The sequence below is a fragment of the Triticum urartu genome, chromosome 5A (assembly GCF_056163025.1).
Source record: "Triticum urartu cultivar PI428250 chromosome 5A, HENAU_Tu73, whole genome shotgun sequence".
Lineage (NCBI taxonomy): Eukaryota > Viridiplantae > Streptophyta > Magnoliopsida > Poales > Poaceae > Triticum > Triticum urartu.
In genome coordinates, this window is record NC_141877.1 from 573,469,614 (window position 1) to 573,540,550 (window position 70,937).

Here is a 70,937-nt window from a genome sequence, read left to right on the forward strand (position 1 = left end):
GGGAAGCAGAGGTTGCCATGCGCTTTTATGGTTGGATATATAAAATCTCAATGCGAAAGAACGTCACTTTATATTGCCCCTTGTGATATGAACCTTTATTATGCAGTCTGTCGCTTTTATTACTTCCACATCACAAGATCGTATAAAGCTTATTTCTCCCACACCAATCAATCATACATATTTAGAGCAATTTTTATTGCTTCGCACCGATGACAACTTACTTGAAGGATCTTACTCAATCCATAGGTAGATATGGTGGACTCTCATGGCAAAACTGGTTTAAGGGTATTTGGAAGCACAAGTAGTATTTCTACTTGGTGCTGAGAATTTGGCTAGCATGAGGGGGAAAGGCAAGCTCAACAAGTTAGAGGATCCATGACAACATACTTTATCTCAGATATAAGAAATACATAACTCATTACGTTGTCTTCCTTGTCCAACATCAACTCTTTAGCATGTCATATTTTAATGAGTGCTCCCACTCATAAAAGATGTCAACGATAATATATCTATATGTGAATACCTCTCTTTCCTTATTACTTCCTGTCGGTGTCAAAACCGGCGGATCTCGGGTAGTGGGTCCCGAACTGTGCGTCTAGGCCGGATGGTAACAGGAGGCAGGGAACACGATGTTTTACCCAGGTTCGGGCCCTCTTAATGGAGGTAAAACCCTACGTCCTGCTTGATTAATATTGATGATATGGGTAGTACAAGAGTAGATCTACCACGAGATCAAGGAGGCTAAACCCTAGAAGCTAGCCTATGGTATGATTGTTGTATATGGAGTTGATTGCCTACGGACTACAACCCTCCGGTTTATATAAACACCAGATAGGGTTAGGGTTAGATAGAGTCGGTTACAATGGTAGGAGATCTTGAATATCCGCATCGCCAAGCTTGCCTTCCACGCCAAGGAAAGTCCCATCCGGACACGGGACAAAGTCTTCAATCTTGTATCTTCATAGTCCAGGAGTCCAGCTGAAGGTATAGTCCGGCTACCCGAACACCCCCTAATCCAGGACTCCCTCAGTAGCCCCTGAACCAGGCTTCAATGACGACGAGTCCGGCGCGCAAATTGTCTTCGGCATTGCAAGGCGGGTTCCTCCTCCAAGTCCTTCATAGAAGATTGTAAACACCAAGAGTAGTGTCCGACTCTGCAAAATAAGCTTCCACATATTGCCATAGAGAGAATAATATTAACACAAATCAAATCTGCTGACGTATTCCGCAGTGCGTCACCACACTACAGCCAAGTCCTTCACTCGAATCGTTTTCACTTTCCCACCTCAGCGTGTTTTGCGAGGCGGTTTCCTTGGCACGTCTTGTCAAAGCAGAGATCGTGTACCCCCTTTTACGGGATTCTCATCAATACGGACGTGGGTAACCCAACCGCGCCACTTATCACGGCGCTTGGGAGGCAAGCGAGTTTTACTAGGCAGGTGGGGACGCACAACCGCATCCGCCCATATAAGGGGACAAGGATCCACCTTTTGACCTACGCCTTCTTCCTCCTTTGCCTATCCATCTCCTGCGCACCCGAGCTCCAGCGCCCAAGCCCGCACTTCCCACCTCAACCTTCTCTAGCAATGTCCGGAGCGGGAGGCAAGTGGATGGTCTCCTCCGTCACGGAGGGTAAAGTCAAGCAGCTAAGGAAGGCCGGATACCTGTCCAAGGACATCGCGCACCGGCTTCCCGAAGAGGGGCAGCTTCTCCCCACCCCAAGGCCCCATGAGAGGGTAGTATTTCTCCCCCACTTCCTCCGCGGACTGGGTTTTCCACTCCACCTATTTGTCCGGGGGCTCATGTTCTACTACGGCCTGGATTTCCATGATCTGGCTCCGAACTTCATCCTCAACATCTCAGCGTTTATCGTCGTGTGCGAGGCTTTTCTCCGCGTCCGCCCCCATTTCGGCCTCTGGCTCAAGACCTTCAACGTCAAGCCCAAGGTGGTGCGCGGCAGCCAGGCGGAGTGCGGAGGCGCCATGGCGGGCAAGATGGCCAACGTCCTATGGTTCGAGGGCTCTTTCGTGGAGACCCTAAAGGGATGGAAATCCGGGAGGTTTTATATCACCGAGCCGCGCGATCCGAAATGGACCGCAGCCCCCGAGTTCTGATCCGGACCCCCCACGCGGCTTATGTCCTGGAAAGAGACGGGCCTATCGTGGGGTGACGAAAAAGAGGTGACCGGATTGCAAACATGCATCCAGTCCCTGGTGAACAAGCCAGTCGGGCTTGTTAATGTAATCCAGGTTATGCTCGTCCGCCGGATCCTCCCGTGCCAACAACGGGATTTTAATCTGTGGGAGTTCGACCCGGCGCAGCATCAAACCCTCAGCAGGCTCTTCGACACGACGTACGAAGATGCCTGGAAGATGCTATTCAAGGGCGCCGAGGCTCCCGCATCTGCTTCCGAGGACCGCGGATACAGCTCGCAGCGTCACGCTAGCGAGGTATGCCATCTACACCTTTTACAGGATGTTAAGCTTTTTTCATAGTTTGACTCTATGCGGGATCTAAACTCCCTTACCTTTGACAGGCTTGGCGGGCGATATCCGGACCGATTAACTGTCCGGCTCCGCTGCCCGAAGACCCAGCCCCAGCTCTACTAGTGAAGCTGCTGGCTCCGACGCCTTATGTGGTGCCGGAGAAGAAGGCCGAGAAGAAAATGACCACGGGGACTTGAAAGAGTGCCCGCAATGTGGTGGTGACGGACTCGTCATCTGATGAGTCCGAGACACCCTCCTCCCGCAAAAACGAGGAGGAGGAAGAAGAAAACTCTTCCCCCCCCCAGCGGAGGGAGGAGAGAAGAGGAAGGCCGCCCCAACGGGGGAGGCCGAGGGGTCTAGGAAAAGGAAGACCCCTTCGCCGGACTACGCCCCCAACGCCGAAGAGGGCAAGGAGGAGTGGCCAAACAGGGCCAAGCGTCCGGCGAAATCATAAGTTCGGATATCAGAGTAACTCATGATGTTCCTTTGTTGCACAGCTTTCCCTAATGTCGAATGTAATTATGCAGTCCACTCCGGGCCGAATTCGACGAATCGTCGGGCGGCTCCCTAGACTCATCGGACGTGAACTCAGTTCCGCCCACTGTCTCCCCCCGCACTGCAGATGACGCCGAAGTGGCGTCGCGACAAGCTCCGGGGCAGGAGGAGGTGGTCCCGGAGGAGCCGCAAGGCAACCTCCCGGACTCCAGGAGTGAAGGGGATAAGGCTCCCCAGGGCTCTAAGTCCGGCTTTGTGCCGGACACCGCGCCGGAATCAGTTCCGGACCGCGGTAGGCGAACTCCTTCCAAGAGGAGCAAGCCTTCTGAGCCGGCGGCCTCCGTCCAACCGGAGGTGCCGGACAACCTGCTGGAGGTGCTTGACGACGCCTCCATCGACGAGGGGCACCGTACTATTATGAGTACGGTGATCCAGAAGGTTCAGTCCGCCAAGAGCGGACTGACTGAAGCTTGCGCTAGCCTTCTAACAGGCTTCGAGGTAAGTAAAAATATGTAAAAATATTACCGCATAGACAGTAGCCCCTGATGCTCTGTTTGGCGTTCGGAAAGAAAAGCCGAATAGAGGATCTATTAAATTTCGCAGGAGTCTAAAAAAGAGTCAATATGCGTATGCAGGCTTCGCTGCTATCCACCGCTGCACTGACTGCGGAGGTGGGTGTCCTGAAGCAGGACCTCGAGCGGACCGAGCAAGAGCTCGGCCTTGCCAAGCGGCGGCTCGAGGAGGAAGAAGATAAGAAATACCTTACAGAAAAAGTGCCTATAAAAAGGCTTGACTGCAAAAAGAGTAACAGGATTGTACTGCTTATTGTAGGGGCCACGACTGAGGTGGCGACCCTTAAGCAGGCGCTGTCTGAGGCCGAAAAGAAAACGGCCGCGGAGCGCACCGAGCGAGACAGACTTGGGGCTCAAGTCGGCGAGGTGCAGCAAGAGCATCAGGCTCTCATGAAAAAACATGAGAGTTTGGAGCTGGAGTCGAAGGCGCAAGCATCCGAGCTTGCAACGGCCCTAGAGGCTGCCAAGTCTGCCAAGGCCGAAGCCCAAAAGGCCCTCCAAGAGTTGGAGGAGATGAGGAAGATAGCAGCGGGTAAGGCATTCTTTATGCAAAGCAGAAATATAAAAGTGAACTACTTGTTACTTACCCGAATCCGGAGCTCTCCAGGGGCATTCGCAGATCTTCCCCGCAGCGTATCCGACGCCGCCGCATTCTATCGAGCTGAAGAGGGTAGCTCGACGGAGAAGGTGTTCTGGTCTCAGTATTCTGAGGCCGGACACCCTGTGCCCTTGAGCGACCAGCTGAAACAGCTGGTTGAGCTCCACAAGGCGGCCGAGCAGGCCATGAAGGGCTTCATAGTTCGGCTGTGGCCCGGAGAGGCCCTGCCTGGGAGCTATTTCGGGCTGGTGCGGCTGCTGGTGGAGGCCTGTCCGAGGCTTGAGGTCATCAAGCGCTCCGTCTGCATCGAAGGTGCCCGTCGGGCCCTTGCCCGTGCAAAGGTGCACTGGGGTAAGCTGGACGGTGAGAAGCTTGTGAAGGACGGGCCGCTGCCGGGGAAGGAGCATCGCAAGCCCGAGAACTACTACAAGGATGTTCTTGCAGGTGCCCGCCTTGTGGCGGATGAATGTACCAAGGATGTGATATTTGAATGAACTCGCTCGTGTTTATCCTATGCGCTGAAAACTTGTTCATATGCGCTAAGCAATGCTTATTGAATTTAAAATATTACTTTCTGTGCGGCCGTTTATCAAAAGTTGAGAGATGGCCAGTCGTCGGCTTCTGCCCCCGTGCCACTAGTGCTGGGGTGTTCGGGATAAACCTGAGCGCTCTTTTTCCCATAGTTGGGTCCTTCGAGGGAGGCGCTCAGCACAACGAACCAGGCAATCGGACTATAATGCTTGAACACTCTCACTTAGCCATAGAACTCTATAATTTTAAATTTCGGCGAAGCCCCTAGTTCGAAAGACCGAGTTCGGGGCGCTATCCACGCCTTGGCCGGACAAAGCCAGCTCCTCGCTCGAAGCGGCATAAGCCTTTAGGGACTCGAAAAACCTCTCGAACAGCGACCGGTCTCTTGCCACATCATGACAGTCAGTTTTAGCTTTCTCCACTGAGGTGCTTAACCCAGCTGAACCGGGGCACAATCGCAGTGGTTCTCCTAGTGCTACCTTAGCCGATAGAGCGGAACGTAAGGCACCAAAACATAGGAGCCGGGCAAACCCAACTATTGACCCAAATCATGATTCGGAGCCGATGCATATAGTGCTATAAGTTCGGGGTGCCGCACTTGTGAAAGTGTACGGACTTCTCACACCATTATGAGGGGTACTGAAGCCCCTGGCGTGTTTGCCGTACCATGGTGTACGGGTGCAATCATGTCATTTAATAAACATAAATGTGAAAAGAAGATAATGCAAAAAATAGACCAGAAGCTAAGCATTGTTTATAGAGAGGCTATTTATCAAAGCTGAACGATACAAATAGTGCGGTAAGCAAAAGATATTGGACTATTCAGTATGTCCTGACCAGGGGCGGGCCGCGGAATTGTATTTAAAACAGGTATACCGCTCGTAACAGAGACCACCTGGGAGTTCCATAATGCGGCATGGCTTGTCTGCCTCCCTGGATCTTGCATCGTTTGTGCGGCAGTCGAATTGCCGAACAGGTCGTCCGAAGTATGGAGTCCTGAAAGTAAGAAAAAAATTAAAAAAAGAATCTGGCAGCCCCTAGTACGTTTTAAGCCGTATTTTGGGCGTGCCGTTATTGTGCCCCTTCCCCTGTGCCCATGGTATTTCAAGGGCGTAGTTATGTACATGAGGTACTGGTTTCGCTATGTCACGAAAGCTGGGGTTGGGGCCGCATTTCTACGCTTGCTCAGAGTGTGCCAGGCGATCCTGCTGTGGGTTACTCCGGGCGCGCTTGGCAGTGTCTGGCTTTTTAATGGCCGGACTGGAGAATTGCCTGAGAAGGCTACTTTGTACTTCCGCTGCGAGAGCCGCCGTATGCTCCTCCGTACGGACGGAGCATTCGGTGTTTCCGTTGACCGTAATTACTCCTCGAGGGCCTGGCATCTTGAGCTTGAGATATGCGTAGTGCGGCACCGCATTGAACTTTGCGAATGCGGTTCGTCCGAGCAAGGCGTGATAGCCACTGCGAAACGGGACTATATCGAAGATTAACTCTTCGCTTCAGAAATTGTCCGGGGATCCGAAGACCACGTCAAGTGTTACTGAGCCTGTACAGTTGGCTTCTACACCTGGTATAACGCCTTTAAAGGTCGTTCTTGTGGGCTTAATCCTTGAGGGATCTATGCCCATTTTCCGCACTGTATCCTGATAAAGCAGGTTCAGGCTACTGCCGCCGTCCATGAGGACTCTTGTGAGATGAAATCCGTCGATGATTGGGTCGAGAACCAATGCGGCAAAGCCGCCATGACGGATGCTAGTGGGATGGTCCCTTCGATCAAAAGTGATCGGGCAGGAGGACCATGGGTTGAACTTTGGGGCGACTGGCTCCATCACATATACGTCCCGTAGCGCATGCTTCCGCTCCCGCTTGGGAATGTGGGTTGCGTATATCATGTTCACCGTCCGCACTTGTGGGGGAAAGCCCTTCTGTCCATTGTTGTTTGGCGGCTTGGGCTCCTCGTCGTCGCTGTGCAGCCCCTTGTCTCTGTTTTCGGCCCTTAACTTGCCTGCCTGCTTGAACACCCAACAATCCCTGTTAGTGTGATTGGCAGGCCTTTCGGGGGTGCCATGTATCTGGCACAAGTAATCGAGTATTCGGTCCAAACTGGACGGGCCCTGAGTATTCTTTTTGAATGGCTTTTTCCGCTGACCGGATTTATAGCCTTTGAATCCGGCATTGACTGCCGTGTCTTCATTGTTGTCGCTGCTAACGCGGAGTTTTTGCTTATTCCGACGTGTCCTGCCACTTTTGTCCTTGGTATCCGAATTACCAGGGTTCTTTGATAAGTTGTTGCTGCGAGCTAGCCAGCTGTCTTCTCCCGCGCAAAAGCGGGTCATGAGTGTCGTGAGGGCTGCCATGGATTTCGGCTTTTCCTGTCCCAGGTGCCGGGCAAGCCACTCATCGCGGATGTTATGCTTGAAGGCTGCTAGGGCCTCTGCGTCCGGACAGTCAACTATCTGGTTTTTCTTTGTTAGGAACCGTGTCCAGAATTGTCTGGCTGATTCCTTTGGCTGCTGAAGTATGTGGCTTAAGTCGTCGGCATCCGGTGGTCTCATGTAAGTGCCCTGGAAGTTGTCGAGGAATGCGGCTTCCAGGTCCTCCCAAGAACCGATTGAGTCTGCTGGCAAGCTGTTAAGCCAATGCCGGGCCGGTCCTTTAAGTTTGAGCGGGAGGTATTTGATGGCGTGTAGATCATCGCCGCGTGCCATGTGGATGTGAAGGAGATAATCCTCGATCCATACCGCCGGATCTGTTGTGCCATCGTATGATTTGATGTTTACGGGTTTGAAACCCTCTGGGATTTTATGATCCATTACTTCATTCGTGAAGCATAGCGGGTGTGCGGCGCCTCTGTACTGGGCTATATCACGACGCAGCTTGGAAGAGCTATGTCTGTTGTGTTCGGCCCGGCCGGATTTGTTGTATCCGGAGTGAAGATCATTGTCACATGCCGTAGGGCACCTACGCAATCCGTAGATCGATCTTGTTTGTCTTGCCTTATCCTCCAGTATGTCTCGCAGGTCGGGCGCATTTTCCCGTGCCTTAGTTGAGCGGCGTCGGGGAATGGCTTGGGTGGAGGGCCGAGAGGCCTCTCTGTCGCGGCCGCGAGGTGGCCGGTCTGCCATGTCATGCGCTGGTGATGTAGGTGCTTCCTCCTCTGATCAGGGTAGCGGCCTGCGCTTCGGGTAACTCTTGGAGGGGCGTTCGAGTTCATACTCTTCGGCCGCAAGGACTTCAGTCCGTCTGTCAGGTAGCAAATCTTGGGCAGCTCTAAGCTGTTGCTGCTTTTTCTTGAGGCTGCTTGCCGTGGCTAAAAGCCTGCGTTTAAAACGCTCTTGTTCGGCGGGGTCTGATGGTATGACGAATTCGTCGTCATTGAGGCTTGCCTCGTCTTCGGAGGGAGGCGTATAGTTATCATCCTCGACCTCTCGGTCTGCCGCTCTCTCATGAGGGCTGGCTTCTCCATCTTCCTGTGCCGAATATTGCTGAGGTGGGTGTTCTTCGGCGCTATCCGGGGTAGTATTATCTCCCGTGCCGGAATCACCGTTTTTGCTTTGGCGGGATTTAGAGCGGCGCCGCTGACGCCAGCGCTTTGGCTGTTTCTTGGGGGCGTCATCCCCCGTTGTTCCATCGCCATCTCCATGTTTTGGAGTATCCACCATATATATGTCATATGACGAGGTGGCCTTCCAGCGCCCTATAGGTGTTGGTTCCTGTTCGTCTCCTACATCGTCGTCCATGCCGTCGATGTCTTCGGAGCCGAAGTCAAGCATGTCGGTTAGATCGTCGACAGTGGCTACAAAGTGGGTGGTGGGTGGGCTTTGAATTTCCTTATCGTCCATATCCCACCCTCGCTGACCGTAGTCCGGCCAGGGCTCTCCTGATAAAGAGAGAGACTTAAGAGAATTCAGGATGTCGCCAAAAGGCAAATGCTGAAAGATGTCTGCGGCGGTGAACTCCATTATCGGCGCCCAATCGGATTCGATTGGCAGGGGTGCGGGGGGTTCGGAGTACGGAGAGGAGTCCGGATCCTTGGAGTCACGGGTCGTGCAGAGTGCGGGGCTAGCGTTCGGCTCGATCGCTTTCGGGATCGCAGCCCCCGAGGTGACGTCCAACCGCTCATCCTCGATTGGCGCAATAGGCTCCGAGTTAGGGGTCGGAACCGATGCGTGTGCGGCCTCCAGGACACTGTCCGGGGGCAGAGCTAGATCATGCCCCTCGAGATAGTGCGGCGCGCTTGGCCGTGGCTCGAGTCCGTCGAAGATCAAGTCTCCGCGGATGTCAGCCGTGTAGTTTAAGCTTCCAAACCTGACTTGATGGCCAGGGGCGTAGCTTTCGATCTGCTCCAGGTGGCCGAGCGAATTGGCCCGCAGAGCGAAGCCGCCGAAGACGAAGATCTGTCCGGGGAGCAAAGTCTCACCCTAGACCGCATCGTTGTTGATGATCAAAGGAGCCATCGGGCCTAAAGGCGACGACACAGAGGAACTCTCAATGAAAGCACCAATGTCGGTGTCAAAACCAGCGGATCTCGGGTAGTGGGTCCTGAACTATGCGTCTAGGCCGGATGGTAACAGGAGGCAGGGAACACGATGTTTTACCCAGGTTCGGGCCCTCTTGATGGAGGTAAAACCCTACGTCCTGCTTGATTAATATTGATGATATGGGTAGTACAAGAGTAGATCTACCACGAGATCAAGGAGGCTAAACCCTAGAAGCTAGCCTATGGTATGATTGTTGTATATGGAGTTGATTGCCTACGGACTACAACCCTCCGGTTTATATAGACACCGGATAGGGTTAGGATTACATAGAGTCGGTTACAATGGTAGGAGATCTTGAATATCCGCATCGCCAAGCTTGCCTTCCACGCCAAGGAAAGTCCCATCCGGACACGGGACGAAGTCTTCAATCTTGTATCTTCATAGTCCAGGAGTCTGGCTAAAGGTATAGTCCGGCTACCCGAACACCCCCTAATCCAGGACTCCCTCACTTCCTATTAATTTCAACAATGACCAAAGCTATGTCTGTCAACTCCCAACAACTTTTAATCATCATACTCTTTCTATGTGAAGTCATTACTCTCAATAAGATCAATATGAACTTTTTGTTTCTTTTTATTCTTTTTCTCTTTTCTTTTATTCACCCAAGATCATGGAAAAATAATAAGGCCCTTGACTCAACACTAATCTTTATTATATATAGCTCACGGACTTGATTACATAGAGAGATCATAAAGCAAAACTCAAAACTAGATCATGTCATAAACTTTATTCTACTAGATCAAGATACTACTAATAGGATTGAACTAAGAAAAACGGTAAAGATAAGAGTTGTGATTGTGATGCGATACCGGGGCACCTCCCCCAAGCTTGGCAGTTGCCAAGGGGAGTGCCCATACCCAGATACTCAATTCTTCTTTGTTGGAGGAGAGGGCGGAGGTGTTGTTGATGATGCGGGCTGGTCATCCATCTTCCAAGGCATAGGTTCACCATCATAGAAAGATGATCGAGTCTTCGGAATCCTCAAATCTGCGGCCAAACTCATTCTTTTGAATCTATATTCATACTCACAGTTTTGGTTTTGAAGGTCATATACTTGGGCTTGGAGGTGCTCGATCTTCTCATATAGCTTGAAGATGGCTTCCTCGGTGTTCTTGGCATCCGGCTTGTAATTGTTAGTGAACTCCGCGAACATCGTGTGGCTGGCGTTGATTCCACACTCCACCATCCCCTGGCACTTGAAAACTTGTTGCTCCAATGCTTCGAGCCTCGTCTCTATGCTTCCGGTCCCCTTTGGTCCCTCTTCATCGCGGATGTGTAGCAACCCATCACGCAACTCAATGGTTTGAGGGTGTCGCGGCACCTCCGCGAGGTAAGGGTTGATGACCTTCTCGAAGAACTTGTCCTTGGAGGCGCTTGGGGCCGTCATGATAACCTAGATCTGTCAGAAAAACAGCTCGAAACAAAAACAGAGGAGTTTTGCGTGATACGGGAGTCAAAACCTTCGGGAGAATATATAATGAATTTTTACCGAGCAAAATATGTAATGTGCAAGAAAACGGAGTCCGGAAGGCACACGAGGTGCTCACGAGGTAGGGGGCGCACCCAGGGGGTAGGGCACGCCCACCACCCTCGTGGGGCCCTCGTGTCCTTCTCGGACTACTACTTATTTTTCTATTTTTCTAAATATTCCAAAACGGAGAAATATTGCCCTAAAAATTGTTTTGGAGTCGGTTTACTTACCGTACCACATACCTATTCCTTTTCGGAGTCTGAAACGTTCCGGAAAGTGTCTCTTATGTATTCCTCTGGGGTTATGGTTTCAATAATATTGGTTTCAACATTTATGGGATTACCTGTGATATAATGTTTAATTCTTTGACCGTTTACCACCTTCGGATTTGTGCCTTCGAAGTTGTTGATTTTTATGGCACCGGAACGATAGACCTCTTCGATAACATAGGGGCCTTCCCATTTAGAGAGAAGTTTTCCTGCAAAAAAATCTTAAACGAGAGTTGTATAGCAATACATAATCACCTACATTAAACTCACGCTTTTGTATCCTTTTTTCATGCCATTTTTTTGACTTTTTCTTTAAACAACTTGGCATTTTCATATGCTTGGGTTCTCCATTCATCAAGTGAGCTAATATCAAATAACCTCTTTTCACCGGCAAGTTTAAAATCATAGTTAAGCTCTTTAATAGCCCAGTATGCCTTATGTTCTAGTTCGAGGGGTAAGTGACATGCTTTTCCATAGACCATTTTATACGGAGACATACCCATAGGATTTTTGTATGCAGTTCTATAAGCCCATAATGCATCATCAAGTTTCTTAGACCAATTCTTTCTAGACCTATTAACAGTCTTTTGCAAAATTAATTTGAGCTCTCTATTGCTTAACTCAACTTGACCACTAGACTGTGGGTGATAAGGAGATGCAATTCTATGATTAACATCATATTTAGCAAGCATTTACGGAAAGCACCATGAATAAAGTGTGAACCACCATCATTCATTAAATATCTAGGGACTCCAAACCTTGGGAAAATAACTTCTTTAAGCATTTTAATAGAAGTGTTATGATCAGCACTACTAGTTGGAATAGCTTCTACCCACTTAGTAACGTAATCAACAGCAACTAGAATATGTGTGTATCCATTAGAGGCAGGAAAAGATCCCATATAATCAAAACCCCAAACATCAAACGGTTCAATAACTAGTGAATAATTCATAGGCATTTCTTGAAATCTACTAATATTACCAATTCTTTGACATTCATCACAAGACAAGACAAACTTACGGGCATCCTTGAAGAGAGTAGGACAATAAAAACCAGATTGCAATACCTTATGTGCAGTTCTATCTCCAGCGTGGTGTCCTCCATAAGACTCGGAATGACACTTGCGTAGGATCTGTTCCTGTTCATGCTCAGGTACACATCATCTAATAACACCATCTACTCCTTCTTTATAAAGATGTGGGTCATCCCAAAAGTAATGTCTTAAATCATAGAAGAACTTTTTCTTTTGTTGGTATGTGAAGCTAGGTGGTATAAATTTAGCAACAATATAATTAGCATAATCAGCATACCATGGAGTACTACGAGAAGTACTTATAACATTTAATTGTTCATCAGGAAAGCTATCATTAATAGGTAGTGGGTCATCAAGAATATTTTCTAACCTAGACAGGTTGTCTGCAACGGGGTTCTCAGCTCCCTTTCTATCAACAATATGCAAATCAAATTCTTATAGCAAGAGAACCCCTCTAATAAGTCTAGGTTTAGCATCTTTCTTTTCCATAAGATATTTAATAGCAGCATGATCTGTTTGAATAGTTACTTTAGAATCAACAACATAAGATCTGAACTTATCACAAGCAAATACAACTGCTAAGAGTTCTTTTTCAGTAGTAGCATAATTTCTTTGAGCATTGTCTAGAGTCTTACTAGCATAATGAATAACATTTAATTTCTTATCAACTCTTTGCCCTAGACCAGCACCTACAACATAATCACTAGCATCACACATAATTTCAAAGGGTAGGTTCCAATCAGGTGGCTGAACAACAGGTGCAGAGACTAATGCTTTCTTAAGTATTTCAAATGCTTCTACACAATCATCATCAAAGACAAATGGTATATTTTTTTGCAATAAATTAGTCAGAGGCCGAGAAATTTTTGAGAAGTCCTTAATGAACCTCCTATAAAATCCAGCGTGACCAAGGAAACTTCTTATACCTTTGATGTCCTTGGGACATGACATCTTTTCAATAGCATCAACCTTGGCTTTATCAACTTCAATACCTCTTTCAGAAACTTTGTGCCCCAAGACAATACCTTTATTAACCATAAAGTGGCACTTTTCCCAATTCAAGACAAGATTAGTTTCTTCACATCTCTGCAAAACTCGATCAAGATTGCTCAAGCAATCATCAAAAGAGGAGCCATAGACGGAAAAGTCGTCCATGAAAACCTCACAAATCTTTTCACAAAAGTCAGAGAATATAGCCATCATGCATCTTTGAAAGGTAGCAGGTGCATTACATAAACCAAAAGGCATACGTCTATAAGCAGAAGTACCAAAAGGGCATGTAAAAGTAGTCTTTGATTGATCTCTAGCTGACACAGGTATTTGAGAGAAGCCAGAATAACCATCTAGAAAGCAATAGTGTGTATGTTTGCATAATCTTTCTAGCATTTGATCAATAAAAGGTAAGGGGTAATGATCTTTCTTAGTAGCTTTATTTAATTTGCGGAAATCAATTACCATCCTATAACCTGCGATAATTATTTATGGAATCAATTCATCTTTATCATTAGGAGCAACAGTAATACCTCCCTTCTTAGGGACATAATGGACAGGACTTACCCACTCACTATCAGCAACGGGATAGATTATACCTGCCTCCAAAAGCTTTAGTATTTCTTTTCTTACCACTTCTTTCATTTTAGGATTCAGACATCGTTGAGGATCATGAACTGGTTTGGCATCTGCTTCCAAATTTATTTTATGTTGACATAGAGTGGGACTAATGCCCTTAAGATCATCAAGAGTATATCCAATAGCAGCACAATGCTTCTTCAGAGTTTTCAATAATCTTTCTTCTTCATGCTCTGAAAGGTTAGCACTAATAATAACAGGATATATCTTCTTTTCATCAAGATAAGCATATTTAAGATTATCAGGCAACGGTTTAAGCTCAAACACGGGATCACCCTTGGGTGGATGAGGATCCCCTAAAATTTCAACAGGCAAGTTGTGATGCAGAATAGGTTCCTGTTTAAAGAATACTTCATCTGTTTCCCTTCTTTCATTCATGAACATACCATTTTCATGGTCTAGCAAATAATGTTCTAAAGGATCACTAGGAGGTACGGCAATAGAAGCAAGACCAATAATTTCATCCTTACTAGGTAATTCTTCCTCACGATGTTGTTTACTAAATTTAGAGAAATTAAACTCATGAACCATATCATCCAAACCAACAGTAACAATATTCTTAGTGGAGTCTATGGTAGCATTGACAGTATTTAAAAAGGGTCTACCAAATATAATTGGACAAAAGCTATCTTGCGGAGAAGTAAGAACAAGAAAATCAATAGGATATTTAGTTTTCCCACACAAGACTTCAACATCTCTAACAATTCCAATTGGTGCAATAGTATCTCTATTAGCAAGTTTAATAGTAACATCAATGTCTTCTAACTCAACAGGTGCAATTTCATTCTTAATTTCTTTGTATAAGTCTGAGGTATAACACTACACTAGCACCCATATCACATAAGCCATGATAACAATGATCTCCTATTTTAACAGAAATAACATGCACGCCTACCACAGGTCTATGTTTATCCTTATCACAAGGTTTAGCAATTCTAGCAGTTTCACCTTCGAACTGAATAACATGCCCATCAATATTATCAGACAAGAGATCTTTAACAATAGAAATATTAGGTTCTACTTTAACTTGCTCAGGAGGTGTATGAGTTCTAATATTGCTTTTACGAACAACAGTTGAAGCTTTAGCATGATCCTTTATTCTAACAGGGAAAGGTGGTTTCTCAATATAAGAAGTAGGAACAATGGGATCATTGTAAGTGACAGTCTTTTCTTCAATTTTAATAGGTGCAGCTACTTTTACTTCTATGGGAGGATGATATTTAAACCACTTCTCCTTAGGGAGATCAACATAAGTGGCAAAAGATTCACAGAAAGAAGCTACTATCTCAGAGTCAAGTCCATATTTAGTGCTAAACTTACGGAAAATATCGGTATCCATAAAAGATTTAACACAATCAAACTTAGGTGTCATACCTGACTCTTTACCTTCATCGAGGTCCCAATCTTCAGAGTTGCATTTAATTCTATCCAATAAATTCCATCTGAATTCAGTAGTCTTCATCATAAAAGAGCCAGCGCAAGAAGTATCGAGCATGGTGCGATTGTTTTCAGAAAGCCGAGCATAAAAACTTTGCATAATTATTTCTCTCGAGAGCTCATGATTGGGGCATGAATATAACATTGATTTAAGCCTCCCCCAAGCTTGAGCGATGCTTTCTCCTTCGCGAGGCCAGAAATTATATATATAATTGCGATCACGATGAACAAGATGCATAGGGTAATACTTCTGATGAAATTCCAGCTCCAATCTTTTATAGTCCCATGATCTCATATCATCACATAGCCTATACCATATCAATGCGTATCCCTTCAAAGATAAATGGAAGACCTTCTTCTTAGCAACATCATCGGGTATACCTGCAAGCTTAAATAATCCACAAACTTCATCCACATATATTAAGTGCTCATCAGGGTGCTTTGTTCCATCTCCTGTAAAAGGATTAGCTAGCAGTTTTTCTATCATACCCGAAGGATACTCATAAGGAATTTCATTTTCAATAGGTTCAGTAGGTTGAGGAGCAACTCTTTGCTCTACTGGTCGGGGTGAAGATACCCCGAACAAGCCCCTCAGAGAATTACTTTCCATAGTAACAAGTGACAGTAAATTTCAGCACACTATATAAATTTTTCCTTACCAAATTCCACCTACCAAAGGTGCTACACTCCCCGGCAACGGCGCCAGAAAAGAGTCTTGATGACCCACAAGTATAGGGGATCTATCGTAGTCCTTTCAATAAGTAAGAGTGTCGAACCCAACGAGGAGCAGAAGGAAATTATAAGCGGTTTTCAGCAAGGTATTCTCTGTAAGTACTGAAATAAGTGGTAACAGATAGTTTTGTGATAGGATAAATTGTAACGAGCAACAAGTAACAAAAGTAAATAAATTGCAGCAAGGTGGCCCAGTCCTTTTGTAGCAAAGGACAAGCCGGAACAAACTCTTATAATAGGAAAAGCGCTCCCGAGGACACATGGGAATATCGTCAAGCTAGTTTTCATCACGTTCATATGATTCGCGTTCGATACTTTGATAATTTGATATGTGGGTGGACCGGTGCTTGGGTGATGTTCTTACTTGAACAAGCATCCCACTTATGATTAACCTCTATTGCAAGCATCCGCAACTACAACAAAAGTATTAAGGTAAACCTAACCATAGCATGAAACATATGGATCCAAATCAGCCCCTTACGAAGCAACGCATAAACTAGGGTTTAAGCTTCTGTCACTCTAGCAACCCATCATCTACTTATTACTTCCCAATGCCTTCCTCTAGGCCCAAATAATGGTGAAGTGTTATGTAGTCGACATTCACATAACACCACTGGAGGCTAGACAACATACATCTTATCAAATATCAAATGAATACCAAATTCACATGACTACTCATAGCAAGACTTCTCCCTTGTCCTCAGGAACGAACGTAATTACTCACAAAGCATATTCATGTTCATAATCAGAGGGGTAATAATATTCATATAGGATCTGAACATATGATCTTCCACCAAATAAACCAACTAGCATCAACTACAAGGAGTAATCAACACTACTAGAAACCTACTAGCACCAATCCCGGACTTTGATACAAGGATTGGATACAAGAGATGAACTAGGGTTTGGAGATGAGATGGTGCTGGTGAAGATGTTGATGGAGATTGCCCTCTCCCGATGAGAGGAGCGTTGGTGATGACGATGGTGATGATTTCCCCCTCCCAGAGGGAAGTTTCCCCGGCAGAATAGCTCTGCCGAAGCTCTAGATTGGATCCGCCAAGGTTCCGCCTCGTGGCGGTGGAGTCTCGTCCCGAAAAGTTCCTCTCTATTTTTTTTCTCATCGAGAGACCTCATATAGGAGAAGATGGGCATCGGAGATCCACCAGGGGGCCCATGAGGTAGGGGGCGCGCCCTAGGGGGGGGTGCCCCCCACCCTCGTGAGAAGGGTGTGGGCCCACTGCCCTTCATCTTTGGCGTGTATTTTTCTTTATTTCTTTTAAGATGTTCCGTGGAGTTTCAGGACTTTTGGAGTTGCGCAGAATAGGTCTCTAATATTTGCTCCTTTTCCAGACCAGAATTCCAGCTGCCGGCATTCTCCCTCTTTATGTAAACCTTGTAAAATAAGAGAAAATAGCCATAAGTATTGTGACATAAAGTGAAATAACAGTCCATAATGCAATAAATATCGATATAAAAGCATGATGCAAAATGAACGTATCACCCACGCACACGCAAGATCATGGTGATGCATAGCAACGAGAGGGGAGAGTGTTGTCCACGTACCCTCGTAGACCAAAAACGGAAGCGTTAGCACAACACGGTTGATGTAGTCGTACGTCTTCACGATCCGACCGATCAAGTACCGAACGCACGGCACCTCCGAGTTCAGCACACGTTCAGCCCGATGACGTCCCTTGAACTCCGATCCAGCTGAGTGTTGAGGGAGAGTTTCGTCAGCACGACGGCGTGGTGACGATGATGATGTTCTACCGACGCAGGGCTTCGCCTAAGCACCGCTACAGTATTATCGAGGTGGAGTATGGTGGAGGGGGGCACCACACATGGCTAAAAGATCAACATATCAATTGTTGTGTCTATGGGGTGTCCCCTGGCCACGTATATAAAGGAGTGGAGGAGGGGAGGGGCCGGCCCTCTCTATGGCGCGCCCTAGGGGAGTCCTACTCCCACCAGGAGAAGGATTCCCCTTTTCCTAGTAGAACTAGGAGCCCTTCCAAGTAGTAGGAGTAGGAGAGAAGGAAAGGGAAAAGAGAAGAGAAGGAAGGAGGGGTCGTAGCCCTCCCCCTTAGTCCAATTCGGACTAGGCCTTGGGGGCGCGCAGCCTGCCTCTCTCTCTTTCCCCTAACCCAATAAGGCCCATACACTCCCCGGCGAATTCCCGTAACTCCCCGGTACTCCGATAAATACCCGAATCACTCGGAACCTTTCCGATGTCTAAATATAGTCGTCCAATATATCGATCTTTACGTATCGACCATTTCGAGACTTCTCGTCATGTCCCCGATCTCATCCGGGACTCCGAACTACCTTCGGTACATCAAAACACATAAACTCATAATATAACCATCATCGAACTTTAAGCGTGCGGACCCTACGGGTTCGAGAACTATGTAGACATGACCGAGACACGTCTCCGGTCAATAACCAATAGCGGAACCTGGATGCTCATATTGGCTCCCACATATTCTACGAAGATCTTTATCGGTCAAACCGCATAACAACATACGTTGTTCCCTTTGTCATCGGTATGTTACTTGCCTGAGATTCGATCGTCGGTATCTCAATACCTAGTTCAATCTCGTTACCGGCAAGTCTCTTTACTCGTTCCGTAATACATCATCCCGCAACTAACTCATTAGTTGCAATGCTTGCAAGGCTTAAGTGATGTGTATTACCGAGTGGGCCCAAAGATACCTCTCCAACAATCGGAGTGACAAATCCTAATCTCGAAATACGCCAACCCAACAAGTACCTTCGGAGACACCTGTAGAGCACCTTTATAATCACCCAGTTACGTTGTGACGTTTGGTAGTACACAAAGTGTTCCTCCGGTAAACGGGAGTTGCATAATCTCATAGTCATAGGAACATGATAAGTCATGAAGAAAGCAATAGCAACAAACTAAACGATCAAGTGCTAAGCTAACGGAATGGGTCAAGTCAATCACATCATTCTCCTAATGATGTGATCCCGTTAATCAGATGACAACTCTTTGTCTATGGCTAGGAAACATAACCATCTTTGATCAACGAGCTAGTCAAGTAGAGGCATACTAGTGACACTCTGTTTGTCTATGTATTCACACATGTATCATGTTTCCGATTAATACAATTGTAGCATGAATAGTAAACATTTATCATGATATAAGGAAATAAATAATAACTTTATTATTGCCTCTAGGGCATATTTCCTTCACCTCCGTCATCCCTCATATTTTAAAACTGGACAAGTTTAACCCAAACCCGTAAAGAAAGTTGTATTGGGCTGGCATGTCCTCGGGTTTGAGTAAGCCCAATTCTTTTCAGCTTTTGATTCTCGAGAATCAACTTTTGGGAAACTTCTCACAAAATCAACCATCGAGTTCTTTTCTGAGATTGTGGTGGTCTGAGATTACGGGATGAGTTTGTGTGCTGACATGTCTATAATGTCCTTAAACTAAAACTGGGTGTTGAAAGTACCGTTGACGATAGCATTCAAATTAGCACATAGTAGAAGCAAAAAAGAACCATTCACAGTTGCATTGAGTAATCACAGTTTTTTTAACCAAGTCATCTTCCATTTACAGTTGCATTGAGCATTTATAGTAGTAAAATGAAAATTACATGCTCGGTCCATTCATCCATCCATCTACGAAAAACCTAGCACCATTGATCCATCCATCAAGCAAATCATGTACTAAGCATCTACATACATCCCGTAAAAAAAGCATCTACATATATCCATTTTATCCAACTTTCATGTACAAGAGGGGAACTAGAATAGAGAGATGAACAAACACCGAAGGAGGAGAGGCTCATCAGGCAGCGGTGCAAGAGAGCTGTGGCCGGCGGGATGAGCTCTTCCACCGCTGGGATTGGATGATTTACCCCACTTTATAAGGGATTGCATGATTTGCCCCAGGGTTGTTTTAATTACCAGTGGCTCCGATCCCACCCGGCAGCCTCTCAGGAGGGCAAATTATCAAATGGGGAAGTAAAGTGGGGCCAAAGATTTAATTTCTCGGAAATCGAGCGAGGGGAGACCGATCGAGCCGACCCAATCGTTTTCTCGGGCGGAAGGGCATTTTGCCCGTAATTTTGCCTTTAAACAAAGGGTGTGCCCTAAAAATTAAAACGTTTTCTTTTGAGGGAGATCCAAAATCGACCCAAAACGATGCTTCTAAGTTGCACTGTCGATTGTGGTTCGATTTTCATAATTCTACATAATCAAATCAAGTTCTTTTAAGCTTCTGATTTTCCAGACCCTGATTCTTCATAATCAGGTCAAAAGAACTGGGCCTAAGAACATCTCAAGTTACTGCCATCCCATCTCAACTCATCTCATTTCTCTGGATGCATAAGCAGCATTTTGTCGAACATCTTGTGTGCGTTCGGCCTCCACGCCGCTGGCGTAACACCGAGCTCAAGTCCGGTCACCTTGCGCTGGTGGCCAAGCGCACTACACCAGTTCGCACCACACACGCCGCCACTCATCGTCGACAAGCGGCAGGGCATCAATGAGCGAGCCGAATGAGGTGGTAGACGGCGCATACGAGCAGGAGAATTGTTCAGCTCCTGAGCGAGGCATCGCGTAGGCGGCGCGTGTCGTGGCGGCGCCCGCGCGTCCAGGCCCGTCGGGAGCAGCAGGCCGGCGTTGCTGCGCATGACGTACGCGCTGTGCTGCATGCTCCCGCGTCGGCTACTGCAATGGCCCGAAGCGTGTGGCGGCGTGCCGATCGACCAACGTCATGTCGCCGCCGAGGAGGGCCACCAGGATGCGCACATCGCTGGCGGCCACGGCCAGCTCGCCGACGATGAGGCAAGTGTGATTACCCCCGGGAAATGCATGCCAGCTGTTCGATAAAATGACTACAATAAAGTTTCAATACCAGCCCAATACCGCTCCATTTTCTGGTTCTGGACGAAACATGTCTGATTTTGAAACACAAGGGACCAAATGTCGACGGAAAAAAGATGAGGGATCCAATGTCTACTTGTAAACTTGAGGGACCAACAATATACACTTTTCTCAAAACAAAACAGATATGAAACTCAAACAAATATTCATGTTTGTCTAGATCATGTGCAAGAAGGATATATATAGACACACACACAAGCATGCATAGAGAGGTGTTCTTCAGTTCTTGCATATTAACTGAGATTCATTTTTGCGCTTGCAGCATAGAACGAAGACAAGTTGCGACTTCAGTAAATGAAGGTCTTCGCTCAGGCTCAGTTGACCAGCATTGCTCCATGAGTTTCCTCCATTCCGGGTTACATGAAGTGGGCACTGGCGGCCTCAGTGTGTCACTCAAAATACCCCCTGCACACTCCCATTGGAAACTAATGTTTAATAATTTACTCAAGAAGAGCGAAGGTATGTTTTCGGTTAAATTAGCATATAAATTTACCACCTGGTTCCCTGAACTTGAGAATTACACACCCAGGCACCTAAACTTGTATAAATGAATATATTCAACTACCTAGGTGACTAGTAGCAACTATATATGATTTTGCTATAACTTACTGTTTGGCTTTGTGTAGATCATGTGAAATTAACGAATAATGATGTTCTTTTGTTTAAATGAAGTTAACATAGATCCTGCAAACATTCTCGCCTTTCATGACCTTTCTTTTCAAGAAGATCTCAAGATTTAGCTTAAATAAGTTGTCAACAACTGCTATTTAAGTAGTTTCAGCTTATCCCTACTCACAAGTATATGATACTCATGTTTAAGGACTTAAATGTGCGGTTCCCAAGTTTAGGACCCAAGTGGTATAATTGCAGAACCATGGAATTCAGAAGATGAGATTACCACTACAGCCTACGGATGGAGGATCATACTGTTTCATACCTATAACTCCTCCATAGTGCATGCCATCATATGGATCCTCACCAGTGAGAATTTCCCACATCACAACGCCAAAAGAATAGACATCGACCTGTGTTACCATAAAATTGGCATATTTGAGAATACAAAAGAGAAGAACATGTCAGGCCTAAGTATATTCTAGAAATTTTACAATCTTTTTGTCAGTGTGTGTTAAATTCTGCAAGTTTTTTTTTTCATGAATCAAATAGGAGGAATGCTCTAGTTCATGTTTAAAGTGAATTTTCATCCCCTCTATATCACAAATAAGTAACTTTTTGGGCATGCTTTCAGTCAAACTTTTAAAACTTTGGCTGCAAATATCATTTTAATTGCTATGTTTAATTTTTTTAAATCATATGTATAGATCTTTCAGAAAGCATTTCTAGAATATCATGTTTTTCAGTCTTGTACATATATTCCTACTATAGATTAGTGATCAAAGTTATATCTCAAAGACCGTGTCAGTATCTAAAAAGTCACTTGTTTGTGATATGAAGAGAGTATATAGCACTCCCAGTGAGCAGGTCAAATATCTTCAGCATCATGCCACAGTTTGAACAATGTTATACATTCATATAACTGATAAGTATGTCGTATAACCTTTGTGCATGAATGTCAAGTGAAATTGTGAAACAAACACAATGCTATAATTTGGGTTCTTCGTAATTTGTAGCACCTTCACACTTCCAAGTCATTAAAAAGATTCATCATAATACCTTTTCAGATACTTTTGTGCCACTCATTGTCAACAATTCTGGGGCCATCCATGGAAGAGTTCCTCTCATTCCACCAGAAACCATGGTGGCTTGTTTCATCTTTGATAAACCAAAATCGGCAACCTGCAGTCATTATTTCTCTATTATGCCCTTCATTTATATGCAGAAGTCCGTCATATGTATTTCATAAATGTGTATCATTTTGCTTCACCCATTTGCATTTCATATTTAAAATTAAGAAAATACATATGGTATTTTTTTTGCGGGGTAATACGTATGGTATTTGAATACTGGTGTTGTGGCATACCTTGCATATGGGACGAGAGGGATCCTTAACATTCACTAGCAAGTTATCGCATTTCAGATCGAAATGGACAATGTCCTTGGAGTGCAAATATTCCATTCCAATGGCGGCATCCATTGCAACAAGTACCCTCTTGCGCCAATCGAGATATTTGTCCTTGCGACTGAGTACTTTCTTCAGAGATCCATTGACCATGAATTCTGTTACAGTAGCTAATGTCCCCCCTGGCCCATTATTCACAACCCCGTAAAGTGCCAGAATATTCGGATGGTGAAGTTTTGAGATGATAGCAGCCTCTCTCCAAAATTCTGTTATCTGCATGATATTATATGTTTAATGATGGATATATGCTGCATTTCTCGCTTTCAACCCTTTGCATTTTTCTAAAAGGGATTAAGTTTTGTTCAGTTTGCTCTCTACTACTCCAGTTTTTAACAGATGCAATTGGTATGGCTTACCAGTTTATCTGCCTGTGATGATTGGTATGAAAAACAGCTGTTGTTTATCCGTTTAATGGCAACATCTGTTCCCCTCCATTTTCCATGAAAAACAGTTCCAAATGCTCCGGCACCCATCTCACGGAGATCTTCGAGGTCATCGTTGCTTATTATCTGCCATTTGTATGACATCAACTTTAGGAAGAAGTCCTTGTATAATGAAAAAGGTAGGAAATGTGTGCGAATGATATTCACTGATAAATGCCTTGCTTATCGCTCTGACACAAAATTTCCTATGTCACAGACTACTGCATGTGAAGTTAATTACAAACCTGGACATTACTCATAAGATCTCTGCCCAACACTGCATTTGCAGGCAGAGATTTTTCACTGCTCTTGGTTTCACGTAGCTGAGAGTAGAAGACAAGTCAGAAGTTATACGGTGAATCGTTTTCATCATATTGTACCATTTGAAACATGGGGTGCAGATATGATGACATACCTCAGCCTCTGGGATTGATGGTGCAGCATTTTCTTCAGCTTCATGCAATGGAGCTCTGATTTGAGGATTAATGATGCCAGTGCCAACCGAGCGAAATCGAGTGATTTCTGATGAATGCTCATCTGTTGTTGGACTGCTGGGTCGTTCTTGTATTGTATCACTCGAAGCACGTACAAGAGTATTTGGTTGCAGATTTATCCTTTTGTCTAAAGGTGTAGAAGCAAAAGGAAGTACCGATGTTGCAGGACCTGCAGGTTGGTTCTTCTGGATGCTGTTGGTTGGAACTGACCTCTCCGGATACTGCAAGTTTGCACTGACGTTGCCGCCAGGACTAGTGGATTCATGACTAGGTTCAGATATCTCCATCCTGTTGTGCGGCTGGAAATTAGTGTTCTTCCTTAGTGAATTTGATGGCTGCGTCGTCACACTACTGTTGTCCAATGGTATCTGAAGCTGTTTCCTTGGTGATATTTTTTCCTGTGCCCCAGTAGTTCTGTAAGTGTCTGTGGTAGTCTGTTGATGCTGCACCGTGGATTCAGAAGGCGCAGATGCACCAGGGGAAGCTTTACTAGTCTTTCTGGCTGCAGAGATCATGCTATCTTCGTTACCTTGTGCCTTATAATACTGGTTGATTATCCGTCTCTGGGTACTTGGGGGAGTCCTCTCCAGCTGACCACCTGCTATCACTGGCGGTACCGCGATACTCTGCAAGGGCTTGCTTTTGATGGGCACTGAAGCTTCCTCTGTTCTGCCTGCCGGCGGCCCTGCTTCCACACCGATGCCAAACATCAGCTGGTCCAGGTCATTGGCCGAGGATCTACCGATGCTGTGTGCTCTCGGCTCATAACCTGGTGTGGTGATGATCCCATTGACAAGAGCGATGAACTGCGCCTCTTTCTCGGCATCGGATGAGCCTTGTACCACGAAACGCATGTGGCGCTCATCGTCCTTGCGAGAGAAGAGGTACATGTTGATCATTTCTCTGTTTTCCTCTAGCACAATGCACTCATCAATCATATGCCGGAGGTCATCATCGGAGGTGATGGAGATGAGCATGCTCAGTTGCTCCCCTGGTAGGTGGTACTTTATTGTGTGGGCTCTCCTTATTAGCCTTGTTGTCTTGCTGACCAACTCTTGCCAAGAAATGTCCCGGCTAATTTTCATCAGATGCCTGTCACCACCGATGTACCGGAGCTCGCCGTCGCTTGGCCTTGGCAAGAAAGTGCCACCGAAGTTGCAGATAAGCTTTACCTTCATTGATTTAACATCGTAGTAATCTCGAGGGAGCTGTCTGCTGGTGAAACTCAGTGGACCAGATGTTGGCGGATTCTTTGGTCCTTTCAGGTCAGAAATGTTAAATTGTTCCACCCAGTCCATGTTGCTGGTGTGGTGCTGTTCTCCTTGACGGTAATCAGAACGATGGACTACTTGTGTTTGCTCTCTCTTGCATAAATTCAGAAGAAATTTCTCACCAATCTGTCAGAACTAGCTCAGTACATGGCGTTGGTCCTATTTTACCAAGAACTTTATAGACCTAGGATATACAGTCTGTCAGAATAAATTTCTCCTTTTATTTGTGTTATAACTTATAAGAATCTGAGGCGGTTAAAACTAAGATATGCAAAGATTACATAAGCTCAGGAGAAAAGGAACCCACAATTAAACGAGAAGAAAGGTAACTAACCTGTAGAGAGTTCAGGCTTCTACTGGGACTCAAAACTTCATGGTTGCCAACAGCTTCATATTTTTGCCTCAGTGCCAGTGTTGTTTGAGATACTAATATGACGAACAGGTGAGTGGATTCAGGTATAGAAAGATTGTTTCTGAGGGAAGTTGGATTGGAGTTGGTGAGTTGCTGACTCACCTTTGAAGCAATGAGTGGATGGTGTCTGCAACACCTACGTTTTATTACTAACAATATTTGTCATGTGGACTGTTGAACAAGATTCCATCATCAGCTGCCACTTAACCTGGGGCAAGGGGCGGCCCCTGAAACCTTTGTTGTCGTTGTCAAATGGCAACAGGATATGAACCATCGTCACTATATGGCCGCCCATAGCCCAGTTGCATTTGTCATTTTGTTTCTTCTTCTTCTTTAAAATGGGGCCGTCCCTGCTGAAACTTGGCTTCCGGTTGTTGATAACATATTTATTATCAAATACGCATGTTGCAGCTGCAGGCGAGGAGTGGCTGTCATGCATTGGTATTCTAAGGTTGAAAGCTTGAACGTTTCTTTCCCAGGTAAAAGTAATGTTTCTGGTTGACCTATGACTTTTTTACTAACAGTCTCAACATTTGTTCTCCTTTCACTTTTGTATCGATTGTGTTATCTTGGACATAGTTTTCTTCGTTGTTACTTTGTTAGCTAACTAAGAATGGAAGAATGGTACTCCTCCTTTGGCTGCTTTGCTCCATTCTTTTACGGTAGATGATTATCACATTAAATACGCGATTCCACTGCCATCTCTTGGGATTCCTTTCGTACTATGTTATTTGCTCCAAAAGGCGTTACCTGAGGAATATCGACAAAAAGAGGTGCGTGAGCGCGGTAAAATCTTCTTGGCCCATTAGGTCCACTTTTGTATCGTTTGTGTTATCTTCGACGTAGTTTTCTTTGTTGTTACTTTGTTAGCTAACTAAGAATGGAAGAATGGTACTCCTCCTTTGGCTGCTTTGCTCCATTCTTTTACGGTAGATGATTATTATATTAAATACGTGATTCCACTGCCATTTTTTGGGATTCCTTTCGTACTATGTTACTCCCTCCGTTCCTTGATATAAGGTGTATAGATTTTTTAGAAAAAGTTCGAAATATAAGGTGTCTTGCGTTGCACCACTCGTTTGAATAATTTTTTAGGGATTTGATTACATTTACTTATATTAGGCAAACTCCTCTATTTTCTCATGTCAATTAGTCAGGTGTAATCTCGCCCAAAACTTGTAAAATTTTCACTCCACGTGCGTTCTTTAATTTTCGTGCCAAAAACTATACACCCTATATTTAGGAACGGAGGGAGTATTTGGTAAAATCTCACAAAGCCTACCATGTTGGCACAAAATAACTGTCAAAATCATCACATAATTTGGACCCATCGGCAAGGTGTAGGATCGATTTCCCCATTGGTCACCGCACCATTGATGTCGAGTAGGTTATGGACGAACAGACGAAGCTGGTAATTGAGGCAGCAACACTGATAGTTGTGATTCATGCATGGCTTATGTTGATCCACAAGAGAGTTGTTTGTCGCAGTGACAAGCCTGTTATCTGTTATGCTCCAATGTTAACCCGGGATCAAGAAAGGATAACAAATCTGAACTACATCTATAACTGAAGTGAAACAAAGGCTTTGTGGATACTAAGAATGAAAAGAGCACCTTTAGCCAGGCTTGTGCAAACCTTCAGGAGTAGGGGGCTGCTACAAGATAGCATTCACACCTATGTGGAAGAGGAAGTTGCCATGTTTCTTCATGTTGTCGGTCGTAACCAGAGGTTCAGGGTTATCCACAACACGTTCAGGAGATCAATGGAGACCATTTCCAGGTACTTCAGGTAAGTGTTGTATGCTCATGGGTAACTTGGAGGAAAGATGATCAGGTCACCAACCGTCCGGACTCCTAGCAAGATTCACACTAGCCCAAGATGGTATCCATATTTCGAGGTGAGCACTAACAATATGTAGTTCATGCCTTGACATGCTTCTATTATTATGCTATAGCCATAACACAATCTTGTAATGCCATTTCAGGGTTGCATTGGGGCAATAGATGGTACTCAAGTCACTGCTAGAGTGCCCAGGTCATAGTCTGCAACATACAGGGGGAGAAAGCACTACACAAGTCGGAATATTCTTGCTGATGTTGACTTTGATCTGAAGTTCACATATGTGTTGGCTGTCTGGGAAGGACCAGCACATGATGCTAACATTCCAAGTTACAGCATGACTAGACCTGATGGCATCAATATCCCCGATGGCAAGTTCTACCTAGGAGATGCTGGCTATGCATGTCGGCCAGGTGTTCTTCCACCCTTGAGGAAAACCAGGTGCCATCTAAATGAGTTCTCTGGTAGGAACTATCCTAGGACTCCATAGGAATTGTTTAATACTAGACACTCCTGTTGGGAAACGTTGCATGGAAAAAAAAATTCTACGCACACGCAAGATCTATCCATGGAGATGCATAGCAACGAGAGGGGAGAGTGTGTCTACGTACCCTCGTAGACCGTAACCGAAAGCGTTTAGTAATGCAGTTGATGTAATCGAACTTCTTCGCGATCCAACCGATCGAGTACCAAACGTACGCCACCTCCGTGTTCAGCACACGTTCAGCTCGGTGACGTCCTCCGCCTTCTTGATCCAGCAAGACGGCGAGGTAGAGGATGAGTTCCGGCAGCACGACAGCGTGGTGACGGTGATGATGAAGTGATCTTCGCAGGGCTTCGCCTAAGCACTACGAAAATATGATCGAGGATGTAAACGGTGGAGGGAGACGCTGCACACGGCTAAGCAATTGTTCTGGGTGTGCTAGGCGCCCCTCCCACATATATATATATATATAGGTGGGAAGGAGAGGGGAGAGGCTAAGGGGCGCCCCAAGTAAGCCCGAATCCTACTTGGGCTTGCCCTAGGCCGCCCCCTTTCCTTCTTTTGGCGTCAAGGGGAAGGAAGGAGGAGGTGCCCCCCTTCCTTTCTCCCACAAGGGGGGAAGGCAGGAGGAGGTGGCCCCCCTTTCCTTCTTTTAGGGCCGGCGGCCAGGGAGAGGGCGCGCCAGCCCCTCTGTGGGCTGGTATGCGCCTCTCCTTGGCCCATTAGGCCCATAGACCTCCCGGAACCCCTTCCGGTGATCCGATGACTACTCGGTGCACTCCAAAACTATTCTGGTGTCCGAATACTGTCGTCCTATATATCAATCTTTACCTCTCGACCATTTCGAGACTCCTCGTCATGTCCATGATCTCATCCACGACTCTGAACAACATTCGGTCACCAAATCATATAACTCATATAACACTATATCGTCAACGAACGTTAAGTGTGCGGACCCTACGAGTTCGAGAATTATGTAGACATGACCGAGACACCTCTCCGGTCAATAACCAATAGCGGAACCTGGATGCCCATATTGGCTCCTACATATTCTATGAAGATCTTTATCGGTCGAACCGTTATGACAACATACGTAATTCCCTTTGTCCATCTGTATGTTACTTGCCCGAGGTTCGATCGTCAGTATCTTCATACCTAGTTCAATCTCGTTACCGGCAAGTCTCTTTACTCGTTTTGTAATACATCATCTTGCAACTAACTATTTAGTCACTTTGCTTGCAAGGCTTCTTATGATGTGTATTACCGAGAGGGCCCAGAGATACCTTTCTGATACACGGAGTGACAAATCCTAATCTCGATCAATGCCAACTCAACAAACACCTTCGGAGATACCTGTAGAGCATCTTTATGATCACCCAGTTACGTTGTGACGTTTGATAGCACACATGGTATTCCTCCGGTATCCGGGAGTTGCATAATCTCATAGTCGAAGGAATATGTATTTGACATTAAGAAAGCAATAGCAATAAACTGAACGATCATATGCTAAGCTAACAGATGTGTCTTGTCCATCACATCATTCTCCTAATGATGTGATCCCATTATCAAATGACAACTCATGTCTATGGTTAGGAAACCTTAACCATCTTTGATCAACGAGCTAGTCTAGTAGAGGCTCACTAGGGACACGGGATTTGTTTATGTATCCACACATGTATTTAAGTTCTTGGTCAATATAATTATAGCATGAATAATAAACCTTTATCATGATTTAGGAAAGTAATAATAACCATTTTATTATTGCCTCTAGGGCATATTTCCATCAACTCTAGCCTTCGAGTTACGGTTGAGAGTGCATTTGGAGCTCTGAAGAATAGGTTTAAGATCCTGGATCAGAATCCACCGCACACTTTCCCCATTCAGATTAAGTTTGTTCTTACTTGTTGCATTCTGTATAACTGGACCCTATAATGGGGTTGTGCTGAACTGGTGTCGGGGGAGGAAGAGGTGATGCCTGACGATGTTGTCAGCTCCGGCCATGGCGTGGAGGCATTTGACAACGAAGCTTGAAAGAGCAAAAGGATGAAGTGGGCACAGTCAATGTGGGATAAAAGAGGCCAGACAAGGATCTGAAGAAGAAGAAGACGAGCAACAGTAGTAGTAGAAGAAGAACTGCGATTTGTTTCCTAGCTAGGACCGAAATTATATCCACACCACTAGTGAGAAATTGTGATAGTACCTTATGCAGTTTGCAACCAAACACCGTGTAGTTTGTGCACCCAATGCAACGCAAGAAACCAAACGGGAGGTTAATATTTGTTCCCTTGTGCAACCAGCCTATATGCGGACAACCAAACTATAAGTAGATGCTGGTTTTTGACCGCTTTATCTCAGCCAAGCCCAGCTGAGGCACACACGCAAAGAGGCAAAAAAAGTGCAGACAACTAAACACATCCAATACAACTCGCCCTAAGCAAAGTGATTGAATAGTTTGATTGTAAAGCCAGAGATAGGGGATGGGGTGGGCACATATCAAATCTTACTCAAGATGATGCGTCGACTCTGTCTCTCGCAGATGCTCATAGGGGATGGGGTGTGTGTGCGTGCGTTCAAAAATGTGAGTGTATGTGCATATGTATGAGCGTGTGTATTGTGCTAAAAGAAATGGTACTATACCCCCGAGTTGGAACATGATCTCAGAATTCAAAAGTATTGCATTCCGCTGCCCCGCGGGCACGGCACGGTGTTTTCCATTACGATCTCTGGTTTGGCAGCAGCAAACACCAATTTGGCCTCAGGAGAGTCTCTCCCCCAGCACCAAACACCAGAACCAGAACGGGCAGCTGTGCACGTTCCCCAATCCCTCTCCCACCACCCACCTACCCAAATCCCAGCCTTCCTAAAACCCTAGGCCGCCGCCGCCGTCCATCGGTCGCACCTCCTTGCAGCGTCCCCGCTCGGGGGCCGCGGCAGCTGGCGGTCCTCCACGGTCCGCATGGCGTTCCGCGAGGATGGCTCGTCCATGGCCATCGTGGGGCTTCACTTCCGTGGCTCATGGTCGAAGCTTCACTTCTCGGGGCTCACGGCCAGAGCTTCACTTCCCGGTCCGCGAAGATTTATACTAGGTTTAACTTTTGTTTATGTTAAAAATTTGCCATGTCCGCTTTTGTTTAATGAAATATGTCAGAAATAGAATGAATGTGTTTCGGTTTAAATCATCCGGTTTGCATGAAAATCGTTCAGTTTGCTCAAATTGCATTTGAAATGTGTCAGCATGGTCCGCGTTGGAGATGCCCTTACTCTCCATCCTTTAGAAGATCCATAAATGCTAGTGCTTTTTTGAAATGAAGTTATGAGTCCGGAATGCTCGGTGGTTATCCTCTCCACCTATGATTTTAGAAAAATGTGACCCCAACAAAAACGCATTTTACAACTCGCCGTAAACAAGTGGTTGAACAATTTGATTGTAAAAGCCAAACATATCAAACCCGTTAGAAATTAATTAATTAATCTCTCTGTAAACTAATAAATAATAAAAGATTGTTTATACCCCGTCCCTCCAACAGTATGTGAGAGCGTTTTTGACACTACTAGTTCATGGAGGAAGTAAAATAATTCTTTGCTTAGAGCAACTTCAATGGAGCGACCCATTTCGTTCGCGACCGTCCGTTTGGGTCGGCGCGGACAGAAAAGGCGGCCCAACGCGCCGACCCAAACGGACGCGCGTCCGTTTTTCGTCCGCGGGCGACCCATTCCCGGCCCATTTTTGAGCCGGATTTGCATCGGCGCGGACACGCGACGGACGCGTGCTTGCTCGCCTACTTCTGTTCTCGGGCCCGCTCGTCTGTGGCACATTGGCCTCCCCCCCCCGCCAACAAGCAACCCTCGCCCCCGCCTCCTCCGTCACCGACGCCGCCGCCCATTTTGCCGACGACTCTTCCAGCTGCCGCCGCCTCCACATCCGCCCAGCAACGCCGCCCCTGCCCTCAGTCGCCCGTCGCCGCCGTTTTGCCGCTGGGGAGCAAGCTGGTTCCCCGCCGCTGTTTCCCCTACGCCCAGCCGCCCCGCGACCAAAAAGACGCCTCGCCGCCCCAGCCACAGACGACCGACACGCTCGTCGGACGTCGGCCGGGCAGCTAGCTGGTCTGTGGGCGCCGCGTCTCCCCTCGCCGGCCGTCTCCTTCTTCGACGCCCGCAAGCTGTTCGACAGTTTGCCAAGGTACGAAAATGGATTCCGCCGACGAGTTCTTTTTCCACAATTTCCTTTGCGACTCCGATGATTCGTCCGACGACGAGGAGGAGATATTGGCTGCTGTGTTGGTCCATCACCACCTCAACAACCAGTGGCCGTTGTTCCGTGGCTCCATTCCGGGCCATCTTCCGGCGTTGAATCGTAACCGGGAGAGCGGGCATTTCCTTCTCTGGAAGGACTACTTTGATACAACAAACCCGTTGTTCAAACATCACAAATTCCGCCGCCGGTTCCGTATGAGTAGGCATGTTTTCAACCGTATTAGAGAGGGAGTGGTCGGCTATGATGACTACTTCGAGTGCAAAGAGGATGTCGTCGGCAAGATTGGTTTCTCCTCTTATCAAAAATGCACTGCCGTCATCCGAATGCTTGCATACGGAGTGCCCGGTGATCTCATTGACGAGTACGTCCGTATGAGCGAGTCTACATGCCTAGAGTCCCTGTATAAGTTTTGCAAGGCTGCGATTGCTGTGTTTGGCCCTGAGTACTTGAGAGAGCCGACAGCTGAAGATACAGCCCGTTTGTTGGCGATGAATGCTAGCAGGGGCTTCCCGGGGATTCTTGGCAGCATAGACTGCATGCACTGGGAGTGGAAGAACCGCCCTTCTACTTGGCAAGGGCAGTATAAGGGACATGTCAGGGCTTGCATTGTCATACTAGAGGCCGTGACGTCTCAAGATCTCTGGATATGACACTCTTTCTTTGGCATGGCTGGATCACACAATGATATCAATGTGCTTCAGCGCTCGCCGGTGTTTGCTAGGCTTGGCGAAGGCAACAGCCCACCGGTGAACTTTACTGTCAACGGCCACACCTACGACGAAGAGTATTATCTGGGTGACGGTATCTATCCTCAGTGGACCACTATTGTCAAGACAATACCCAACCCTGTCGGAGAGAAAAGGAAAAGATTTGCCCAAGAACAAGAGAGTGCTAGAATTTCACCATATGTGAGAATGCAATGCAAAATTGGGCGGCCAGCCAGCCACGCCTGCACATAGGGGTGCGCGCTGCCGACCCATATGAAAAACAGGGCGGGCGGCCGAGCTAAACGAACAAAAAACGGACGGAATCGCCGTTCGTTTGGGTCGGCCCGTTGGAGTTGCTCTTAACCGCTTCAAGTTTAGCGACGGTCATTGGTTCCCGTCGTCTTTAATTCGCGTCTATACAGCACACCCCTTGAGCCACATACACATATGGCTCTACATATATAGCGTTTCATCATGGCCAAAGAACAACTGTTCCGTCACTTGCTTTTCTCTCTACCAAAACACCAAGTTGGAAGCTTGAAAAGAAAAAGAAAAACACCAAGTTGGAACACGAATCATCAAAATTCAAAAGCAGCAGCCCGCTGTCCCGTGGGCACGGCACACTGTTTCCAGCGTTTGGCAGCAGCAAACACCAATTTGGCCTCGGGGCCATTCCCATTCCCCGAGCACGAAACGCCAGAACGGGCAGCCAGCCAGCACGATCCCCTCCCCTCCCCACCCAATCCCCCTCCCACCACCACCCACCTACCCAAATCCCAGCCGCCCTAAAACCCTAGGCCGCCAAACCCGCCGCCGCCGCCGCCGCAATGCAGGCCGCCGCAGCCGTCCACCGGCCGCACCTCCTCGCGGCGTCCCCGCTCGGGGGCCGCGCCAGCCGCCGGCCCTCCACGGTCCGCATGGCGCTCCGCGAGGACGGGCCCTCCGTGGCCATCGTGGGCGCCACCGGCGCGGTGGGGCAGGAGTTCCTCCGCGTCATCACCGCCCGCGACTTCCCCTACCGCAGCCTGCGCCTCCTCGCCAGCGAGCGCTCCGCGGGCAAGCGCATCGACTTCGAGGGCCGGGACTACACCGTCCAGGACCTCGCGGCGCCGGGGGCCTTCGACGGGGTCGACATCGCGCTCTTCAGCGCCGGCGGGAGCATCAGCCGCGCCCACGCGCCCGCCGCCGTCGCCAGCGGCGCCGTCGTCGTGGATAACAGCTCCGCCTACCGGATGAACCCCGACGTGCCGCTCGTCATCCCGGAGGTTAACCCCGAGGCCATGGCCGACGTCCGGCTCGGGAAAGGGGCTATTGTGGCCAACCCCAACTGTTCCACCATCATCTGCCTCATGGCTGTCACGCCGCTGCATCGCCACGCCAAGGTACCATTGCACATATGTCGCCTTTCGTTCCCTGCTTTCTAACAGTCACACTAGAAAGTAATGTTAAATTAATTTGGAAAATGGGATAGCCGAGACCAAAGAAAACCAAAGTCTTTAAATTTGAATCCTGAAAAAATGACTAGACTCATCTTTGAATTAGAGATGCTTCTTCATAGTTCATAGGAATATTTAATTCCATATATTTCATTGCATTTCTCCTAATTGTGATGCCTTTTAAGCTATGAACATTGCAATTTGATAGATACGAGTACTTAATACAGTAGTTTTTTGTGATTTATGTTAAGCCTGTCAATAGGGACTTTCATGATTAGTTATTCTTATTTATGTGTGCCGATCCGCTTCATATATTAACATCATTTTTATTGTGAGTCGAGTATTTTGTAATGTATAAGTACCGATATGTGTCATGTAAATGTATGCTTGTTGGTTGCATTTCTGGACTGACCAAATAAATTGATGGCAATCTTTTCATCGTCAATGTGGCAGGTGAAAAGGATGGTTGTCAGCACATACCAAGCAGCAAGTGGTGCTGGTGCTGCAGCCATGGAAGAACTCAAACTTCAGACTCGAGAGGTGGGCATTTCTCCCTTACTATTTTGCTCGTGGTGCTAAATCAGTATAGCTACTGACACTGTATACTTTATTTAGGTCTTGGAAGGAAAGCCACCAACCTGTAACATTTTCAGTCAACAGGTTATAACTTCAATACCTTGTGCGCATGTTGAGTTGATTTCTTACTGTCATAAGACATGCTTAATTTATTTTTCCTTCTGCAGTATGCTTTTAATATATTTTCGCATAATGCACCTATTGTTGAAAATGGCTATAATGAGGAAGAGATGAAAATGGTGAAGGAGACCAGAAAAATCTGGGTAAGTGGAAGCTTGATCAATGCCCCATAGGTTCTTTGCATTACTCCATCAAACTTTTCTCTTAAGTTGGCTGTTGAGCAAACAGAAATGCCATACTAACTCTCTGCTCTGTTTCTAGAATGACAAGGATGTAAGAGTAACTGCAACTTGTATACGGGTTCCTACGATGCGCGCGCATGCCGAAAGCGTGAATCTACAGTTTGAAAAGCCACTTGATGAGGTTAGCATACTGTAATTGTGTTACGTATCAGTTAGTACATAGACTTCTTTCCTGAATTGTTACAATCTCAGGTCCTGAGTCACTGGGTAAAAATATGCTTATTGGCCTAGCATGGCTTTGTTTTCCTTGTTTTCGGCAAGTAGAATTGTAAACGGTTTCTTGTGGAACTTGTCTGTTGTCATTGTTGGGTAGGTCATTTAATTAACTTTTGACACTTAATACAATTTCCATTTCTTGTCCCATGTAAATAAAGAACACACCTTATTAGATGATCCTCTGTTCTTCAGGATGTATTAGCTGTTCAAATTCTGAAATTGTTTGCATATGTTCTTGAAGGACACTGCCAGAGAAATCTTGAGGGCAGCTCCTGGTGTTACCATTAGTGACGACCGTGCTGCCAACCGCTTCCCTACACCACTGGAGGTAATTGGGCAGTTTAATTTTCTGAAGATGAACATATTTGGAGCGGCGATTTGTTTGTTTTTATTCACGTACATTCCACTCATGAGATTCCTTGTGATCTACTCCCTCCGTTCCGAATTACTTGTCGTAGGTATGGATGTATCTAGACGTATTTTAGTTCTAGATACATCCATTTCCGAGACAAGTAATTCCAAACGGAGGGAGTAGAAGACAGGAGATTTGTTATTTACTAACTATATGCTGCACACTCCACCCTTTCACGAAGCTACACTAGCCTGTTACTTGTTAGAAAAGTAGAGCAGATTTTCTTTAATTCTGATAGAACTCTAATTTTCAGGTATCGGATAAAGATGACGTATCAGTTGGTAGGATTCGCCAGGACTTGTCACAAGATGATAACAGAGGGTACACTCACGTTTTACACTTACTGTTGTAATCATCTGTTTGTTATGCATCGCTTGCACTTAAAATGTTCCTGTATACCGGAACCTAATCAGCTCCTCAATGGCAGGTTGGAGTTATTTGTCTGTGGAGACCAGATACGTAAAGGCGCCGCGCTGAACGCTGTGCAGATTGCTGAAATGCTACTGAAGTGACCGCCTTTTTACCATTGTCTCATGTGCCACGTTGCTCTATCCATTGATGGATTGATGTACTCTAGTCACTTTCAACCCAGTTTTGGTCGTCGTCTTTTTTGTAATCTGTCAACCTAGCAGAAGAAGTGTAAGACGGGCTTTAGTCATCTGTTGCACACAAAAGTGCAGCCACAAGTTTAGAAAAGGAGGGTTTTCACTTGTTCGGATTTTGCCTTAGGTTGGTCTTTGTTGCAAGTTTGTCGTTTGTTTCTTGAAAGCTGGTCTGCTGTAACTTTACCCCCAAAGCCCTCGAGATAACGAGGCGTCCTGTGGGGACCTATATGAAGGGCAACGTGTGTACCATGCAACAAATCGTTGGGCTAAATGCTGTAACTTTTGAGGTGCAAAACCAAGGTCCGCTGTAACCTTTGCCCTGAAAGCCCCGAAATAAAGAGGCGCCTTGTGAAATCTATATGAATTGCTTTGTGTGCCATGTACGACTAAGTGTCGGAGCCAAAAGCTTGCACCGAACCTATTGGATGCAAACTGGGGGCTATGATTTCAGTGATTTTGAAGCGGTTTAGATGATGAAGGTGCTAAAATAGCTCTCACATGTGGTTCGATGCATGTGCTTGCATGTACCTTGTTTGATTCATGAACAGAAGCCTGGCCAGATCAGAAGTTCTCACCAGGAGCGCCATGTTACATCAACTAAAACGTACAAGGACCCCAATAGCTGGCGAACGCTCGCCAGCAGGGGATGACATTTGCGAACGATTTGGGTGGCAGTTTTAGTTGGAGTAATGCTACACGTATAAACGAGTTACAAGATTTTACAAAGAGGGTTAATTTGATTGGTCAATAGGTGGGGAGGCGGCCCATCCCCCTGAAAATCGGGGGGGGGGGGGGGGGGGGGGGAGGCAAGTTTGTGATTGGTTAGTAGATGGAAAAAATTCTAGTTAGCGTATAATTGCGTATAACTCTTTGTATGTTTAGTATTATTGTTTTAGTTGTAGAGGAGGGGACGGCATTTGCGAACGATTTGGGTGGCAGTTTTAGTTGTAGAGGTGTGGCAACTTTAGTTGTAGGGGTTGACAGTTTTTATTTTGTGAAGGTATTCTTTTTGTGAAAACCGACACTGTTTGATCCCGATCAAATGGCTGGGGTTCGCTGGGACTTTACTCCCAGTGAACGGCAGCCATTTAACATTATACCAAACCTACAAAGGATATATTATCACCACTTGACAGTAAAATTTCCAGGGGTTGGCTTTTGTACCGGCAGGAGGAGAATCGGGAGCAATCAAAAGCTGGATCCCACATCTTTCCCAGTGCTGACCATGGAAACTTTCACTGCATCAAACTCAGAACACACATCAATTCTTTTCTTTTTTGTGTGTGAAAACAAACGCATCAATTCGAGAATCAATTGCAGCGCAGTTTGCTGCTGGCCTGGAATGGGCCCAGGGTGGCCTGTCACTCTACCAGATATACACTCTGTTGCAAAACCATTGCCTGGTGTAACCTTGGCTCTCGAGGGTGGGAGGTTGGAGGCACATGAGGCAATTTAACCATAACAACAAGATGTTGGAGCTAAAAACTTTCACTGAGCCTCGCCTCGCATCTGCTTCCAATTCTCATCACACACAATCAACCGTCTGAAGCAACCACCGTACCGGCTGCAACTTTTTTAACTGTATAAACAGTGCAAATGTATTAAAATGTTACGACTACAAACTCAAATCACCATCAGACGAAATGTTCATTGTCCCACGCAAACGAACCCAAACAAATTTTTTCATGCATGCCATCAACCCTTGAACCTAACACTACGGCTGACGTTCGGATTAATGCCAGACATTTCTCCTCCGTATGGACCGGAGGCCTTCTTCACGCCATGCCCCTGACTTCTCCACTTAAGTCCCTGTTTCTCACTCTTAGCCCTGTATTTCTTCCGTGGGTTCTTGAGCTTCCTGTTTCTGGAGCGAGTCAGCCCTCGGTTTTTCTCGATCTGGCGCGAGATCCCCCTCCTCTTGCCATCTCCTTCGCCTTCTTCTGCCAACGGCCCAGTGATAGGGGCGCTCTGTTCTTTGCGCAAGCGCTTTTCGGTCCTCTGCCTTTTGACATCTTTGTAGAATTCATCTTCAGACTCCGACGCTTCATCATCATTGCCCTTGTTGTCTCCACGTGTATTGGTTCCTACCCGAGCAAGAACACGTAGTTCGTGTTTTCGACATCTTTCACCAATCTCATCTCGCTTTGGAATGTCATCATCACCAGAAACAGACTTGAACTGATGGCCAGAAGAGGGGGGAAAAAGGTTAGGAATAGCTACAGCCATTATAACAACAAATATAAGTATATAACGACAATGGAAAGAACACAGAAATCGATAGACAAAGCACAAGAACTTGTTTAAAGGGTTGATCTAGCTTTGCATATGAGCAATAGTCAACAATTATAAATTCATCAAGTATTTCAGAAGATATCTTTGGTAAGACAAGGGTTACAAGGTTTGCGTTCTAAGAACAACACTTATATGCACTTGATAGCATAAGTCATTCTATTAACATGACAGATAATATAGCACAAAGGCTGTTCTGGAACAGCAGGGCAGAAAGATTACAAACTCTAACAAAGCAGCAAGATTCAAGCATGACCCAACATTTTGACCCCAAAAATGACCAGCATCGTTGGCTAGTTCATATTTATCGAAACAAATGTTGATAGGAATGCGGAGATGTGATGCCAAGGTTTTTAAAGCTGGAACGCAAGCATAGCTAGTGTCCCTGAGTGTAGCACAATTCATTATTGATATGTTTTACCAACAATGGTACTCATTCCAATAATTACCATGTCCTATTATATTATCAAAATTCTAATTCCCTTTTGCAGAGTAAGAAAAGTCCCACTGCACCCGAGAAACCTTGGAATCAATATTTAAAACACACCAGCAACTCCAAAATCACTTAATAATCCTCAAAATTCGCTAACATTCTGGATACAATGATAATTCAAATAATGTATAGTATGTGGTGGTTGATAATATCTGTAACATGGCTGGGTGTAAGGATGTAGTATCAATTCAGTTAAGGTTCTATCAAATTAGCATAAGTAACAGCACGTATGCAGAAAATCAGCCCACTTTTGGCAACAACAAAAAAGAACAATAAAACATTTGAGGTCAATACTTGGATACTTCAAACTGCGTGTCCTGATGAAACAAACAACTTGACAAGGAGCCAAAGTAGACCAGAAGACTGCAGGTTTTGTTATCTCAGTGAGACTTCAGATTTAGCAAGAATGTAGGTTTCTATCAAATTACCCCCTTGCAGAAAAAATGTGACAAAAGGAAAGTGGCAATGTTAAAAAATCGTAGATTACCAACTAAAAATGTAACAGATATCAACTTGGTCGAGATCAGAATGATTCTCTAATGTAGTGTTCAACTGAATACTAGCAAGAATCTACAGCAAGAAACATATGGTCATTGAAATTTCGGTCCTACATGACAGTATGTGTACTTGCCTGTGTAGTTTTGTAGTTATGAACTTGTAATTTGCACCATATGCATAAAAGACTAGTTAATTAAGCGCAGTTTGGATCATTATCACAAGACATTTAGATTTCGCGCAAGTTAAAAAAATAGCTAGTTATGAAGGTACCCAGCAAAAATAAGAAACCTGCATGAAAATACCCCATACCTTGTTTCTATTTGAGCCAGTGGCATTCACCAGAAGCTTTCTAGGTTTGATCACTTGACTATTTTTCTGCACTTCATCATCAAAGTCATCCAATGTCTGCAGGTTTATCCTAGTATTGGTTGCCCTGGTTTTTGACAACTTTGGCTTCAACCCTTGTTCCTTCAACCCCTTCTCAGCCCTTTTTCCTTCATCCTTGCTCTTCCTTTTGGCAATTTCATGGTGCCCATTAGAAGGCCCATTCTTTGTCAATTTGGCTGCTTCAGCACCCCGTTTTACTTTGTCCAGAACCAGTAAATTGCTAGATTTGCCCTCGTCATCATCACTTTCATCATCGTCGTCTAATCTGAAATATTTCACTGACAGCTTACTGTTCTTCTCTACTTGTATCCTCCTTATCTCTTCACAGTCAACATCATCAGCATCATGCTCATCGCCATCATAGTATAATGTATTTCCGCTACCCCAATCAAATTCACCCGAACTATCATCACCGGCAAAAATTTGTTGGATTGCCTTGGTCGCTCTCTTGATTCTTGCCATATATATTTTGTCCCATACCTCGTAACTATCTGCGCCCGCGTCGCGGTGCTTACCTCCTTCGCTGTCATCACTTCCATCGCCGTCCTTGCCTTCTTCGCCATCATCAGTTTCATGGCCGGAAACACCCTCGAGATCGTTGACAGGCTGCACCGGATCCTCCTTCTCTGGATGAATCGAGTCGTCGGCGTCGAGGGGGATGGCGTCCCGCTGCTTGGGGAAGGCGTCAATCTCGTCGCCGTCAGAGTCGGACATCGCCGCCGCCTTGCTGGATCACTTGGACTGCTGTGTGTCCGCCGCGGGTGGCAGCCGTGTCGACCTCAGCCTCTTCCCCATGTTGGGTGGCGGCAGGAGTATCGAGGAGTCGGGGTGGGGGAGGAAGCGCTGCGCACAGGCGGAGAGGCTGGTTCAGGGTTAGGGTATCTCTAGCCCATCGGGATTTTTAATTTTTTTTTGAGAATTAGCGCCTCATTTCATATAGTTTTCTGGTAAAAAAAAGCTTTTCATTGTCCAATTTTTTCACACTAGCTATCGGCGCATTCATGGTGTAGCAATCCGCGCCCTAGCCGATTAGCCCCGTTGCAGCTATAAAACCCACCCCAGCAGCTCTCAAAGCCTACCCCAACCAAACCCTATTCTCATGAACGTCAACCCGATTCTCCCTACCGCCGAAATCGAGCTTGAGCTCTTCGTCGCAGCAAGGAGAACCGCCATCACCGCCGGCCCCGATTTGCCCCATCCACGTTGTTGCTTGCCTCCTCGACTCCCTACTACGTGTCTCCGTCCCCGAGCTTCACCACCGCCACTCCGATGCCCTCCTTCGTCGCCGACCCCTTCCTTCGTCCTCAGGCACCACCGTCGGCCCCAGCGCCGACCCCCTCATCCATCCTTGAGCACCACTGTCGTCCCCATCGCCGACCCCCTCCTTCGTCCTCGAGCACCACCGCCACCCCCATCCCCGGCCGATGCTGCCATGGCACGTTGACGCATGACTTGGTATGCGCAGTTCATAACAGCGTGGTGCACCCAAATCATGAAGAAGCAACACACCAGCGAGGCTTGATGAGAAGGGCGCATTGCGGTTGGCCTTCCTTCAAGCTCGGACAAGGACAAGGAGGGGCAAGCCCCGAGCTCGGATAAGGTGGCGCCTGTTTTTGATTGGGCCAAGGCTTTGAACCCCGTTTGGCTGAATGAGGTGGTGGTTTCATACATGGCGTTTGGTTAAGGCTGTGATGATGCAATTACCTGGCGTTTGATTTCTCATGACCTAATGTTGTTGTCACCCCATCTCAGTAGTGGCGACCTTATCACAAACTACACTACAAGCGGTAGCAATTTAACATCATTTTAGTCCTAACCACCGAATAAATGACAATTCATCCTAATAGACCTAGATACTACTCCCTCCGTTCCTAAATATTCGTCTTTCTAGAGATTTTAAATGGTCACTACATACGGATGTATATAGATATATTTTAGAGTGTAGATTCACTCATTTTGCTCCGTATGTAGTCACCATTTGAAACCTCTAGAAAGACAAATATTTAGGAACGGAGGGTTAATAGCAGTACCAAATTAACAGTCATATGGATGGGGGGAAGGGTGGTTTATCAATGGCGATCAAGGGGGAAGATCAGCATTCTCCTCCTCCTCCTCTTCTTAGATCCTTTTGTTGTCTCTATTATCCCACATTGCCTCAACCCACTCCAATCTTTTTCTCTTCCAAGCTTCATTATCATGTGCCTCCATACCATGGCCGAAGTCAATATCATCAACCATCACATCATCTTCATCTGGCACATACTCATCAAGACCCCTCTCTAGGATCGAGTTATGAAGAACGCAACATGAAAAAATAAGCTTAACTTGGGTGGGAAAATGGTGGAATGGCTATCAAGAATCTTAGCTATATTATTCAAAGCACCAAATGCCCTCTCAACTATAATTCTAAGGCTAGAGTGCCCGAGATTGTATAGTCCGTTGATAGTCTTAGAATAGCTCCTTGTAGAGAATTCATTAAGATGATACCTGATTTTCTTCAAGGTTGGAAGAACCACATGCCAACATGCATATCCAATATCTCCTAGGTAGAATTGCCACCCGGGATATTGATCCCATCAGATCGAGCCATGCTGTCAGCAGGAATGTTTGCATCATTCCCCAACCAACTAACACATATGTGAATTGAGATCAAAATCAACATCAGCAAGCACACTCTGGCTTCTGTAGTGATTTTCCCCTGTATGATGTAGTATGTGACCTTGGCGCTCTAGCAGTCACATGAATATCATCAGTTGCTCTAATACAATCCCGTGATGGCATGAACAAACTGGTATGGTTCGCAACAATACGATCATGTCATGGCATGAGCTAACAATTAGTATTGATCACCTTGAAATATGGATACTAGCGATATCTCGCTTGCATCTCGAAGGAGTTTTACTAGTAGGTACTTTGATCATCTCACATCTGAGCTCTCCAACCTCATGCAAGACTTACTTGAAATACCAGAAAATTGTCTCATTGAATCTTCCGAATGTGTTGTGAATCAACCTAGACCTCTTGTTATGACTCGCAACATGAAAGGGCATTGCCACTTGCTCTTTCACATAGGCATGGATGCTATCTTTTAGCAACCCACTCTTCATAAACGTCCCCACAAGCGTGACAAAAGGGGCACTTCTTACTTGAAGCATGTTCATAGCCTCTACATCGCAGTGGCGTACCTAGCGGGTGGGCCATGGCACACTAGAATTTTGGGACATATTTTTTTACCATGTAAAAATTAGCTGATTTCCATGGCCCACCCAAGCCAATTGAAATAGATCTCATTGCTTTTTAAAAGTGTGCACACCCTACATTTTATTTCTAGGTCCATCACTGCTGCATCGTTACGTTTATAGATGTAGTTTTATTCGTCAATCTCATCCTATATCGGACTAAAATTGGATCATAGCTGATCACATGCCTGGAACGTTGACGAACCGCTCTCTTATGTACCAACATTACTTAGGACCGAATCGCAACTATGAGTGTTGATGCTTGAGCTAGTAGCTTCATCCATTCGTTCCTATTGAAATCGATGTTGCAGTGAGTAACGGTGAAATCGATCCTACACCTTGCCCAACAACCAAACAATGGTAGGATGAAGGGTGGTTGTATGGTGCTTATCTCCATGGCAGACGATGAGGACGAAACGGAGACGACGACGAAGGGGACGAGCAGGCCGTGTAGCTGACGGAGAGTAGCATGTCCCGATGCTAGCAGATCTTGGTCCACACTACCGCCGTTTCAGAGAACTGAGGTTGACTTTGTCCTTTAGCCAGAGGTGAACGAGTAAAGTGGAGTGTGACAACGTATTTCACGCCATACAACGGCTGCAGATTTTCGTCTCGTGCCAGCTCCGTGCGTGCTCCCCATGTTGTTTCCCTCTTGCGCTCGCCTCAGTCCAGCTCCACGAAAACGATCGATTCAAGAATTCCCAGTGAGCGAGGATATGGGGCGCTTTGAGTTTCATGCGCATACGGACCAACACCTCACATGAACAATCAAATATGCTCTTTTTGTATCCACTGAGCCCGTTTAGAGTTAGTGCGAGCAACAAAACACGCCCTATACACGTTGTGTAGCGTAGTGCATCAACGGCAAATCTCGCGAGGTCAAAAGTTTTCACCCGCAACAGGCCATTTGGTGCCAAAACCTTAAACAGACCTGCCAAGCTCAGATTTCATCCTTCCAGTCATGCATTAATCGTGCTGCCATCTCGGTAAATTTTCAATCATCCACGGTGAAAAACAGTAACAACACTGGGCGAGTAAAAGTCGTCTCCGGAAGTGCTTCTGTACCGGGACGAGGACAAACAGCCGACACTGGATCCCACGGCTTTCCCATCCGAGCTTCACTCCGGTGCCGGCCACGGGAACTCGCACCGCAACAGGCCGAGCAAAGCCATCAACTCCGCCATTGATTGTAGCACAGTTTCAGTCCACTGACTCAGCAAGGGCGGTGGACGAAATAACTCAATCCCTGACGCGTCACATTCAGTTCGTACCGCTGCTTTCAGACGAGGAGTAACTGAACGGAGCAAGGCCCCATCCCATCGCGCTCGCTGTCTTGCACCGACGCACATCGATCGCGTGCCCCTTTCATGCTCCCTCCCTCAAACTATGCTCACACACAACACACCACTCTTGCTCGTTACATTTACCCATAGAAAACAGAAAAGAACAAGGAAATTACTGGACAAACTTTACTGATGCATGATGGTTCATTATTACAGCACAGCGACATTTTTGCCGGCAAACCAGTAGCTAGGCCAGCATTATGCATTATCAACACACAGTAGGATCATGCACCGGACGCTCAAGATCATGATTTACACGCATATAATATATAGTGGTGATCCGCGACATAGTACGACATGATTGATAGGGATGCATGAAGTTCAGGTACATGCTAGGCAGGCGCCATCAGCGGCGGAGGGTGGCTGGAGGGTGGTGGTGGATCATGGGCACTTGGGCCTCTTGCGCGCGCCGTGGCCGGTGGTCTTGTCGCGGTAGCAGGGGCACTCGTCCTTGTTGCCGGCCGTCCCCGACGGCACGCAGTTGCACTCGGCGCAGCATATCCCGCAGTACTTGAGGCAGTCGTCGTGCCGGCTCGCCTTGGAACACCTCACCCCGCACTTGCCGTCGCAGAACGCTGCTCAAGAACACACGCACCACCACGGTTAACATCAACACAGGGAAGGGCCGAAGAACTTCAGCATAATGGCGATACATACAGCATCAACACATCACTGAACTGACCTGATCCAGCCGTGGCGGCACGCAGAGACGAGGACGCTAAGAGGAGGACAAGGAGGAGAGCCACAGTGGTGGCGGTGGGGCCAAGCTTCATTGTGGTGTGCTTGAGGTTCTTGGCTCTGGCAGAGCGCTGCTGCCTGCTGGTTGGTGTGAGCTTGAGCCTTGAGAGTAGGGAGCTGGAGGAGTGAGTTGGTACCAGTGTCTTGGGGCATTTGGGGCTATTTATAGGGCCCAAAAGCTTGACAGATCTTGGAATGGCCACAACTATTTTGGACCGTTCATTATTTTTAATCCAAGGGTCAAGAATGAACGCCACGAGAGGTAATAGGTTACTTTTTTGTTTGTTTAAATGAGGTAATAGGTTACTGACTGCTTATATTTGGTAAGTATCAGAAAAAGGAAAATCGTAAAAATATTACTCCACTAGCATATATTAGAGCGTCTTAGGAAAAGGGAACTGTTGCATTTCTAATTTATGTGATTAAAACGGAGAAGAAGGAACTTATTGCGTGCCTAACTTATGTGATTAAAGCCATTAAATGCCACAATTTACATGAGAATGTTACAATACCAGAGAATAACATGACATGAGATTAATTTGGAACAATTTCGTTCTTTCTATAACGTACTAATAGTTACTTCTATGGTTAAGTAAAATGGCAAACATCATAGAACAAACGAGACAGCCATCATAGTGATTAGCATGGTTAAGTAAAACGACGAACTTCATAAAACAAAAGAAACATGGTTAAGCAGAACAACATGACACGAGATTAATTATTTTTTGCCGTGGAACGAGAAACTCAGGAAGAGATCACCCCCTCCCCTCCCCACGGAAAAGAATTCTATGAGACCAGGTCTCACGCGAGACCCATCCTGATAGATGACACGTGGCATTCACAAATCTCAAAGCATCCCTCACCCCCCACTTAAAATCAAGGGGGAGAGAAATTAGATGCTTTATGATTGGTGAATGCCACGTGTCATCCATTAGGACGGGTCTCACCTGCTAACCGTGAGACCTGGTCTCATATAATCCCCCCCCCCCACACACACATAATTTTCTCTTCCGACGATTCGACGAGAGATTTGGGAGGAGGATATTCTGCCCGAGGCAAGAGGTGACTGGTTGCGGCCTTCTTAATTTACACATGCTAATTACCTGGCGCCACCATGTAATAGATCTACCCTTTACCCTTTACTTCTCCCCGAGGTGCGAGGGACCATGTTAAAACTACTATCAGAATTCAGTGAGCTTGCACCTGAAAAGCTTTGGCCTTGGGACTTGTTTGCTCTTCTTTTCGCTCAGAGACAGAAATGAAACTCACTCTGTTTTTGCTCATTTATTTATTAATGGCCTATGTGGCGAACTGGTAGCTAGCAGTGGCACACAGAAATTACTTAGGCTGGTCATAGTGGGGAGTAACTTATACTAGTGTCATATATATGACACTAGTCTAAGTTACTATCTTCATAGTGCAAAGTAACATAGTAGTAGTGTCATAGATGACTAAAAACGTTGTCCCTTGGGATTACTTATACTACAAGCGCTTTCCCACGGGAGCTAGCTGTAACCCAAAATGCAGAAAGCTTGCCCCTTGGACTTACTTATAAAACTTAAAAGCCCGTGTTCAATGCTGGAAAGCTTGTCCCTTAGGATGGCAACAACATCACCACCATTGGCTGCACCGCGCTCGTCAAGTCCGTCCTCACTTCTCAAATGATTTATTTCATCATTTCCCTCACCATTCCAGCAAGCACACTTCAATATGCCAATAAACTGGAGAAAGCTTTCCTTTGCTCCGGATCAGATAAGACTACCAGAGCGAAGTGTAAGGTGACCTGGGAGGTTGTATGTCGGTCACTTGAGTATGGGGGCCTCAGTGTGCTTAATTGACAAATTTGCTCGTGCCCTTCGTCTTCGACGGCCGTGGTACGAATGGAAGGAGCCAACCAAATTGTGGATGGGCATGGGAAACCCATGTGATGATGAGGACTTAAAACTTCTTTTATGCATCCGCCACCATCACCGTGTGCAATGGCACAAAAAACCTCTTTTGGGGTTCCCCTTGGCTTATTGGGCGTAAGCCTATGGACATCGCCCTGCTCATCCATGACGCCTCCACGAGGAAAAATTGGAAGGGGTATGAGGCTGTTCGGGAGAACACTTGGATCTCCAAGATCAGCCCCGCCACCATTGTTTCCGTTTAGCACATCCAACAATTCTTTGTCCTGTGGATGCTGATTAATGATTTCCACATCGATGACCAACGGGAAGATGACATTTTGTGGAAGCATACAGAGAGTGGGCACTACTCCGCGTCCTCGGCTTATAGGGCTCGATTCCTAGGGAGGATCCTATCCCCTTTGGACTTCATGGTTTGGAAGGCTTGGGTGCCATCAAAGGTCAAATTTTTTGATTGGCTATCCATCCAAAATCGGATTTGGACCATGGACAGGTTGGCCAAATTGTGGGTTGTGTCCCCTTTGCAAAAGGGTTCAAGAATCCGGCGCTCACTTGCTCTACAATTGTCTATTCACCTTGAGGCTTTGGAACTTGGTTAAAGACTGGCTCCACCTTAACTACATTGATACCTCCTCTTGGCATCTGGACAACTCCATTGAGGACTAGTGGAGTAAGTGCGCCGGTGATAGCTCTCCGAATAGAAAAGCAATGGCCTCCCTCATAATGCTTGTCACTTGGGCAATTTGGAACGAGCGCAACGCTAGGGTCTTCCATTAATATTGCTCAACCTTATCAAGGAGGAGGTAAGACTTTTTTTAAGAAAACTCTACTTTATTCATTTGTAATAAGTAGTACATCGTTTGTGAGGATCATTACAAATTCATTTAAGGCTCCTCAAACGAATCGGAAGTCAACAAAAATCTAGCTAATCTAGCAAGCTCATGAGCTACTTTATTTGCTTCCCCGTTACAGCGCTCAAATCTAGTAGTAGCAAAATCACAAGCATAATGAAAACAATCATCGAAGATTGCTGCCGCCGCACATGCCAACTGTCCTCCATCATTCATAGTATCAATCACCTCCATATTATCTGAATTTATAATAAGGCGATTGCATCCCGCCCATTGTGCCAGTGTTAGACCGAATTTTAGAGCTAAAGCTTCCGCCATCAACACATCCGCGAAAAAATCTATTTTCTCATTCCCTCCAGCTATGAGCCTGCCTTTGTCCTCTCGAAGGACTGCTCCCATGGAGCCCCTAAGAAGATCGTGATCAAAAGAAGCATCAAAATTAAGTTTAACGAAACCTATTGGAGGACAAGAACAACTCTCCTTTTTCATCGACGCCTTGGGGGATAATGCATTAGCAAAAAATTTGGTCAGAGCAAGAATCCCCATTGAGATCTGAGTTACATTTTGAGTTTTCTCACTGTGTACCAACTTTCTTTTTTTCCACCATATATACCATGCTGAAATAGCAATCATCTCACGTACAATGTGGTAACCCAATATCCACAAATCTTGATCTGGTAGGAGTAGTAGATACTCCAACACCGCCTCTCCCGCATAGTCCACTTCACAAGCGTTATCAATAATATCATCCATCCCCAGCCTTTTCCAGACCTCCTTTGCTTTACTACAGTGGAAGAGCATATGTTTTGTATCTTCTAAGCTCTCCGAGCAAGTGGGGGCAGATGGGTGAAACCTTCATATATCTGTTTGCTAGTGTAACTCGGCATGAGATTGTACCATGTAGCGTACGCCATAAGAAATTTTTAACTTGTGCCAGACAGGCTAACTTCCATATCTTACTCCAAATAGGGTTAAGTGCGGTTCGCCCCATCCCATTAGAGTGTTTTAGTTTGGTTCCATACTGGTGATCCCACTCCATAAAATAGGCTGATCGAACTGAGAAAATACCAAATTTTGTATAATTCCAGGCAATGAAATCTTGCATATCATGTTGCAGTAGGGGAATTGAAAGAATCCTTTGTACATCAATTGGCCACATAGTTTGTTCAATCAGGTATTCATCCCAATTATTAGAAGCAAGATCAATGAGATCACCTACCTTAGTTAACATATTACCTCCCTTAGGCGTTATAATTTTTCTAGTTGCATAGTTTGGGATCCAGACATCTTTCCAAATATTTATGTTGTGTCCGTTCCCTGCTCATCAAATATAGCCACGTTTTAGTGTATTTGTGCCTTCCATGATACTTTGCCATGTAAAGGAAGAGCCTTTCTTTAACTTCGCATTTAACAGATCACCATCAGGGTAATACTTTGCCCGTACGATAGAAGCGCATAAGGAATCAGGATTATCCAACAGACGCCATGCCCGTTTGGCGAGTAACGCCAAATTAAAACAGTGGATATCAAGAAATCCCATTCCTCCTTGACTTTTAGGAACACACAATTTCCACCAGGACATCCAATGCATAATCTTCTTATTCTCCTCGTCTCCCCACCAGAAATGCGCTATCGCGTCGATGATTCCTTTACAATTTTTAAAGGAATTTTAAAGACTGACATTGCATAGGTAGGTATGGCTTGGATCACAGCCTTGAGCAGGATCTCCTTTCCCCTGGTAGATAGTAATTTTTCCTTCCAGCCACTGATTCTCTTGACAACACACTCAATTAAAAATTGGAAACAGCCTATTTTATCTATCCCCACATTTTTTGGCAGACCTAGATATTTATTACTAAGGGCCTCCGTCATTATATTCAGTGTTGTGCAAAGTTGTGCTGTAATCTCCACCTTCGTGTTGGGACTGAAGAAAATACTGGAGTTTTCAACGCTAACTAATTGTCCCAATGCCTCGCAATATAGATTGAGCGCAACTTTCAGAGTTTCCGCACTTTGTTTGTTGGCTTTCATAAGAATCAATGAATGATCCACAAAAAGAAGGTTTATTATCGGTGGGGCGTCTCTACCTACTCTTACACTTGAGATTTTTCCATTTTCCTCCGCATGTGTCAGTAGGGCATTCAAGCCTTCAGTACACAACAAGAAAAGGTATGGTGACAACGGGTCACCCTGTCGCAAGCCTCTTGTAGGCTTGAAACTCTCACTTTCCTTGGTATTAATCCTAACTCTGTATTCAACTGTTGAGACGCATTACATAATAAGTTCACCCATTCTTGACGGAAGCCTAGTCTCAACATAATTTCTTTTAGGAAAGGCCACTCGATTCTACCATAAGCTTTGTGCATATCAAGTTTTATAGCACACAGACCTTCTCTACCTTCTCTCTTATTCTTGATTGTGTGAAAACATTCATAAGCTACTAGAATATTATCCTGATGAGTCTGCCAGGCATGAAGGCACTTTGAGTGGGGCTGATAACCTCTGGCAGGAAGACCTTTAAACGAGAAGCTGCCATCTTTGCAATTATTTTATATACCACATTACATAAGATTATTGGCCTAAATTGGGTTACCTTTTCCGGTGAGTTAACCTTTGGAATCATCACAATTGTAGTATCGTTCCAACCGACCGGGATGGTACATGTATTGATTGCTTGCAGCACCTCCTCTATCAGGTCATCACCTAGCATGGGCCAGAATCTCTTATAGAAGATAGCATGTAGACCATCTAGACCTGGGGCTTTTAGGCCCCCAATATCGAACAACGCCTTGTGAACATCTTCGACAATGTAAGGGGCTAAAAGATCATTGTTCATCTCAATGGAAACTCTCCTATGAATAAGGGACAAAACCTCTTGGTTTGGTTGTTGAACTTCCGACGTGAATAGTTTTGAAAAATAACCAGTGATGTAATCCTTCAACTCCTTATCTTCCTTCCAGACCCCGAGTCATCTAGTAATTTTTAATATTATTCCTTTTCTTTCTGGCCGTGGTTGTGTTATGGAAAAACGACGTGTTACGATCCCCGTGCATCAACCAATTCGCATGGCGTCTCTGAACCTAGAAGATTTCCTCTTGGTCCAAGAGGTTCTTGATTACCACCATAATTGCCTTCTGACGGCAGTGGGATTCAGTGTTCATCTGACCCTTAAGAATTTCATGGTCCCGGTTGTGCAAATCGGCATGCACGGCTCTCGTTCGGTCTACAAGGGAAGGGCCAATGCCTGCTAACTTTACTCTTTCCCAGATACCTTAACGATTTCATTAACAGTCTCTTCCTTTAGCCATTTAGCTTCAAATTGTTTTACACACCCTGTTGGTCGTCTAAAAATGTTATCATCCAGATAGTTCATATCCAGGACCAGCGGACGGTGGTCAGAGTGAACATATTCTTCGTTGGTCACTGCTGCATGAGGAAATTTATGAGCCCACCCTACACTGCACACTGCACGGTCAAGACGCTCTCGAATATCACCTCTACTCCAAGTAAAAGGATCGCTGATGTATTCTAAATACTCCATCCCACAATCCATAAGACATTCACGGAATTCGCTCATCATACCATTTAGTCTTGCGTTACTACCCTCTTTGTCCGAAGTATATAATATTTCATTAAAGTTGTAACAGCCCAAAAATTGGGTTATCATTTTTTGCGATGTTATTCCTTCCAAGCATTCTTTTTAAAATCTTTCTCCGGATTTTGCTAGATGATTCCGAGAACCCAGGCCATTTTCAACCTTTCAAAACCTTGCCTCTACCTTTGATGTTGGGCAAGACCTCATTTGCATCATCTCGAACTCCATCAAAATCCATCAAAACCCTAATTCCAAATTCTTGGAATTTGAATCCTGCCTTTGTGATTACAAAGGAGCCATCATTTCCTTTGCTCCACTGATCTTCCAAATATTCGCAGAGATCCTCCTACACCTGCAAACCAGGGATATGAAAAAATATTGCTAAGTCATATGCAATATTTTCCATTTGGAATTTGTCCCTTCTTTTGTCTTTTTGAGGAATAAAATCCAGAGGCATAGCTAGACATCTCTAAAATTCATGAAAATTTGGGGAGATGATATTTATGCCTATTCCAATCTCTGGCAAAAATATTGGCCATAATTAAATAAGGAAAACTCCCTTTTCCTATTTTAAGCCAATATTCCATTTCTGCCACTTTCTAAAGGAACTACCATTTTTATAGCCAGGAAAATTCCCAAATAATTTGTGGAGGTTGTCCTTGCTACATCTTCACTAGTTCCATCCTAAACCGTTGTTCCATAGTTCAAAATTTTGGTACATGATCCAATGTAAGTTTCTACCTTGTCTAAAATTTTGCAAAGGAAGTGCTAGATTCCTAACTCCTTTTTGGCTGAAATTTTGCATGGTGGTTAATATTGTTAACTCACTACTCCAAACCAAACTTCAGCTCAATCCATCAATCCAATCTCCCCTTGCAATTTTTTCAAATTTCTGTACAGGTTGCTTGTCTGTGAAGGAAGTGCCCTCATGGATGATCAAAATGAGCTGAAACTTTTTCCAGCAGTCTCTAATGATTATATAATCACTCTCCACCAAATATCAGCTCATTCTACTTAGCCATTTTCTCCCAGCACCCTCATTTGTATTTCTGGTCAGCTGGGCAGGTTGCACATGAAGTACCAGCTAGACTCATCTTTTTGGCCTGATATTTTGGCACACTGGTCACCTTATTAGATGCGAACTCTCACCCAAATCTCGTGTCTAATGGAGCTATGCACTGCCCAATATTTATATCAAACAGGTTGCTGTTGTTTTGGACTTGAGCAACATGCAGTCACACCATGAGCCCTATGTGTTGTATCTTTGCTCAAAACCTCTAGTGGGGGAGTGATCTACTCGCTAGACATATCCAGGCCGACCAGAACGCGTGTCTGTGCCATATTCATGCAGTGACCACGCGTAGAGCGCACGCGTTGCATGCACTGTGGGTGCACTGTGTCTCTGGAGCCCATGGGAAGGTCCACTCGGTCGCCCTGGCGTGTCCAAGAGCCCCCCTCGGCGTCCTCTTCCCCCTGGACCCCTCTCCCCCTCCGTTTTCTTCCCCGACGAGCCGTCATCGTCGCCGCACAGTACGCGCCCGTGTGCGCCGTCGCCTTCATCTGCCATGTACTCTTCCTCCTTGTGACCCTGGGCGCTGCTCGTCTCCGTGACCCTCTGCAGCTCGTCCGCTCCCCCCTCGTCGCGTTCTCCCCCTTCCCATAACCTCTGAGCACGATAGAGCCGCAACCGGACTCGCCCGACGACAACCGGCTCGGGTGCCCTCTGTTGGGGAACGTAGCAGAATTTTAAAATTTTCTACGCATCACCAAGATCAATCTATGGAGTCATCTAGCAACGAGGGAGAGGGGAGTGCATCTACATACCCTTGTAGATCGCGCGCGTAAGCGTTCAAGAGAACGGGGTTGATGGAGTCGTACTCGTCGTGATCCAAATCACCGATGACCTAGCGCCGAACGGACGGCACCTCCGCGTTCAACACACGTACGGTTGGGAAGATGTCTCCTCCAACTTGATCTAGCAAGGGGGAAGGAGAGGTTGATGGAGATCCAGTAGCACAACGGCGTGGTGGTGGAAACTACGGCGATCTCGGTAGGGCTTCGCCGAGCACTGCGAGAAGGAGAGGTGTCACGGGAGGGAGAGGGAGGCGCCAAGGGTTAGGGTGCGGCTGCCCTCCATCCCCCCCACTATTTATAGGACCCCTAGGGGGGCGCCGGCCCTAGGAGATGCCATCTCCAAGGGGGGCGGCGGCCAAGGGGGGCCAAGTGGGGCGCCCCCACCCCTAGGGTTTCCAACCCTAGGCGTAGGGGAGGCCCATGGGGGGGGGGCGCACCAGCCCATATGGGGCTGGTTCCCCTCCCACTTCAGCACATGGGGCCCTCCGGGATAGGTGGCCCCACCCGGTGGACCCCCGGGACCCTTCCGGTGGTCCCGGTACAATACCGATTACCCCGAAAACCTTCCCGATGGCCGAAACTTGACTTCCTATATATAAATCTTCACCTCCGGACCATTCCGGAACTCCTCGTGACGTTTGGGATCTCATCCGGGACTCCAAACAACTTTCGGGTTACCGTATACTAATATCTCAACAACCCTAGCATCACCGAACCTTAAGTGTGTAGACCCTACGGGTTCGGGAGACACGCATACATGATTGAGACGACTCTCCGGTCAATAACCAACAGCGGGATTTGGATACCCATGTTGGCTCCCACATGCTCCTCGATGATCTCATCGGATGAACCACGATGTCGAGGATTCGATCAATCCCGTATACAATTCCCTTTGTCAATCGGTACGTTACTTGCCCGAGACTCGATCGTCAGTATCCCAATACCTCGTTCAATCTCGTTACTGGCAAGTCACTTTACTCGTACCATAATGCATGATCCCGTGATCAACCACTTGGTCACATTGAGCTCATTATGATGATGCATTACCGAGTGGGCCCAGAGATACCTCTCCGTCATACGGAGTGACAAATCCCAGTCTCGATTCATGCCAACCCAACAGACACTTTTGGAGATACCTGTAGTGTACCTTTATAGTCATCCAGTTACGTTGTGACGTTTGGCACACCCAAAGCACTCCTACGGTATCCGGGAGTTGCACAATCTCATGGTCTAAGGAAATGATACTTGACATTCGGAAAAGCTATAGCAAACGAACTACACGATCTTTGAGCTATGCTTAGGATTGGGTCTTGTCCATCACATCATTCTCCTAATGATGTGATCCCGTTATCAATGACATACAATGTCCATAGTCAGGAAACCATGACTATCTTTTGATCAACGAGCTAGTCAACTAGAGGGTCACTAGGGACGTGTTGTGGTCTATGTATTCACACATGTATTACGATTTCCGGATAACACAATTATAGCATGAACAATAGACAATTATCATGAACAAAGAGATATAATAATAACCATTTTATTATTGCCTCTAGGGCATATTTCCAACAGTCTCCCACTTGCACTAGAGTCAATAGTCTAGTTACATTGTGATGAATCGAACACCTATGCAGTTCTGGTGTTGATCATGTTTTGCTCTAGGGAAAGGTTTAGTCAATGGATCTGCCACATTCAGGTCCGTATGTACTTTACAAATATCTATGTCTCCATTTTTAACACTTTCACGAATGGAGTTGAAGCGACGCTTGATATGCCTGGTCTTCCTGTGAAACCTGGGCTCCTTGGCAAGGGCAATAGCTCCAGTGTTGTCACAGAAGAGAGTCATCGGGCCCAACGCATTGGGTATGACTCCTAGGTCGGTAATGAACTCCTTCACCCAGATTGCCTCTTGTGCTGCCTCCGAGGCTGCCATGTACTCCGCCTCACATGTAGATCCCGCCACAACGCTTTGCTTGCAACTGCACCAGCTTACTGCCCCACCATTCAAAATATACACGTATCCGGTTTGTGACTTAGAGTCATCCAAATCTGTGTCGAAGCTAGCATCGACGTAACCCTTTACGACAAGCTCTTCGTCACCTCCATAAACGAGAAACATATCCTTAGTCCTCTTCAGGTACTTCAGGATATTCTTGACCGCTGTCCAGTGTTCCATGCCGGGATTACTTTGGTACCTTCCTACCAAACTTACGACAAGGTTTACATCAGGTCTGGTACACAACATAGCATACATGATAGACCCTATGGCCGAGGCATAGGGGACGACACTCATCTTTTCTCTATCTTTTGCCGTGGTCGGGCATTGAGCCGTGCTCAATCTCGTACCTTGCAATACAGGCAAGAACCCCTTCTTTGACTGATCCATATTGAACTTCTTCAATATCTTGTCAAGGTACGTACTCTGTGAAAGACCAATGAGGCGTCTCGATCTATCTCTATAGATCTTGATGCCTAATATATAAGCAGCTTCTCCAAGATCCTTCATTGAAAAACACTTGTTCAAATAGGCCTTTATGCTTTCCAAGAATTCTATATCATTTACCATCAATAGTATGTCATCCACATACAATATGAGAAATGCTACAGAGCTCCCACTCACTTTCTTGTAAATGCAGCCTTCTCCATAAGACTGCGTAAACCCAAACGCTTTGATCATCTCATCAAAACGAATGTTCCAACTCCGAGGCGCTTGCACCAGCCCATAAATCGAGCGTTGGAGCCTGCACACCTTGTCAGCATTCTTAGGATCGACAAAACCTTCCGGCTGCATCATATACAATTCTTCCTTAAGGAAACCATTAAGGAATGCCGTTTAGACGTCCATTTGCCATATCTCATAATCATAGAATGCGGCAATTGCTAACATGATTCGGACGGACTTCAGCTTCGCTACGGGTGAGTAAGTCTCATCGTAGTCAACCCCTTGAACTTGTCGATAACCCTTAGCGACAAGCCGAGCTTTATAGATGGTTACATTACCATCCGCGTCTGTATTCTTCTTAAAGATCCATTTATTTTCTATGGCTCGCCGATCATCGGGCAAGTCAGTCAAAGTCCATACTTCGTTTTCATACATGGATCCTATCTCGGATTTCATGGCTTCCAGCCATTTGTCGGAATCTAGGCCTGCCATTGCTTCTTCATAGTTCGAAGGTTCACCGTTGTCTAACAACATGATTTCCAGGACAGGGTTGCCGTACCACTCTGGTGTGGAACGTGTCCTTGTGGACCTACGAAGTTCAGTAGCAACTTGATCTGAAGTTTCATGATCATCATCATTAACTTCCTCTCTAGTCGGTGCAGGCACCTCAGGAACATTTTCTTGAGCTGCGCCACTTACCGGTTCAAGAGGTAATACTTCATCGAGTTCTGCTTTCCTCCCACTTATTTCTTTTGAGAGAAACTCTTTCTCTAGAAAGGATCCATTCTTGGCAACAAAGATCTTGCCTTCGGATCTGAGGTAGAAGGTATACCCAATAGTTTCTTTAGGGTATCCTATGAAGACGCATTTTTCCGACTTGGGTTCGAGCTTTTCAGGTTGAAGTTTCTTGACATAAGCATCGCATCCCCAAACTTTTAGAAACAACATCTTAGGTTTCTTCCCAAACCATAATTCATACGGTGTCATCTCAACGGATTTCGACGAAGCCCTATTTAAAGTGAATGCGGCAGTCTCTAAAGCATAGCCCCAAAATGACAGCGGTAAATCGGTAAGAGACATCATAGATCGCACCATATCCAATAGAGTGCGATTACGACGTTCGGACACACCATTACGCCGAGGTGTTCCAGGCGGCGTGAGTTGTGAAACTATTCCACATTTCCTTAAGTGTGTGCCAAATTCGTGACTCAAGTATTCTCCCCCATGATCTGAGCGCAAGAACTTGATTTTCCTGTCACGTTGATTCTCGACCTCACTCTGAAATTCCTTGAACTTTTCAAAGGTCTCAGACTTGTGTTTCATTAAGTAGACATATCCATATCTACTCAAGTCATCAGTGAAGGTGAGAACATAACGATAGCCACCGCGAGCCTCAACACTCATTGGACCGCACACATCAGTATGTATGATTTCCAATAAGTTGGTTGCTCGCTCCATTGTTCCTGAGAACAGAGTCTTGGTCATTTTACCCATGAGGCATGGTTCGCACGTGTCAAATGATTCGTAATCAAGAGACTCCAAAAGTCCATCTGCATGGAGCTTCTTCATGCGTTTGACACCTATGTGACCAAGGCGGCAGTGCCACAAGTATGTGGGACTATCATTATCAACCTTACATCTTTTGGTATTCACACTATGAATATGTGTAACATTACGCTCGAGATTCATTAAGAATAAACCATTCACCAGCGGAGCATGACCATAAAACATATCTCTCATATAAATAGAACAACCATTATTCTCGGATTTAAATGAGTAGCCATCTCGAATTAAACGAGATCCTGATACAATGTTCATGCTCAAAGCTGGCACTAAATAACAATTATTGAGGTTTAAAACTAATCCCGTAGGTAAATGTAGAGGCAGCGTGCCGACGGCGATCACATCGACCTTGGAACCATTCCCGACGCGCATCGTCACCTCGTCCTTCGCCAGTCTCCGCTTATTCCGCAGCTCCTGCTTTGAGTTACAAATGTGAGCAACCGCACCGGTATCAAATACCCAGGAGCTACTACGAGTACTAGTAAGGTACACATAAATTACATGTATATTACATATACCTTTAGTGTTGCCGGCCTTCTTGTCCGCTAAGTATTTGGGGCAGTTCCGCTTCCAGTGACCACTTCCCTTGCAATAAAAACACTCAGTCTCAGGCTTGGGTCCATTCTTTGACTTCTTCCCGGCAGCTTGCTTACCGGGCGCGGCAACTCCCTTGCCGTCCTTCTTGAAGTTCTTTTTACCCTTGCCTTTCTTGAACTTAGTGGTTTTATTCACCATCAACACTTGATGTTCCTTTTTGATTTCCACCTCCGCTGATTTCAACATTGAATATACCTCAGGAATGGTCTTTTCCATCCCCTGCATATTGAAGTTCATCACAAAGCTCTTGTAGCTCGGTGGAAGCGATTGAAGGATTCTGTCAATGACCGCGTCATCCGGGAGATTAACTCCTAGCTGAGTCAAGCGGTTATGCAACCCAGACATTTTGAGTATGTGCTCACTGACAGAACTATTTTCCTCCATCTTACAACTGAAGAACTTGTCGGAGACTTCATATCTCTCGACCCGGGCATGAGCTTGGAAAACCATTTTCAGCTCTTCGAACATCTCATATGCTCTGTGTCTCTCAAAACGCTTTTGGAGCCCCGGTTCTAAGCTATAAAGCATGCCGCACTGAACGAGGGAGTAATCATCAGCACGTGACTGCCAAGCGTTCATAACGTCTTGGTTCTCTGGGATGGGTGCGTCACCTAGCGGTGCTTCTAGGACATAATCTTTCTTGGCAGCTATGAGGATGATCCTCAGGTTCCGGACCCAGTCCGTATAGTTGCTGCCATCATCTTTCAGCTTGGTTTTCTCTAGGAATGCGTTGAAGTTGAGGGCAACATTAGCGTGGGCCATTTGATCTACAAGACATAGCGTAAAGATTTTAGACTAAGTTCATGATAATTAAGTTCATCTAATCAAATTATTCAATGAACTCCCACTCAGATAGACATCCCTCTAGTCATCTAAGTGAAACATGATCCGAGTCAACTAGGCCGTGTCCGATCATCACGTGAGACGGACTAGTCAACATCGGTGAACATCTTCATGTTGATCGTATCTTCTATACGACTCATGCTCGACCTTTCGGTCTTCCGTGTTCCGAGGCCATGTCTGTACATGCTAGGCTCGTCAAGTCAACCTAAGTGTATTGCGTGTGTAAATCTGGCTTACACCCGTTGTATTCGAACGTTAGAATCTATCACACCCGATCATCACGTGGTGCTTCGAAACAACGAACCTTCGCAATGGTGCACAGTTAGGGGGAACACTTTCTTGAAATTATTACGAGGGATCATCTTATTTAAGCTACCGTCGTTCTAAGCAAATAAGATGCAAAACATGATAAACATCACATGCAATCAAATAGTGACATGATATGGCCAATATCATTTGCTCCTTTTGATCTCCATCTTCGGGGCTTCATGATCATCGTTGTCACCGGCGTGACACCATGATCTCCATCATCATGATCTCCATCATCGTGTCTTCTTGAAGTTGTCTCGTCATCTATTACTTCTACTACTATGGCTAACGCTTTAGCAATAAAGTAAAGTAATTACATGACATTTATGTTGACACACAGGTCATAAATAAATTAAGACAACTCCTATGGCTCCTGCCGGTTGTCATACTCATCGACATGCAAGTCGTGATTCCTATTACAAGAACATGATCAATCTCATACATCACATATATCATTCATCACATCCTTTTGGCCATATCACATCACACGGCACATGCTGCAAAAACAAGTTAGACATCCTCTAATTGTTGTTGCAAGTTTTTACGTGGCTGCTATAGGTTTCTAGCAAGAACATTTCTTACCTACGCCAAAACCACAACGTGATATGCCAATTTCTATTTACCATTCATAAGGACCCTTTTCATCGAATCCGATCCGACTAAAGTGGGAGAGACAGACACCCGCTAGCCACCTTATGCAACTAGTGCATGTCAATCGGTGGAACCAGTCTCACGTAAGCGTACGTGTAAGGTCGGTCCGGGCCGCTTCATCCCACGATGCCGCCGAATCAAGATAAGACTAGTTACGGCAAGCAAATTGACAATATCCACGCCCACCACTGCTTTGTGTTCTACTCGTGTATAGAAACTACGCATAGACCTAGTTCATGATGCCACTGTTGGGGAACGTAGCAGAATTTTAAAATTTTCTACGCATCACCAAGATCAATCTATGGAGTCATCTAGCAACGAGGGAGAGGGGAGTGCATCTACATACCCTTGTAGATCACGCACGGAAGCGTTCAAGAGAACGGGGTTGATGGAGTCGTACTCATCATGATCCAAATCACCGATGACCTAGCGCCGAACGGACGGCACCTCCGCGTTCAACACACGTACGGTTGGGAAGACGTCTCCTCCAAATTGATCCAGCAAGGGGGAAGGAGAGGTTGATGGAGATCCAGCAGCACGACGGCATGGTGGTGGAAACTACGACGATCTCGGCAGGGCTTCGCCGAGCACTGCGAGAAGGAGAGGTGTCACGGGAGGGAGAGGGAGGCGCCAAGGGTTAGGGTGCGGCTGCCCTCCCTCCCCCACTATTTATAGGACCCCTAGGGGAGGGGGAGCCGGCCCTAGGAGATGCCATCTCCAAGGGGGGCGGCGGCCAAGGGGGGTGGAGTGCCCCCCAAGCCAAGTGGGGCGCCCCCACCCCTAGGGTTTCCAACCCTAGGCGCAGGGGACGCCCATGGGGGGGGGGCGGGGGGCACACCAGCCCATATGGGGCTGGTTCCCCTCCCACTTCAGCCCATGGGGCCCTTCGGGAGAGGTGGCCCCACCCGGTGGACCCCCGGGACCCTTCCGATGGTCCCGGTACAATACCGATTACCCCGAAAACCTTCCCGATGGCCGAAACTTGACTTCCTATATATAAATCTTCACCTCCGGACCATTCCGGAACTCCTTGTGACGTACGGGATCTCATCCGGGACTCCGAATAACTTTTGGGTTACCGTATACTAATATCTCAACAACCCTAGCGTCACCGAACCTTAAGTGTGTAGACCCTACGGGTTCGGGAGACACGCAGACATGACCGAGACGACTCTCCGGTCAATAACCAACAGCGGGATCTGGATACCCATGTTGTCTCCCACATGCTCCTTGATGATCTCATCGGATGAACCACGATGTCGAGGATTCGATCAATCCCGTATACAATTCCCTTTGTCAATCGGTACGTTACTTGCCCGCGACTCGATCTTCGGTATCCCAATACCTCGTTCAATCTCGTTACCGGCAAGTCACTTTACTCGTACCGTAATGCATGATCCTGTGATCAACCACTTGGTCACATTGAGCTCATTATGATGATGCATTACCGAGTGGGCCCAGAGATACCTCTCCGTCATACGGAGTGACAAATCCCAGTCTCGATTCGTGCCAACCCAACAGACACTTTCGGAGATACCCGTAGTGTACCTTTATAGTCACCCAGTTATGTTGTGACATTTGGCACACCCAAAGCACTCCTACGGTATCCGGGAGTTGCACAATCTCATGGTCTAAGGAAATGATACTTGACATTCGAAAAAGCTATAGCAAACGAACTACACGATCTTTGAGCTATGCTTAGGATTGGGTCTTATCCATCACATCATTCTCCTAATGATGTGATGCCGTTATCAATAACATCCAATGTCCATAGTCAGGAAACCATGACTATCTTTTGATCAACGAGCTAGTCAACTAGAGGCTCACTAGGGACGTGTTGTGGTCTATGTATTCACACATGTATTACGATTTCCGGATAACACAATTATAGCATGAACAATAGACAATTATCATGAACAAAGAGATATAATAATAACCATTTTATTATTGCCTCTAGGGCATATTTCCAAAACCCTCGCCCCAGCTATTTACAGCTCGCCCGTGACCCTTTCGAGCTCACTAGGAGTCCCTCCCCTTCTCTACTCACCTCCCCGAGCCACCCATTCCTCCCCGGAGTCCCTCTCTGATTCTGGCGACCTCGTGCTTCCCCCTCCGTTCCTCCACCATCCTTGCGTCACCTAGAGTCTGGCGAGCCCCTCCAGCGCTCGTCCCCTTCCTCTCCCCCACCGGAGCGCTCTACTCACCGGCGGCCGAAGCCCCTCTTAGCCGCAGGCACTGCTGTGTCCTCTACAGTGCTCCTCGGCGGTAGAGCTCGCCTCCATCCGAAGTGCCTTCTTCTCTTGAACACCTGGGTAGGCCGCACGCCTCCTATGGTGGCCGGACGCATCGACAATCATCGTCAGGGTGGGCACCTCCCTCTGCCAGGCTCGCGCTCGAGCGAGAGGAAGGAGAAGACCAGCCAGGCGAACCCCTCCTCGCGGGACCCACCTATCGGCGAGAGAAGGGTGTGGCCCAGCTCGCCACGTCGGATAAGTGGAGGTGCCCTCCTGCGAAGTGGTCTCCCCGCGCTGAAGACGTATTTCCGCGGAATACGTTTTCTGTTATCAGCCTCCTGCGCCGAATCCTTTACATTGTGAACGTTCACCCGTTAGCAGCAGAAATTGACATATTTTTATTCGATTTTTGCCTAACGAACGAACGTCCACAACTTTTCGACTCTAACTCCGACTGAGGTGATTATAGCGCTCACGTTCTCTGTTTGTCGAGCTCTTTCTGATGGTACCATTTTCATAAATGTTTGCACATTCTAAAAATACCCATTTTACCCTTGCCGTATATCCAGCCCCTCTGAGAGGGAATCTTTTTCCAGCAAATTCTTCCGTGAGGTGATCACACTTCTTCCTAAAGTATTCCTCGACCCCCAGGCAAGCTAACCTCTTATCATGTCCCCCGAACTTGCATGTTGACTTTTCTTGCACCCTGTGTGTGTAGCTACAGTATGTTCATATTATGTTTCCGTCTGCATTTCTATAATGTGTGTTATATGTTCGTATTGTTTGCCATGTCATGCCTGTACTTCATGATATTGTTTGCCATGTTAGCTAGAATACTTTTATTTGGTTATATCATGTTGATACTTTGATCTCGTCTCATGCCATGTTTATCAGTGCTAATATGATCATGTTACATTGTTGATATGCTTGTATCATGTATTGCCCTGCCTCCTATGCTCTAGCTGTCAATTGAGAAGCTTGGTATTATTTGGTTGTTAATGCATTTGTATGTTACATGCTCATTGACGCATTCATGTTAATGATGCTCATAATGTTGATGATGATGGAGTGGTTAAGAAAAATGACTTAATAATAACAACCTCCTCCGTCATCGATGGGATCAAGTTATAGTGCCACCGAGCCGAGCTTTTTCAGTGCAGCCACACTTGCCTTTATGGGAGGCCTTAATGCGGTATATTGGCATGCCTCTCGCTGGTGCCTCCCACTAGGGAAGGTTATGTGCGCATGCTACCCTGGCCCGGTAGGCGGCAATAACCTTGTGTGCCCGTGTTTGGTATTGAGCTCATGTCCCCGTTTGGGACGGTTTTGTTTTGCCAAGACGGTGGCAGTTGGATCTTTGGAGTGGCATCCAGGCCACCCATGACTTAGCCCAAAGGGGAGTTGGTCGGAGTGGCCAGGAGAGTGTCTTGGCAATAGATCAGTTTCGTCGAAACACCGTTGGTCCACCCGAATCGGAGCACGAGGCCATGGGTTTGTGGTGTGGGTATAGTGTGCTAACCTCTGTAGATTGTATTTAATCTATCGATAGCCGCATCCTCGGATATGGTCACAAGTTCGTACTAGGTCACACTATCGGGTCTTGATCGAAATGGAGGACAAACCTAATATAATGAATATGTGATTAAGAATGTGATATAAAGAATGTGGTGAATCAGACTATGAGATAGTCGCGAGAAGTCACAGAGTTGTTCCGGGCATGATCACGGGATGAGATCTCGGTGAGTCATGAGTTAGCCCAGAGGGGCAGTGGTAGAGTAAGTGATTGATAATACTGTAATTCTTCACGGGAGGTAATGGTAGTTTACGTTCCAGCATAGTTCATGCATATATCCATGTCTGTAGATACATCTATGCCATGCTATGATTGAAATGCCATGTTATGCTATGCTATGCCCTGATATGTCATGTTCTGCTATTGCCATAATATGCTATGATATGTCAATGCTTAGTTTGATCCATGCTCGTTTTTGATATCATGCCATGCTTAGTTATTGTTATGAGGTAAATTCTTGCATGCGCTCGGTACTTGATTTGTCTTCTGCTTGTTTGGATGATATTTATTTGGTTGTCTTGCGAGTACATTCAAAGTACTCACCTGGCCTTGCACGTGGCTAGATTGCAGGAGGAGACTTGTCGCGCTAGGCCATAACCTTGCCAGTCCTATGAGCTGTGGAGCCCAGCCAGAGTCGTCATTCTGCCAAACCAAGACTTCCGCCGCCATTTAGATAGCCTTAGAGCTATGCCACACATTGTGTTCATCAATGATGTAATGATCCATGTCATTTAATTGATGAATATTTGTGTACCTGGAATGATGTATCATCTACCTGTCGTGCGTCAGGTGTTATCTTGGGCTGACGTGCGAAGGCTCCCTGCTCCATGCGGATCAAGGTGCCACAGGGAGATGGTATCAGAGCAGCCAGGCTGGCATATGATTACCCTAGCATTAGATCACCAATATCATCAAACCGTAATGACCCTAATAGATTTGACCCATCCCTGCATCCGGCAAGGTCACTGTTGAACAACAGGTGGCGCGGCCGGAACTGACACGTCCCTATCCCGCTGTCCCCCACCTAGTTTTCCATGGATTGGACCGCAACCCTATCCTTTTTGGTCGGCCGCATAGCGTACCCTTCGCCATTAAAGGAAAGGAATCATGCCATGCGGGTGTGTCCCGACATAGTTGACTATAAAACCCCCGTCCTGCTAGCCGGAATACTCCCAGTTTAGTAAGCCATGTCCCTACAGAGAAGCCTAGCTAGTAGCTCCAGATCGAAAGCCATGGCTAGCTCTTTCAAAGCACCCACTTTTTACACCCGGACCTTGACAGTCAATCATGCTGGCTTTCCGCCTCTTCTTACTAATATGCTCACCAAAGCCCTTGGCTGTAATGCTAGCCCTGATTACCTGGTGTTCCAATCGGAACCGTCCCTCACCTTCGCCGATACGATGCAAGAGTACATATCTGCCCAGGAACCGTGGAAGATGGTCAACCCTTGATTTTTCAGGGCAGACCCATGCCCACTATTGAGTTGGCCATTCAGGCCGCTGGTGTGGAGGCTATCATACACCTCCGATCCCAGTTTCCGCAAGTGGCGAAGAAGCGGGAGTTCTGCTTTTTCCCCGTTGCGGCAGAATTAGGAAGTGAGCATCCCATCACTATCCAGGAAGACGACCCAGCAATCTCTCGCCTGGTACAATTTATCACTGCCCATGGGCTGATGATTGCTAAGATGATTGCCGAGTTTAGAGCCCTGGACCGCAATGCTACTCGGGTTGTCACGGAAGCTTATCGTGAGGCTCGTCAAGTTGCATCTCAAGCCACTAACCCCATGCCATGCAACCCAGTGCTACCCTCTCAGCCTGTGCCGTGGCTAAAGCCAGGCATCATCAACCTCGACTCCTTCAACAAGGCTATTTACCATCTTTGCTATCAAAATTTGCTTGGACCAGTTCCAGCCGCACCCCCAGTAGTTGAGCCCCAACCTATAGAGGTGTCTGATGATGAAGAAGGAGATTGGCTCAGCCTGCGTCCCTGTGGAGAGCCCCAACAAGATTAGGCATTCATGTAACCCCAATCGCGCAGTCAGGCAATGCTGCAAGTGAGCCCAGTCAGTCGGTTCATTCTCGTTAGGAGGATAGAACCATGTATCCCGGAGTGACTTGTTGCTTTTAGACGCATAGCGCGTACGTGTTTGTTGTATCATCGGTGCACGTCAGTCCAAAACAAATGGTTTTTAACCCCTTTCCACGACGGCATATGGAACCGTCTCCAAGTGAGTGTGGGCGATAGGGGGTCCTTTCCACACGACCCAGAAACCGTCAGGGATAGGGAGCCTTGATGCATACAGTTGTCCCTGTATAATCGTTTCCGATATCTCGAATATCCCAAACGCTTCATCCTTGCCACTCGTTTGTGCTCGCATTGCCATTGTAGTCGGAGTTTTGTGGTTCTTCCTAAAACCAGGCAGATTCTAGGCACGACAGTTTTCTAGGCAGATTCTAGGCACGGGAGATTTATGATGCCTGGCACATCACAAACAGTTCATGATTATAAATCGTGTACGATAGGTAGACAATCACACATATTTAGTTTTCCGGCACCGTATGTGATGATATCTGACATCACACACGCTTTGCAAACGACAACTGTGTGCATGCTTGCACACGTTTCCTCTTTGTGAACCGTCTCGGATTATGGTGTATATCGCAAACGTTTGTGTTTTACCAACTGTGTGTGTGCCATAATGACCTGCACAATGTAATTTCGCCCTGATTTAATTGCTACTATTTAAAATTGTACCCAACTTAAACTTGAAAGTAAGCTATAACTTTATTCATATCCATCAGGTTCAAACAACCAATGCATTATTCGATTCACAGGTACATATGTTTAAGAATTACAGAAGCACCAAATAAAGAATGATGTACCAGGGTTCTATACTTGTACTATTACAGATGGTAAAGAAAGAGGCGACAGGCATTCCAGTTGCTGAACACGGTGAAGCGGAATGGCCCTATTGTGCTCTCCTGGATGCAGAAGGCATGCAGGACTCTAGTCCAACCCCTTGTGATGGCCGGCCGCCAATCATGTAGTTTGAGAGGTAATCTTGAGTAAACTGCTTCAAGATCCACTGCAAAAGAAAAAAGATTCAGATATTGTCATCTAACACAACTCATTGCGGGCAGTAAAAAGAAGGCTACAGGGTTCTTACTTACCATCCCGCAGTTCACTGTTGTTTTGCATAAAGTGTAAACAAATAGTTCGATTGACATCTTTTGACCCATTTTAGTAACAATCTTTATTAGTTTCCTCACTTGATGCTGGTTCATGAATATCTCATTGCCCCATACGCAGAAAGGGTCGAAGTGTGGATCTTTGGCAATGATATATGTACCTAAAAGCACCAAATTAATATTAGAAGCTAAACAACAATTGAAAAATGATGTAGTACAACACTCCATCCATCCCATTATATAAGATTTTATTACATGTATATCTAGACATCATCAGAACATTAAGGTAACACTCTTCCTTGTTGCTATGTAGCCTGGGATTGCATATTTAGTCATTCAGTACAATGCATATTGCTAAACAACAATTGAAAAATGAAAAGGCATGTTAACTGCAATATCCTCAACAACAACCAAATATCGTAATTCATAGTGGTATTGTTGAAACTATTATAGATGAAATTGAATTGCACAGCAAATAGTTGCACATATAGAGCATCACATTGTGAAGAACTGAAATAAACAAGTCATAAGGACATCTCTAGGCGATCCTTAAAAAGTTAAAGGACTAAAACCCTTAGTGGATATACATATACTCCAGCAATTTTTGGCCTTTTCTAGTCGATCCCCTAAACTTAAGGTTGTAAACTTCAATTTGATAAAGTTCAAAGCAGGTTCAACCGAAAGTAGCATGTATTCAAACACAAACATAGATAGTTTTGCATAACCGAACATAAAACATAAATTTAAACTAAGCTAAACTACTTTCGGTTGAAGTAGAGGTCGAGCCAATCCTTCCTTTTCATGTACGGTGTGCCGGGAGCCGGGTCCGGGCCAGAACCGTCGTCGGGGTCATTGGGGAAGGCACTCCTCCACTCGTCGACGTAGATCTCCTCGTCCTCGGGGCCCACCTCGACGCCCTCCGCGCTGCCGTCGCCGCTGCCTTCAACGTCGTCATCACAGGAGAGCGTGATAACCTCGCCGCCCTCCACGCGCCGTCCTTGCCGCATTCGACCTCGTCATCGGAGGAGAGCGCGATAACCTCGCCGCCATCCACGCCGGCAAAGATCGCCCACTCCGCCTCCACGAGCTCCGCGTGCTGCCGGCCGAGCTCTTGCATGTAGGCCTCGTTGGTGGCCTCGGCCTCGAGACGCTCCCATGCCTCACGGTCCTCCCGTGCCATAGCCGAGCTCACCACCCTGGCTCCGGCGGAACGAGGTGGACCAGATGTGTGCTGAAGGGGAAATTGAGCCTAGCCGCGGCGTTGTGGTAGCGGACCTGCCAGCGGTCGTACTCCATGGCCGCGAGCTCGGTCGTGTGGAAGCTACCGAGCCATCGGCGGGTGTGGGTCTCTCGATTTGTAATCTCGGTGACCCACGTCCCCCACCGCCTCTGCCGGACCCCGAAGTAGGACTTCGTCGGCTGCCGGGTCCAGGGGAGGACAGGAAAGTCTTCGAACTGGCATAGGGGAGCGGCGGCGGGCGGATCGGGGGACCGGTGATGGTGGATCGGGCCCAAGGAGGACGATGGGGACACCTCGGCGGCCACCTCGCCGGCGTCTGGCGAAAAGGCCGCGATAAACCTCTTTTTGGCCATTGGCTACTCGAGGTCCTCGGCACACAGGCATAGGTTGAGGATGGAGGCGCCGGCGATGGCGGCGACCTACCAATGGTTTCGAGGGTTGTGTGTGTCTGTGTGAGTGGAGGTTGTGTTTGAGGAAATACTGCGGGAACTGAAAATTTTACCAGGTGGGAGTAACAAGGCGGGGCTACTGAAAATTTGGATCAAGGGCAAGCATATATTTTTGAGATTGCGAGGGATGCAGAGGCGGGAGTAAAATGCCAGGGCTACTGAAAATTTGAATCAAGGGACTGAAGCAGAGCAGGAGTAACAGACATCGCACACGGTCCGCACATACTAATTGCATGCTATCAAACATTAAAACCTTCCAGGCGGTAGATATTTTTGAGATTGCGAGGGATGGAGAGGAGGGAGTTTTGGGGGGAGCGAGCTAGTGTGCTTGACACGCCGGTTGTGGACTGTAGCCGACGCACCTTCTCGCGTAAGCCATAGGCGTACTATACACCGACGGTGCTCCAAGATATTTTGTACTACATCTCACACAGTTGGTGAGAATAAACTGTGTGGGATCTACTTGCTTTGAATTACAAAATGGGGTCACAGTGGCAATGTACGGTGTTTGAATTGCTAGACCTTTTATCTGCAGTGAACATGCAACTGTATGTGTGTTGTAAAAGAATTGGAATTATTCAGGGTTCGTTTGGACATTTCATACATTAAACTGGTATTCTAGCCATTTCAGGTGCACAATTCAAAATTAAACTACATGCACATGCTCCAGTGCATACAAATTGGTTGAAAAATCAAATCTGTGTCCTTCAGTGCATGCTTAGGTCCCATGGAAGAAATGGGAATGAATTTTTCGGGGTTCGTTTGGCCTTTTTTATACATTAACTGGGTTTTCTAGGCATTTTATGTGCATAATTCAAATTTGAATTACAAGCACATGCTCCAATGCACCAAAGTTGGTTGAAAAATCACATGTATGTCCTTGGGTGAATTTCTAGGTTCCATGCAAGAGATGTGAATGAAATTCAAACATCATGGCACTGTTGATTGCCGGCAAAACATTGAGATGTCTAGTTTTTAAATTCTAGTAAATCCAAAACTCGTCTGAAATTCATGAAACTTGGCATGGTATCATGGAGCGGCATCAACATGTCGTGATGAAAATTTTGTCCCATTTAGGGCAGGTTCGGGTATAAGCTTCTCACAAACCAGAGCTTCTCACAACAAGCATGATGGTTTCGATAGGGAACGTATCACCTTTGGTGAGGGGACGATATCCGTTGCCTCTTATTGCTTTCAAAAAATTTCTAGTGTCAACATAGAACAACAGGAGTGTTGTGTTCAATCTTGGAATTTTTTGGTGTTTGTTTGGCCTTTTTTATACATTAATTGGGTTTTCTAGGCATTTTATGTGCATAATTCAAATTTGAACTACAAGCACATGCTCCAATGCACCAAAGTTGGTTGAAAAATCACATGTGTGTCCTTGGGTGAATTTCTAGGTGCCATGCAAGAGATGTGAATGAAATTCAAACACCAGGGCATTGTTGATTGCCGGCAAAATGTTGAGATGCCTGGTTTTTAAATTCTAGTAAATCCAAAACTCGTATGAAATTCATGAAACTTGGCATGCTATCATGGAGCGGCATCAACATGCCGTGGTGAAAATTTTGTCCCATTTGGGGCAGGTTCGGGTATAAACTTCTCACAAACTAGAGCTTCTCACAACAAGCTTGATGGTTTCGATGGGGAACGTACCACCTTTGGGGACAGGACGATATCCGTTGCCTCTTATTGCTTTCAAAAAAATTATCGTGTCAACATAGAACAACAGGAGTGTTGTGTCAATTTTTGGGATTTTTCGGGGTTCGTTTGGACATTTTTATGCATCAACTGAGTTTTCAATGCATTTATGTGCATAATTCAAATTTGAACTACATGCACATACTCCAATGCACTAAGGTTGGTTGAAAAATCTAATATGTGTCCTCGGGTGAATTTCTAGGTCCCATGCAAGAGATGGGAATGAAATTCAAACACCAGGGCACTGTTGATTGCCGACAAAATGTTGAGATGCCTGGTTTTTAAATTCTAGTAAATCCAAAACTCGTCTGAAATTCATGAAACTTGGCATGCTATCATGGAGCGGCATCAACATACCGTGTTAATTTTTTTCCCATTTGGGGCAGGTTCGGGTATATGCTTCTCACAAACTAGAGCTTCTCACAACAAGCATGATGGTTTCGGTAGGGAACGTCCC

At 46.1% G+C, this 70,937-nt stretch overlaps 5 protein-coding genes across 7 annotated transcripts; 2 read left to right on the forward strand and 3 right to left on the reverse strand.

Moving 5' to 3' along the window:
• Positions 1–20,750: 20,750 nt before the first annotated feature.
• Positions 20,751–25,609, reverse strand: LOC125510666 (uncharacterized). Of its 2 annotated transcripts, none has more exons than XM_048675912.2 (9): positions 25,487–25,609; positions 25,307–25,398; positions 23,623–25,156; positions 23,453–23,530; positions 23,142–23,294; positions 22,687–22,998; positions 22,380–22,502; positions 21,646–21,733; positions 20,751–21,113 (listed from the first exon to the last, which is right to left on the reverse strand). In XM_048675912.2, exons 3-9 carry the CDS (start codon positions 24,997–24,999, stop codon positions 20,953–20,955), a joined length of 2,292 nt encoding a protein of 763 aa, XP_048531869.1. In that variant the 5' UTR covers positions 25,000–25,156; positions 25,307–25,398; positions 25,487–25,609; the 3' UTR covers positions 20,751–20,952. The 2 variants fall into 2 exon arrangements, with proteins under 2 accessions (XP_048531869.1, XP_048531870.1); XM_048675913.2 differs by having other exon boundaries at positions 23,623–25,170.
• Positions 25,610–31,895: 6,286 nt separating this feature from the next.
• On the forward strand, positions 31,896–32,612 carry LOC147972988 (uncharacterized). Its single transcript, XM_087524526.1, has one exon. It carries the CDS (start codon positions 31,896–31,898, stop codon positions 32,610–32,612), a length of 717 nt encoding a protein of 238 aa, XP_087380652.1.
• A 775-nt stretch (positions 32,613–33,387) lies between these two features.
• LOC125510667 (semialdehyde dehydrogenase family protein) lies at positions 33,388–36,634 on the forward strand. The gene is made up of 8 exons (XM_048675914.2): positions 33,388–34,051; positions 34,559–34,645; positions 34,721–34,765; positions 34,849–34,944; positions 35,063–35,164; positions 35,501–35,587; positions 35,925–35,992; positions 36,099–36,634. The coding sequence occupies exons 1-8, from the start codon at positions 33,497–33,499 to the stop codon at positions 36,181–36,183; spliced, it is 1,125 nt and encodes a 374-aa protein (XP_048531871.2). The 5' UTR covers positions 33,388–33,496; the 3' UTR covers positions 36,184–36,634.
• A 1,186-nt stretch (positions 36,635–37,820) lies between these two features.
• Positions 37,821–40,825, reverse strand: LOC125505994 (protein THALLO-like). Of its 2 annotated transcripts, XM_087523999.1 has the most exons (3): positions 40,424–40,531; positions 39,866–40,322; positions 37,821–38,454 (listed from the first exon to the last, which is right to left on the reverse strand). In XM_087523999.1, exons 1-3 carry the CDS (start codon positions 40,516–40,518, stop codon positions 37,972–37,974), a joined length of 1,035 nt encoding a protein of 344 aa, XP_087380125.1. In that variant the 5' UTR covers positions 40,519–40,531; the 3' UTR covers positions 37,821–37,971. The 2 variants fall into 2 exon arrangements, with proteins under 2 accessions (XP_087380125.1, XP_048526837.2); XM_048670880.2 differs by having other exon boundaries at positions 39,866–40,825.
• A 3,801-nt stretch (positions 40,826–44,626) lies between these two features.
• LOC125505996 (peamaclein) lies at positions 44,627–45,397 on the reverse strand. The gene is made up of 2 exons (XM_048670881.2): positions 45,208–45,397; positions 44,627–45,100 (listed from the first exon to the last, which is right to left on the reverse strand). Exons 1-2 carry the CDS (start codon positions 45,296–45,298, stop codon positions 44,907–44,909), a joined length of 285 nt encoding a protein of 94 aa, XP_048526838.1. The 5' UTR covers positions 45,299–45,397; the 3' UTR covers positions 44,627–44,906.
• Between the last annotated feature and the right edge of the window lie 25,540 nt (positions 45,398–70,937).

What these genes read in the sequence shown, in the direction of transcription:
- LOC125510666 (XM_048675912.2), bottom strand. Translation starts at nt 24,999, where the DNA reads ATGGACTGGGTGGAACAATTTAACATTTCTGACCTGAAAGGACCAAAG. An exon ending in ATCTTATGAGTAATGTCCAG is followed by an intron (nt 23,295 to 23,452) that starts GTTTGTAATTAA and finishes TACAAATGGCAG; the next exon opens with ATAATAAGCAACGATGACCT. An exon ending in CATCACAGGCAGATAAACTG is followed by an intron (nt 22,999 to 23,141) that starts GTAAGCCATACC and finishes AATATCATGCAG; the next exon opens with ATAACAGAATTTTGGAGAGA.
- LOC147972988 (XM_087524526.1), top strand. Translation starts at nt 31,896, where the DNA reads ATGGATTCCGCCGACGAGTTCTTTTTCCACAATTTCCTTTGCGACTCC.
- LOC125510667 (XM_048675914.2), top strand. Translation starts at nt 33,497, where the DNA reads ATGCAGGCCGCCGCAGCCGTCCACCGGCCGCACCTCCTCGCGGCGTCC. An exon ending in CGCTGCATCGCCACGCCAAG is followed by an intron (nt 34,052 to 34,558) that starts GTACCATTGCAC and finishes TCAATGTGGCAG; the next exon opens with GTGAAAAGGATGGTTGTCAG. An exon ending in TCACAAGATGATAACAGAGG is followed by an intron (nt 35,993 to 36,098) that starts GTACACTCACGT and finishes CCTCAATGGCAG; the next exon opens with GTTGGAGTTATTTGTCTGTG.
- LOC125505994 (XM_048670880.2), bottom strand. Translation starts at nt 40,657, where the DNA reads ATGTCCGACTCTGACGGCGACGAGATTGACGCCTTCCCCAAGCAGCGG. An exon ending in CTGGCTCAAATAGAAACAAG is followed by an intron (nt 38,455 to 39,865) that starts GTATGGGGTATT and finishes TCTGGCCATCAG; the next exon opens with TTCAAGTCTGTTTCTGGTGA.
- LOC125505996 (XM_048670881.2), bottom strand. Translation starts at nt 45,298, where the DNA reads ATGAAGCTTGGCCCCACCGCCACCACTGTGGCTCTCCTCCTTGTCCTC. An exon ending in TGCCGCCACGGCTGGATCAG is followed by an intron (nt 45,101 to 45,207) that starts GTCAGTTCAGTG and finishes GTTCTTGAGCAG; the next exon opens with CGTTCTGCGACGGCAAGTGC.